We start from the raw sequence: 60948 nt of genomic DNA on the forward strand, positions 1-60948 counted from the left end.
GACGGTCCTTCGTCATAGATAGGAACTGGTACCTCCCTCGCCTGATCCTGTGGTGGTGCTACCAATCGAGGATGTGACATCATATAATACCACACCAAGTAATCATCATTCGTCTCATATAGTATGTTAGCAAAAACAGCTGGGGTACCATATGGGATCCGGATCACATACAACACACTCTCCACATATGCAACCCAATCAACATCCATATCAAGCATGTCTATACCAGGAGGTGCAATCAGTATGTATTGTCTGTATCCAAACTGACGCAGACATCTATCAGGTAAATATAGCACAACAATCCCATACCATTTCAAACCACTCCTAAACATACAGATATCATCAAATAATCGGTGTTGTCGGTGATCCTCAAAAGGCCGCCAAATGACATCACGAGGGGTCAATAGATCTAACACAACTCGAATTGCATGAACTTTTTGTGTCCCTTGTCTATATTCCCATCTCATCGCCCTCGGAAGTGGATTATCCGTACCACAAATCCCAGAAGTACCACTTTGCCAACAATTGGAAAATACTCATGAATCCAACACTATAAAAAATTATTGATATTATAAATTAAACTAAATCATAATAACATTGGTATTATAAATCAAACTAAATCATAATAACATTGATATTATAAATTAAACTAAATCATAACTAAGTATAACTAAAATTTAAATAAATTCATGGTACCTAAAGAAGAGTGGCATAACCGCCAAGCTGCCTGCAAGAATAGAATGAAGCATCCCCTAAGTATCTGTATAGGTTGACCAGTGCAACTGCCCCCAGAAATATCTATCACATCCATCCAAGACTCTCAATAGTGGTAAATACTTTGCCTCGACAAGAGTAAAACTCTTGTCGGCAAAAATAGTACAATCTAACAACAACATGATATAGGCTCTAGCAGCACCGAGAAAGTTATCACCAACTCTTTGTTGCTCAAATACTTACTTCAAACAATCCAACCTATAATAAGAACCCCTAACGAAAGAAGCCTCCGTAGATGCATCCCTCAATGAAACACCAAACAGCTAGAGTGATAGCATCATGATCAGTGACAACATAATCAGGGTCAACCAGCTCACCCCTAATTAGTAAATGTAGAAGACATGAAACATTATCTAGCGTAATGGTAATCTCGCCGAACGACATATGAAATGATGATGTTTCAGGATGCCATCTCTCAACAAAGGCAAATATTAGATATGTATATACTTTGGACAAACTAATATGCTGAAGAGGGGACAACCCAGAGTCAACTAACCATTGATTCATCACTAGTGGGAGACCGTGTCGAACCCATCCTATTAGTTTGCTGCCATGTGCAACAACCTTTAGGGACATCTTTGGTACTGTCTCCTGAAAACAATTTGTAATATGAGAAATGCTAACAACACTCTCTTTTCAACACTCTCTCAAACATTCACTCTCTTATTGGTTGAAGCATGTGTGATTCCTACCACTTTATGTGGGATCCATTTCCAAAGTGAGAGACCCACACATGTTTCAACCAATAAGAAAATGAGTGTTGAAGAGAGTGTTGAAAAGAGAGTGTTGCTAGCTTTCCTCTTTGTAATATATATGTCATAACATAAAAGTACATATAATGTAAAATTATTCAACATAAAACGAGATATTAGCTTACCTCGCTGAACCATAAATGACGAGTAATGTGATCCTAATACCTCGTCAGAAGAGAAGTATCAGTCGGTCCTCCGGCAAATTTCAAATTTTGCGAACCAGCCTCATGTGCAGGCTGCAGCTCCCTGATGTCGCTCGTCCGCTGCCTCTCAACGTTATCTTCCTCCTCGGGGCATTCCGTCGATCAAACCTCCTCTTATGCGAACCATTACAAAATATTAATATAAATAAAATATAAAATATTAAAAACATAAATAAAATAGAAAGATGGAAACTTTGGAAAATCGGAACACCCAACCTAGGCTATCCGGTTGGTACTATGGCAAAAACGGAACACTCAACCCCGGGCTATCCGGTTGGAGTTTCTAAAAAAATTGAAAACCGAAACACCGCACGGGTTGTTTGGTTGGTAAAATTAAAAAAGAAAGAGAATCGGAATACTCACTCTTGGGATGTCCGACTGGTAAATTCAAGAACCGAAAATGACACTCTAAAGTTGTTCGATTTGTGTTTCTATGGTTTACTCTCTTTGTAAATTTTTAGCAAACCAGTGAAATATATATATATATATATATATATATATATATATATATATATATATATATATATATATATATATATATATATATATATATATATATATATATATATATATATATATATATATATATATATATATATATATATATATATATATATATATGGGTATATATGGGTATATCTGTTCAAATGTATATTTTGTATGGGTATAAGGATAAATATAGGAGTACATGGTATAATTTTAGAATTGGGCCATGTTGTTGAATCATAGATGGACCGGCCCAATCACAATGAAGAATCACCTTAACCATAAAACCAATTAGGGTTTCTACCATTACCAGTATATAACCAACGCCACAAACCCTTTCTCGTTCATCATCTTCTTTACAAATCTTCTCTCTGTTTTTCTTTTACTGCTGATAATCAATTTTTGTATTCTATTTTATGGGCTGTGATGATTCATAGAGATAGTCATGCACCACTCTGATTTTCAGTGCTGATAATTTTCTCATACCCATTATTTTTCTGAGCCCTTTTCATGTTTATAGATCCTTTTGAACAATTTTCTGTTTTTCTATTATTAATTAATTTTCCTGTGTTATTTGTTTTTTTTGAAAATTGAGGAACCAAATGATGCGGGGTTTTATAACCCCAACCATGATGCGGACCGTACAGCTTTATAGCTTCTGGGGATGAAATTTTGGTTTCTGATGGTTCTCTTTTTAAAATTATATTCTAAATTATTCTTTTTATTTATTTGTATGATCCCATCTCTTCACAATTCCTTTCATTTATTCTGATTAGATATTAATTCTGAAATCTGCATCAGCGATTTTAGTATTACAATAGATGTGCTTTCTCCATTCAATATTTAGTGAATTTGTTTTATATGTTTTCTACGTTGCCATTAGTTTCATGTGTCTGCCATATTCATGTTGAACATCTCCCCAATTGCAATAATGTTCGGTGTTTTGCAAATTTAAAATGGATTGAAATATCTGTCATCATTATTTTTTGATCTCTCCGATTTATAATGTTTGCAAGAACACTCTCATATAAAGATTTACATCGATTAAATATTTTAGCTCTCCTGCTCTACATGTGTTCGGGAGTTGAGTAGTATGTTATCCTTAAAATCTATTAAACATTTTGTTCTTTTTGCAGTTAAACACCCATGGAGATAACTTAAACTTATTTGCTTTTGAATGTTTATTACATTTTATTGTCTGACATATTTTTAATTGAACACAGATTAGTTTTGTTGAAAAAATAATATGAACATAAACTTAAGTCAAACTGTAGATAAACTTGTGGAAAAAGAATTTTTCTTTAGACAAACTGTAGATAAACCACCTGACCAAACTACTACTCAAACGGAGAATGGTGGGAAACATTCATAAAGTTTAAAACGAAGGAATGAAGAAGAGAAGGAAGATGATAAATGACCTGGAAATTTATGAAAAACTTGATAGCTTTATGAGCAATGACAAGTGGTGTTTACGAAATCCAACTTTACAGTTAAGGTGTTGCATTTTTAGATCATCATCCAATTCTGATTAACTTAATGGAGGATCATGTGCAGCAAGTGAAATGGAACTCTTATCAAACTATGTTGACAGCTCCGGGAAGAAAGATTATAGCATGAGTTTGAACTTTGAGAATATCAGAAGAATATTCAGTTAGGCATTGAGGCTTGAAAATTTGATACTTTTAACACGGTTAAGCATATGAAAAAGGAGATTGTGGGAAGGCTGAATAGGGTGCAAAGGAATCTTAAAAGATGCTGAGTGATATTTTAAACCAGGAAGAGTTAATGTGGCATCAAATTTTGAGAACTATGTGGCTTGCTTATGGCAACTGTAATACTAAATATTATCCCATGAAGACCCTTGCTAGAAGAAAGAGGAACAAAATTATTATGCTGAAAGATGATAATGGAAATTGGATTGAGGATGTTGAATGTCTTCAAATGCATGTCACATTCTATAAGAAACTCTTTGCTAGACCAAATTCTTACGAGAGATCAATACATGAGAACATTATGATAGTTCAGGAGATAATTCATGAAATAGATAAGAAGAAAGGGAAAAAAGGTTTCTTTGAAGTTAAGATTGATTTATCCAAAGCCTATGATAAAATCAATTGGGAGTATATCTGGTATATTCTTCCGGAAATAGGGCTGCCTGATAATATGAAGAACCTCATTATGCATTGAGTCACTAGTGTTGAGATGAACATAAAATGGAATGGCAGTCGTAGTGAATATCTTCGTCCTAAGCGTGGTATTCAGCAAGGAGATCCGATCTCGCCGTATTTATTTGTTCTTTGTATGGACAAGCTTTCCCATTTAATTGAGAATGAAGTGCGTCATAATAATTGAAAGCCCTTTCGTATTGGTAGGAATGGTGTGCACATTTCTCATCTATTGTTTGCTGACGATCTTTTCCTTTTTGAAGAGGCAATTGAAAAACAAATATTGTGTTAGACAATGCATAATTTTTGTACAATGTCTGGGCAAGAAGTTAGTATTGAGAAATCTGGGATTTTGTTCTCCAAGAACGTTTCTAGAAGCTTAAGGTCTAAGCTTGTTAATATCTCTGGAATTCGAGAAATTAATGGCCTTGGTAAGTATTTGGGTGTTCCTATTATTGGTAAAGAGTTTAAAAGTTAGGATTTTGACTATATTCTTGAGCAAGTTTCGAAGAAGCTTTCTAGTTGGAAGGCTAGGCAGCTATCGTTTGCAGGAAGAATTACATTAGCAAAGAGTGTGACAGAGGCTATTCCTGTATATCCAATGATGACTAATATGCTCCCTAAAAAGTGTATTAATGATTTTCAAAAGCTCCAAAGGAAGTTTATCTGGGGTGATTCAAAAGCTGAGTTACGATAACTCTGGCAAAATCTGAAGGAGGTCTAGGGCTTAGAGATTTAGTGATTATGAATCAATCTTGTATTATGAAATTAGGGTGTAAGAACATTAATCAAGATCTTGATTTATGGTGCAAGGTGCTTAGAGGGAAATATGACACCAATAATTTGATTGGTGGTGTGAAGGCTAGGAGTACCGATTCTAATGTGTGGAAGGCCATTATGAAAACTAGTCCAAAGCTGATAGAGAGTGGCAGATGGAGGATTGGAGATGGAACGATGATTAAGGCGTAGAGTGATAGATGGCTTGTTGATGATAAGTGCATTAATGAGTATGATTTGAATATTCCACATGAGATTATGGATGCTACTGTTCGTGATCTGGTTGGTACAGATGAGTGCGAGCTTTGTATTAATGCAACTTTGCCTCCGATGGTGGATATCAAGGAAGTAGGATTATGATTGCAAGTGAAGAGGATATAATTTTTTTTGTTAGAACTATGTATTGTAAACTAGTGCAGGAAGGAACTGTAGATGGAAATCAATTTTGGAAGCATATTTTGTCCTATTGAAGGTTCTGGAAAGTGTGAGAAGCTTCCTTTGGATTCTCATGCATGATAGGTTGCTAACCAATTACATATTGAGTATGTGGGGTCTTGGCAGTGCAAGTTGTAATATCTATGGTAATGTTATGAATCTTCTACTCATGCCTTGCGCGATTGCAGTAAAGCTCAGAGGGTTTGGGATAATAGAGTTCCTGGCAGCATTATGCAAGCGTTTTATGGATCCAATTTGCAGGAGGATAGTTAGTGGTGTAACTATTGGGCTACGGGTTGCCATTTGCTTTGGACTTGGTGGAATAAGGAGAAGCATACGATGGATTTTCACTGAGTAGGGATAGATGAACCGTTGATAGTTGATTCCCATAATTTAAGATCAAAACATTGAATATATATTTTAAATCTAGATTCCCATAATTGAAACCTATAACCATTAAATGGGGGATATGTGTTTAGGAAAATTCTCGTGTTAAAGACAATGTTGGAGGTCATCTTCTTCACGAGACGATTAGTCTTTAAATATAAGTTAGACTCTAATGATATTTGTTGGGCATGTGATTCCAAAAGGAGGGGGGGTGAAATATGGAGGTTTGTAAAACCATTCATTTAAAGCAAAGTTATTTGATAAATCACAGTTTAAAAATATTTTATAAAAACTTTGGAATAATATGCAACATAAATTCAAAGTAAAGACAATAAGCGAAAACAAAAAGAGATAAGAAAAGAGAAATAACACCGCAAAATTATATAGGTTCAGTCAAGAAGACTTAATATTGTCCTCAACAATTAATTTTGAGAGTATCCACTATGCTTGAGAGTTTTTAGAAGATTATGCCCACGAACCCCCTTATACAAGGAAATGAAGTTTTAAGCTAACTTTTAACCAAACAGTGAACAATGCTTGAAACAGTTATTCTCCAATCCAAACAATGAACAAAACTTGAAGCCATTAGTCTTCAAATTAAACAAAGATTTTGCACTGGCTAATCTCGAACCAAAAATGTATTTTTGAATTAGCTATCCTCCGAGCATAACCAATTTTTTTTACGGGCTGACCATAAACCGAAATGAGATTTATACCGGGATGATCTCAAACCTATTGAATTCTTACACAAGAATGAACACATAAACCGAGAAAGATTTTATACCAAGCTAATCTCGAACCAATAGAGCTTTAACCGTGTTGAGCTCAAGAATCATTATGGAGTATTTTACTAAATTATTTCCACGAACCAAAAGAGAGCTTTTTCAATGTCGGAGTTCACGAAACAAACTGAGGCTTAAACAAATTCCCTAAATACAAACTCTAACTTTTTCAATGGTTTAACTCGCAACCAAAATAATAACTTCATAAGGAAAAATTATTTATTCAAGAGAAAAATCTACTCTCGGTAAATTTACGATTATGACCCCACCTAAAACAATATTTCTCACTAGACTTAAGAGCGCTCTCAAAGCACTATAGCTAAAATATGTGAGAAAAATAAGAACAATTTAGAGAGGTGATAAGAGAAATGAAAATTGAGGTTTTTCACATATTCTAGATGATGAAAAATGATAGAGAAAAATATCTATTTATAGGTTAACACATGATGTATATTTGGAAACAATTCATGGGCTAAATTAATAACATAATCGATTAGGTTGTTCAACTAATTGATTGTTGGTGCCCAAAATGGAAGGTTTCAATAGAGAACCGTTATCAATCATCAAGAGAGTGACATTATTCATTATAGAATCTATTATACATCATATAATCTATTAGGCTATAAATATAATCGATTAGACAATTTAGATAAAATTTGCTAATCAAGCCAACAATCCCCTAATCAACTGCCTAGGCTGCAAAAACAATTTTTGGTGATTTTAATTAAAACATGAGAGGCTTCTCAAAATTTTCAGCGTGTGTTTATGGTTTACTAATATTACTTCTAATAATGCCTTTGTGTCTTTACAATACATTGATCACTCAAACAGACACAATTAGACTAGGTTTTACATTTTCTCTCTTTCTTACTTTGAAGCTTCAAGTCTTGGAATCATTATCTTTGATTTTAGCATCACACAAGAACCTCGAGTCTTCTTGACGAGGCTTGAGATATCTCCATATTAAATACCATCATATGAGAGTTTAAAAGTTAAAACCATTGGTGATCATAAACCCCAAGTCTTCACTTCTGAGTCGTTGGGCTATATTGTTGACTTTAAACAAATGTCTAGTTTAATTTGAAATGATAGCTTGATAAAATATCTCTTGCATCTTTGACCGCTTAAGCTATCTTCAACAGTTGCATGACTTCAAGTGTTGTCATCGTCAAAACTAATCAGCTATTGGTTGACTTGCATCTTTGATATTCATAAGATTTACCATCTTGGATCACTTCCTTTCCTATACCTGCAAGCACATAGATAAACACAAGAGAACCTCTAAAAACATTAGAAAGAAAAAATAACTATAGTAACCCTTTGAGCACCATTATAAAAAGCTGCTAAAGGCATGAATAAGTAAGGCTCAATATTATAAATCCACTAGAGCTCACCACTCATCCAAAGCATCCTCTTGGCGACCAACGCTCCCTTGGAGAATGCTTTTGTCGCCTTATGCCCCTCATGCTCATTTCGGGCGACATTACCAGAGGAAAAGATCTTCCTGCGTCCACCAATTGGTCATCGCATAGCACCTTGAACAAATCCATTTGGATCAAGTCTAACCCAGGATAGAGGTGTGGATCTGTGTGCTTGTAGATATAAAGCTAATGTTCCTGATGTTACTGACTGTCTTGGTGTTTTGATGACGACATCACCGATGTTTGTTGAAGTCAACAATGATATCTTTCCAACTCTCTGATGATGTTGATTAAATTAAAGATATCTCAAGTCTCATCTAGTAAAATATTCAAGGTCTAGTGAAGTGTTGTTATGATCGGTGTATCTGGCAAAAGAACTTGAAGCTTCAGAATTGTGAAAGACAAAAAGTGTGAAAACTCGTCTGGTTGTGTTTGTCTGAGTGACCAGAGTCTTGTGAAAGTAGGAGAGTAACTCCTAAGATACTAAGACAATCCAAACACACACTTTAAAACCTTTTTAAGACCTCTCTTTATTTGCTAAAATTATCTAAAAACCTTTTTAAAGCCTAATTGACTGATTAATGGATTATCTGATCAATTGGAGGGCTTTTTATAACTAGATAATTGATTAACCCTAAAGCTCTAATAGATTATTTTTTACTTGTAAAGTCTAAAATCGATTGACATAGTCTTTTAATGATTACTAAAGACAAAACATGAAAATCTTCCATTGTGGTTTGAAAAATCGATTATTGAGGTATAATAATGGATTGGCCTAATTGATTATCACATTAATTCGGCCCATTAGTTGTTTTCTTTTTGAGTCACATTTTCTCTTATATAAATGAGATCTCTCATTCAAAAATACACCAGAACTCGAAGATTTCCTATTTTCATACTATTTTATTACTCCCCTCCTCCCTCTTTAATATTTCTCGTTCACCAAAGATACCTTAATGCCTTATGAGTCAAAACCACTTGTTAGGAAACCTGCTGATTTTCTTACGGAGTTTAATTTTAGGGGCAAATACCTTAATGCCTTATGAGTCAAAACCACTTGTTAGGAAACATGCAGATTTTCTTACGGATTTTAACTTTAGGGGCAAATACCAAAAGAATGTTAACACTCAAATAATACTGAGGCACAAACTAAAAACTTGCTAAATTACAAGAGTCACAAACTAAAAACTCGCTAAATTACAAGAGTCACAAACTAAAAACTCACTAAATTACAAAGACTAGTCAACTATTTAAACCTTTAAACAATTATGTGCGTTTTAAACAATTATGTGCGTTAGTAGTAAATATATTAGTGTCCACGTCACTAAAATAACACCCATTTAATTATGCGTTCCCATTCCGTTCCATTTTTTTTTTAAGATGGTTGCCCTGTGCCGTTATCCTAGTTTTATAACACTAGATAAGAGTAAGCATGTTTTCTTTATTGAATCAATGAGAATATAGATTTGTAAATTGTTTATGAAATCTATGATCTTAATAGTGATTTCCATCAAACATAATTTTTCAAAGAGCATTAACTCTGTAACTAAAATTAGAATGCAATATCAATAACTGTATTTATCTTCTACATGATCCCATATTTGTAACATAGCATAAAGAAATTCAAAATGAACTCATTAACCATATTTCATATTGAACTGTGTCATGTTTAGAACACCAAGATATCTAATAAATCCACCTTACAAAAAACCTCGTCAAACTTCTTCTATGAAAGATGCAACAAGTTTCATGATTCATCTACACAATTTATCATCATCTAACCAAAATTTAGTCTTAATATCATGTATCAATAAATATCATGTGTCTAATATCTCTAAGTTGTTAGTTTACACTTGTATAATTTACGGAACTACCGTTACTATGCCCACGGGAGTGCGCCGGGGTATGGAGCTGGTCCACAATATCTGAACAAAGCTTCCATTTCTGGACATCCATTAGGATATGGAATTGATCGATGAAAAGGGTCGCGCTTTAGTTTTTTGTGATAGAGTGAACCCCGACATCCGTATGGATCTCTTAAGAATTGTGTTCTCACCAATTCCTCACCTTTTAGAGCAGCTGCTACTGCATTTGTTGTAGCAGGTGTGCCAGCATAGAAGAATCTTGACTCTGGAAAGCCGATCGCGGATCGATGTAGATTTGCAAATCTGTTTTCCTTGAAATCATAACTTACAACCTGATTGACAGAGTTAGCAAATCAGATTAAACTCGTAATGCAAGTGAAAAAACAATGCAAATCGTCATTCAATTTATATTTGTATTGAAGCATGAAATTTGGATAGAAAATTATCCTCAAAACAGAAAACTTAACATGCTGTTGTAAACTACTATGTAATCATAGTGGTCATTATGTAAAGAAAGTCTAATTGTAAAAAGCAAGTGCAACCACTTTCATGAATGAGATCTTAGAATTTGAGTTGATCCTAACTTAACCTTGACAAAACACATTTCCAGACCATATATCATCACTGCAGAATTCTTAACACCTCATGCGCAAGACTGCACATTTGAAGCATGATCTGATGGCCTAATGGAACTTAGATAGGCTCTAGTATCATATGCTAATTTGGATTTGTTAGGCCTAACTCAAACTTTACAAAACCAGCTTGTAAAGCAGAGACTGGTCACTGGTATTGTTTCTTTTCGTATACAACATGCAATTTGCATGCATATTAATAACATTTTTCAGCCATCAATTTTGAGTATTTCTCAGCAGCTATTACACAAATCTGAGAATTTGATATTGTGATATAACAAAAGTATGGCCGCAAATTTTAATATTTTCTTATTCTTCCTATTAATATATTTCGGCAATTCCAAATATTAAAGAAGTGTCTTTAGACATAAATGAACACAATGCTTCAGAACTCATATGAGTAAGGATTACATACAGTAATATTTTGAGGATAGGTGCCAGTAAGCTCTCTGAATCGACAGACACTAAATAGAAGATTTTCGAAACTGTCTCGAGCATGTTCCTCTGTAAGTGATCTCCATTTCACACTTTCTTCCTTACCTACACAGACAACCTAAGAAATTGAGACTGTTTCTATAAAAACAGTTTAAGTGGGAAGCATATGCAAATAAATTAAAGGAGAAACAATTTCAAGTCATCAATACCAACAATAAAACCCCGAGAAAACAAAGATAGATGATGCAATAGAGACTCATGGAGATAATTTTTTATGAAAGAAATGGGTGAAATAGAATGGAGTTAAAATATAACATACTCCATTGTTTACATTACTCAAAAATAGGATATAGTGAAATGGAATCTAAATCCATTCCATAAAAAACCCATCTTTTTATTTCCCACTAATTTAAGAGTATCAGATAAAACCAATTTTTTACCGTAACATAAAAATATTCAATCAATAGATTGATAATAACTTAAATCTATTTCAATTCATTCACTCTCAATTTGATATCAAAAACCATTGTTTTAAATTGTGGTCCTCAAGTCAAGGTTTCAAGCGTTTCTACAATTAATAACAATTTAACAACCACAATTACAGTGGGAAACTATCCACATTCGTTTGCATTTTCCACAATGTATCAATGTCGAAACCAGGGTTTAAAATGAAGGTCTGCAACTGTTATATGAGCTACAACATAACAGTTTTTGATGATATAAAAACCATAACATGGTTGCGGTAGAGGCTACATCGGCCACAATTGACCTCAATTCACTGCAATATCAAGGATCATGTCATAACTGCAATTGTTATCGGGACTATTAAAAAGTAAAAACCCTATTCGCAATTTAACCACAATCGAATTCTAAAAATGGTCTATCTCATCGCAAATGTACCCACAACTTCATAGTTTTTTTTAAAGCCTTAAGCGCAACCGCAATTTAAAACCTTATAGAATCACGAAAACCACGGAAACTCACCAAACCATCCTTTGAAATCAGCCACAGCCCAATAACTCTGAGCCTCACTCCTTGGTCCAGCATCTTTCCTCGTCTCTCCACCACTAAACAAAAGCAAAGCAGCCTCATCCTTATCCACAATCTCAATCCCCTCCTCAATATGCTTCACAAAAGTCGCTGCTTGACCCGGATTCTTCTGATACGACTCCAAAAACCAAGAATCCTCCTTCTCAATCTTCCCACACCCACTACTCATATAAACCGAATGCCCAGCCACCATTACCAAATTCCTAAGCTTCGAAAACGGGTACTCATCCAAACCCGGTTCAATTCTCTCATAATCCTTCAACTGGGTCGTGTTGTAAGAGAGAAAAACCAAGAGTGAAACCCCAAAAGAGAAAGCTAGAAGTAAAAGAGCAACGAGAGGGTGGAGTTTGAAAAAATGGTGAAACTTTTGGATCATTTTGTAAAGGGGACGAATTGGTGAAGGTTTGGGTTTTCTGATTCGTTTGGTTGGGGTGGTGTTTCCGGATTCGATGTCGAAATCGGTGTCTGGGTATGCAGGGAAGGATTTGTAGGATTGGGATCCGAGAGTGTAATCGTTGTTCATTGTGGTGATTTGTGATTGGAATTGAAGCGATGCAATGGAATCATTGGATCGCGGTTGAGGAGAAGAGAAGCTACATGGAGTGAGAATGTGGAATTGGGAGGGATCGATGATGGGATCTAGATTTAGAGGATCTCATTTTTCTAAAAGGCAATGCTTTTGTTTGTGTTTTCTTCTTCTTTCTCTTTTGGAAAGTCAATGTTGAATTCCTAGTTGAAGTATTTTGTATGTTTGTTTGTTATATTATTTACATGATGGTTAAGATAAAAATATTGGTTCCATTACCCTTAATTTTTGTGAAAAATTAAAAATATTTTTTAGGATTCGGAGAAGCATTTTCGAACGTATTCTCATTTCGTATTTCATTTATTCCTAAGTGAGTCATATTTTTATTTTGACAAAACTAGTATGAAGATGCATTTTTGTAAAACTTACGGAAATATACATTTTTGCAAAACTTATGAAAATATACATTTGGATGGAGTTTGAATCAAGTACTGTTAAGTGCCAAATTGTAGTTATTTTGTGTATGTAAATAGTGGCACTTATCAATGCTTTTTGTTAATACCGTTTGAATAATTCCCCGTTTTTGTGTAATTACGTTTACTTTACGAATACTTGTATTTTCATATACTTTTATACCGTTTGATAGTTTTGTTGTATTTTTGTAGGTATTCTTGCGTTTTCGGAGCCTTGAGGAATAAAGTGTCGAAGACACGGCTGCGAGAGCAAAGAGAAAATAATTCTGCTGTTCTGGTGCAGGGCGCTTCGCGCGCTGTAGGGCGCGTCGCGCCCTCTTTGAGTTTGAAGAACATAGTCTGGCAGAAGTTAGGGCGCGTCGCGCCGGATTAGGGCGCGTCGCGCGCTAGGGCGGTTTAGTAAATTTATAAAGGGCGCATCGCGCCGAAATAGGGCGCGTCGCGCCCACTGCGAAACTCAGTTTTGTATAAATAGTTAATAACAGATTTTTTAGGTTTTTTATCACCTCTTCTTGACAAGTTGAGCTCTGATCCTTTTTTGGTAGTTTAGAGGCTTAGGAAACACCATTGGGTGCGACGTCATGTGGATTGATCATGGATCTGACTCGATTTCATTGTACCGGTGAGATCTTTCTGGTTCATCTTCTCTCTTCCCTTTGTTTCATTCCAATGGTGGGTGTTGTATGTTTGTTTCTACTCTTATTGTATGTATATTTGTGGATCTTGGGATCGTTTATATATTCGCTTTACAAATCATCATTGTTGTTGTTCTTGATCTTTTTGCTTAAATGCTCTGGATCTGTGTTGTTGCAGACATGGACACCATAGATCTTGATTAGGAATGATAACTGTTAGTTTCTGGGTTGCAGACATGGATTTAGGACTAACAATCGTAGTGGGTATCGAGTTTAATGCCTCCGTGTTGTTTGTGTCCGTGGAGAAATCGCTGATGTGAATAGTACGGTTGAGCTTTCGTCGGTGTTGCAGACATGGGCACCGATGTGGCATCTCGAGTGATGCCCGGTGATGTTGATGCGTATTGTGAGTGTCGAGCGATAGATCTTCAGATTTAAGTATTCGACGGGTAGAACGAAATGCAATTCCATAACTATTTCTCTTAGACTATTGAGATTGTTTATCTGCTTTTATTTACTTTTCCCGCATTTACTTTCCGCACCCAATTCATGAAACTTAGAACACGAGATAGTCGAACGGCAGTTCTTCTCACCGATCTCTGTGGACACGATAATTCCCGGATGAATACTTCCAAAACTTTTGTTGCTTGCCGCTTTACCGCTCCAACAAAATGGCGCCGTTGCCGGGGATTGGTTGAGATTAATCGCATTGCGATGGTTTTATGTTTTAAGTTTCGTATAGTTTTGATTAAGTGTTTGGGCAGGTCATTTTCTTTAGGTTGCGTTTGAGGCGAAAGCATTGGCGTACCGCGAGGAAGTTTCTTACCATTCGCGAAACAATAAAGGCGTCGAGCTAACGATGTTAAACGAGCGCTTGTTGGGAGGCACCCCAACGGTTTTATTTTTTTGTTTTTCTGTAATTGAGTTGTATAGGTGTTAAGTGGTGGCTCACTGGAAAATCTGTCTTTTTAGACTGGTCTGGTTTTTCTGGTGTAGCGCGCGTCGCGCGCTCATGGGTGCGTCGCGCGCTGGGTTGCTTTTGGCCAGTGACCTCTTTTTAACGGGTCACTCGGCTCGCCTTTTTCCCACTTACACCAAGGCGTTATAGTATAGTATTTTATCGATTTATTTTTAATTCTTTTGTTTGTGTTTAGACTCAAATTTTGGCCCGATTACTTGGAGTCGCATTTGGTAATTCTTCGATTTTGATTGATTCAACAAGCCGGTTGTGCGGTAATGATTGATCGAATTTGTACGTTGCAAGGTACTCGTTTATCGCTTTCTATAGCATAGCATGTTTAGGAGACTTTTCATTTGTACCATTTTCATACTATTCATTCTTTTTGCATAACTTGCTCATGACTTGAATCACAATTAGTTTCCCCTTTTTACCATAAATGTGAGGTGGCTTTCCATTGTGTATATATGTGAGTGACCGACATTTCTTGTTTTAACTGGATATTATTATGTTTAATCTTTCGTCTGTATCGATTTTGTGAATGCACGAAAGTGATCAAGGCACTTGTTTGATTTTGAGCACAACTACCATAAGCCAAATGTCATTTTACCTTGTGAGTGTGTGACCATTCGTACCCCCTTTGAGCCTTTTTGTCATTGTCCATTTTGTTTTTGAACTTGAGACATAGTTCACCCTTTTTGATGGATTTTGATTATCTTTGTTTTCTTGACCTTAACTATGATGTTTAGTTGGATTTTTACCTTGCCTTAGAAAGTAGGGAGTATTCACTTTATGTTATGGTTGAATTCAAGTTGGGGAGAAGGTGTTTGCCTCTTTATGTTGTGATTGATGTGAGGTTAAGAAAAGAAAAAGAAAAAGAAAAAAAAAGTGAGAAAGAAAGAAAAGAAAAAGAAAGAAAAAAAAAGAAAAGCTTGAAAAAGAAAAGAACAAAAAGAGTTTTGAATAAGAGTGTGCTAATAAGTTTTGTGTTTGGTGTGAAATTTGTGATGAAGAGAAAAGTTGGATTGAAATTGTATTATTTGAAACTTTGTGGAAGTAATTACTCTCTTAGGTTTAGGCAAGTTTTTGTTTCGATTAGCTTTAGGACTTATCACTTGTTTGTTAACCGAGCCACATTACAACCTTGAAAGCCCTTGTGATTCGTGTCGTTGCATTTTCAATACTATTTTTAGATGAACGCATAATTTTGTCTATTGTTTGCAAGATTGTTGGATGAGTGTTCAAAGTCCTCACCTTTCGGTGTTTTTCATCTACCGATGAGTTTTTGCTAGGCGTGATTCATTATTGAGCTTGTTTTGTTTTAGGATGTTTTGTATGAATTTTTGTACTTAGGAATCGTTTCATTTTCATGTTGTCGTTGTAGGATAGTGGTAAGTGTTTACTTTGTTAGTACGTTTTTATTTGAACCGTACAATTGTTTCGTTTTTCTAAATGTTGTTGATTCTTGATTCTTTGGATTTATACTTTTGCGATTGGAGTGTTTGGCCCTGTTTGAGGACAAACAGATTCTAGTTGGGGAGAGTTGTTAAGTGCCAAATTGTAGTTATTTTGTGTATGTAAATAGTGGCACTTATCAATGCTTTTTGTTAATACCGTTTGAATAATTCCCCGTTTTTGTGTAATTACGTTTACTTTACGAATACTTGTATTTTCATATACTTTTATACCGTTTGATAGTTTTGTTGTATTTTTGTAGGTATTCTTGCGTTTTCGGAGCCTTGAGGAATAAAGTGTCGAAGACACGGCTGCGAGAGCAAAGAGAAAATAATTCTGCTGTTCTGGTGCAGGGCGCTTCGCGCGCTGTAGGGCGCGTCGCGCCCTCTTTGAGTTTGAAGAACATAGTCTGGCAGAAGTTAGGGCGCGTCGCGCCGGATTAGGGCGCGTCGCGCGCTAGGGCGGTTTAGTAAATTTATAAAGGGCGCATCGCGCCGAAATAGGGCGCGTCGCGCCCACTGCGAAACTCAGTTTTGTATAAATAGTTAATAACAGATTTTTTAGGTTTTTTATCACCTCTTCTTGACAAGTTGAGCTCTGATCCTTTTTTGGTAGTTTAGAGGCTTAGGAAACACCATTGGGTGCGACGTCATGTGGATTGATCATGGATCTGACTCGATTTCATTGTACCGGTGAGATCTTTCTGGTTCATCTTCTCTCTTCCCTTTGTTTCATTCCAATGGTGGGTGTTGTATGTTTGTTTCTACTCTTATTGTATGTATATTTGTGGATCTTGGGATCGTTTATATATTCGCTTTACAAATCATCATTGTTGTTGTTCTTGATCTTTTTGCTTAAATGCTCTGGATCTGTGTTGTTGCAGACATGGACACCATAGATCTTGATTAGGAATGATAACTGTTAGTTTCTGGGTTGCAGACATGGATTTAGGACTAACAATCGTAGTGGGTATCGAGTTTAATGCCTCCGTGTTGTTTGTGTCCGTGGAGAAATCGCTGATGTGAATAGTACGGTTGAGCTTTCGTCGGTGTTGCAGACATGGGCACCGATGTGGCATCTCGAGTGATGCCCGGTGATGTTGATGCGTATTGTGAGTGTCGAGCGATAGATCTTCAGATTTAAGTATTCGACGGGTAGAACGAAATGCAATTCCATAACTATTTCTCTTAGACTATTGAGATTGTTTATCTGCTTTTATTTACTTTTCCCGCATTTACTTTCCGCACCCAATTCATGAAACTTAGAACACGAGATAGTCGAACGGCAGTTCTTCTCACCGATCTCTGTGGACACGATAATTCCCGGATGAATACTTCCAAAACTTTTGTTGCTTGCCGCTTTACCGCTCCAACAAGTACGCGTCAAACATTCCCCCTTATTTATTTTCAGCAAAATCACTTCTCAATGATTTCTCAAACTTCTCTAATACCCCAAAGTGTTTTTCCTACTACATTTTATTCAAGTGGTGTATCAATTACTTTTCAACATCCATTTAATCTAAGTGTTTCGACTTCAACTGCACATTCAGTAAGTATTTCATTTCAAGTGTTTTTTTTCACTTCATCCATTACGATATGGGTATATTATGTTGTTTAAGAAACATTACTATATAGGTAGTTACACTCATAGTTAGGTAGTTTATTAAGGCATGCATTTTGTGCCATTTTTGTGTTCCTTGCGTTTCTGCCATTTTTGTATTTTCTGTGTTTTAGGAAACTACGGAAGTGCACTTCTGTATTTTGTATGAAGTTGATTTTTCAAAAATATAAAAGTGCACTTCCGTATTATATTTGCATTATTTGATTTTGAATGTCTTTTATCTGAGTTTGATTTTGTCCGCTTTGTGCTATATTTATAAGTAAAATGACTAACAACCAAGAACGATTGAGGGACTATAGAGTGTCCCAACATGCATATGTTCGCAGGGAGAAAGTGCGACTTTCGCAACCACCGGTTGGTGCTAGATCATTTGATGTGGAAAAGTCCATTTCTAGAGTTCAGATGTCTCCAGCTTTGTCTTCTCGAAGGCAAGTGTCACCTGCTACTGCCCAAAAAGTCCGACCAATTGATGCACATGCTTCCCTAGAAGCCTCACTAGTTGACACACATATTAATGTTGTTGTTCTTGATGTCGTTCCTAAGGAATTTGGAGGAAGTCCCTATTACACTTCACTATTGCCTCTGTAAGAAAACTATGTTGCTAGGCATGTATGAGATAGAGAGGTAAAATTTATCTATATTTATTCTTTGAAACACGTGTTATAATATACAAACTTTTTGACAATGATGTATTTTTTGGTAGTACCGTTATGCTTTATAATACATCAACCATGGTAGGAAGATTGCAAGGCTACAACAACCTAAGGAGCAATGATTTTATTATGTCAGCTTTCGTTGAGAGATGGAACTAAGAGACTTCGTCTTTCTATCTCCTGCATGGTGAAATCTCCATCACACTGGATGATGTGATATTCCTTCTACATCTTCCGATTAGGGAAAGGTTATTTGACCATCACATAATGACTAAACCTGAGGCACTAGAGATGATCATGACCTATTTGAGAGCTGAACTAGAGGATATTAGTATGATATGCAGCCTAAGAAGGGGTGAATTAAGGTTGTCCGTTTTTTCTCGATTTTGCGCTATGTTCTTAATTTTTTTTGAATATGAAAATGATATCTTCTTAGAAACATAAAATACAGAAAATTAAAGTGTTGGAAAATAAATGAACACAAAGAATTATCCTACTTTCCCTTATCAACAAAGGGTTCATCTAGTCCATTCACACCTTGAAGTATTTTCACTATGTTAGATCTTTGTACAAGTTTCACACTAAGACATGTCTTACCAATTACAATCTTCTAACTTAAACACGAAACCTATGATGGACTTTGAATCTCCCAAAACCAAAAAATCTTTTTTAAAATACACTAAACACGATGATGGATTTTGAATTACACCAATTCAAAGAACCTTTTACAACAAACAACATATCACCACAACCTAGGTGATTAAGCTACAACACATTTTTTTTAATAATATTAAGTATTTGAATCTTGAATGAATTCCAAGATAAAGTTTGATCTTCTCTTTTAATGTACAATTCAAATATAATATATAAACCCTAAATGCTCAGAATATATTATGAAACTTTTTGAATGATTTGAAGGTTATGCACAAAGTTTTAGCATTTTGACAATGAATGAACACTTGAAAAATTGATTTGAATTGTATTAAAATTTGTATGAAAGAGGTAATTTGAAACATTGGTGTATTTTGCCTTAAATACATCCTTAGAAGCCTCTATGAATTGATGCATAAGTTTGAGACATTTTTATAAAGGTTTACAATAGTTTATAATGACAATGGTTCATGAAAATACACAATTCTGCATTATTTACCCGTTTTCTTAAATCAGTTAAATGGTCACCTGATTTAAAAAGTGCAGAACGATTTTCAAAATTCAAATAGAGTGAATTTCTTAAACCGGATAACGAGTTACCTGACTTAAAAAGTGCATATTCAATGTTTTAAAATTTCTGGCAGAATGGGTATGCACTGATCGCACCAAAGTGTAACTGATTACCGCCCTATAATTTTTGAAAAATATGCTTTGAAAATGTTTAAATTGTGTGATTTTGATGCATGAATGCTTAGGAACATTAGAGTTGAAATGATGATTGATTTTTGAGCATGTATATATATATATATATATATATATATATATATATATATATATATATATATATATATATATATATATATATAATGAATTGCAATTTAGAATCTTAGCATTAAGATCAATTTCCCTTTCTTCCGAAATATCCATTAACTTATGCATTTTTTATTATTGATTCCAAACTTTTTCTTCTTTGATAAGATTTTGTCTTCATCAAAACTAAACTAAGGGTATATTTGGATTGATGGAATAGGATGGAATGGAGCGGAATGGAATGACATAAGTTTATGTTCCATCGTTTGGATTGATTAAAAACGGATGGAATGAAGTGGTATAAGATGGAATGCATTCCATCCCATTCCATCACTTTCCACCATTTTTTGTACCCTCCGATTTGGGCGGGATGAAAAAATTACTCTATTCCATCGTGAAGTTCCCAAACAATGGAAAGACGTATTTATTCCATTCCGCTCCGTTCTGCTCCATTCTATCTCGCTCCGTTCCATTCCGCTCCGTTCTTTTTATTGTATCCAAACATAGCCTAAGATAGATGATGAACATCTTCTTCATAATCTCCTCCTTTTTTATGATGACAATATATATTGATGAAATTTTTTGTTTGAACTATTGATAAAAAATTATTATCTTTAGAGACATAAGAATTATTTTTAACATATGCTCTTTTAGGATGAATTTCAACTTGCACTTTACTTGATTCCACATTATTGAATTTATTGCCAGCCTCAACAAATATAGTTTGAGTTGTACTTCGTTGATTAAATTTAGAGTATCCAAATCCATATTTATCATTAGAATATTTTTGTTTGTTTAACACATATTCTAAATCAAGTTGTCATTTCTCATATTTCTTTAAGACTTGGTTTAATTCAACAATATTTTTTATTTAAGAGCTTCACATTTATTACATGTTGAATTTTTGACTTGGTCTAATTCCACTTTGATCATGTTATTGCTCTTACTTAGAAATAAAATTATTTTCTTTTGTTTTAAACTAGTTTTAGAAAGTGTCCAATATTTTGTATGCAATTCAAGGAAAGCATTATGAAATTCTTCATAAGATGGTTCAAGACTACTAACCTCATTTTCTTCATCATCAGAATGGTGTGAAACCATTAGTGATATTTTGGTTGTTCTTCATCCGAAGATGAACTTACTTCATTGTCTTACCATGCCTTGTATGCTCCTTTTGGTTTCATATCCTTCTTGTTGTTGACTTTGATCTTCTTTTAAAGAGCAGAGTACTCACTTTTGACATGACCTCTATTTCCACATTCAAAACAAGTAACTTTCTTTCTTGAAGATTATGATTATCTTTGACTAATTTTCTTATTTTTTTAAGGATTAAATATGTTTTTGGTCTCAATAAAATTATAAAATTTTATTTTTGATCCTTATAAAAAAAACATGTTTTGGTCACTACAAAATTATTATGCATGTAGTTTTAGTGTATGCAGTTAAACCAATGTGTATTTTTGAATGATTATTTTACATACATGTTTAGAACGTTATAAAAAGTTTATTGAAAAATAAGGAACTCAAAATTTGATTTCAACGTCGAGATTTTTATTACTTTTATTGTTATTTTTTGAAATTTAAAAAAATTCATATTTAACTCTTTTCATTTTAAAAAATTCTAACATTTAGTAAATAAATATTTTATAATATTCTAAATATGTATAAAAAAATTAGGCTAAATTATAATTTTGGTCCTCCTATTTTGATGTTTTCACGATTTTAGTCCCTTTATTTTGTTTTTAAACACTTTTGGTCCCTCATCCCAATTTTAAAATATGTAGTTCATCCTCAAGTGAGGATGGAGGACCGAAAGTGAGGATGGGGAGACCAAAAACTGTATTTTAAAATGTGACACATAAGCGTTCTTTGTAGTCAAAGTGAGGATGCGAGACCTAAAGTGTTTAAAAATAAAATAGGGGGACTAAAATCATAAAAACATAAAAATAGGGAGACCAAAACTGTAATTTAGCCAAAAAATTATTCAAAAATTTAAATTTTAAAGACTAATTAAATAATTTTTAAAATTTTCGAAAATAACATGAACCAAAACTACATGCATGAAAATTTTAGAGACTAAAATATATTATTTTTTTAATAAGAAATGAAAATAAAATTTAAGATATTTATAAAGACAAAAACATATTTAACTCTTCTTTTAAATAAATTAAAAATATCAACTTTTTGTTAAAAAAATTCTATTCAATATTTTTTGAAGCACAAAGGATATAAAAAATAAAATTAAAGAACCTTCAATGCTCCTTTTAAACCTTTCTTCATATATACACGATATTTACATTAATATTTACATAAAATCAACCGGAAGAAGCAATAACAGAATTTCATAAAATAAAAAATAAATAAACTTGAAGAAGGAATATATAAAATACACATTTATTATTAATTACTTTTATCTTGACTTCAGGTTGATTTCAGCTTGTCCAAGTTGTATAATCTCTACAAAACAAACATACATATTTATATAAGGTAAGGTTTCTAATATATAGAAATTTAATTTGATGACCAATTGATATAATATTAGGAAGATGAAAATGAAGCTTACTAAAATAAAGTGGATATCCTCAAGAAAAGGAACAAGTAGAGAAACTAATATCTGCATTTTCTGTATAAGCATGCCAATTTCTTCATCTTCAGTCTTAAGGAGATTAATGAATGTTTTACTCTCTGGAACTAATCTTAGAGCAACCTGCAATATTGCCATATGTAATAAATGTTGGAGAAAAAAATTATTCAGCATAAAAGATATGATGTAAACGTGGTTATTATTACCCTAGAAGCAGTTGATGCAATCCATCCATGCCAGGGTTTTAATGTTACATCGTAAGATTCTTCAACTGCTTTGTTCATTTTCTTTTCAGGATCTTTTGATAGTATTTCTAGTAATGATGAGGTGAAATCCAAGGCCCTGCACAATATAATTCCTAAAACTAAATAACCCTTATATTTTTGGTACGCAGACGAATGAAAATAACCACTATAAACTGACACACTACCGTGAGTATCAGGGTTCTAACCTTAGTTATGACGTTCAATTTAATAATATTGATTTCTCCTGATTAAACTAAGATTAGGGTTTGAACCCTAGTGATGACACACAACCGTAAGTATCAGAGTTTTAAACTCTAGTGATGACGTTTAATCTAACCATATCGATTTTTGTCAGATAAACTAAAATTAGAATTCAAACTCTAATAATGTTCAATCTAACAATATTGACTTCTGCCATTTTGAGCTAAGATTTGCAGAGTTATATGACAAATTTAACTGTATATATATTTTATTTATATGAAGAATTAAATATTATTGAAGGGTTATATTTTGGGTATTTTTTCACCTTGTGAGCCAAACAAAGGCCTTACTGCAGCTAGACCCCTTCCTTGCATTGCCTTCTGTTGCTTCTAATTTTAATATCTCAACCAAATTTGATATTGTTGTCGGATTTGATTCATGCATCAATTCCAATCTCTGAAAATGAAACGCAATTTAATGCACAATCATTGGTAGTTGACCTATCAACAATATTTTTAGTATAACCAAACTCATATAATACATGTTTCTCAACTCATATACACCAAAACTATAATACTATACACTAGTCGGTTTACTTACTTGACTCACATGAACTATATATGTTAGTTTAAATAAGAAAGGTTCCCTTAATTCGGTCATTACTGGTTATTATTTCAACCATCATATATTATAATTTAAGATTTTGTCAAATGAACTACTAACAAGACATATATTACAGTTTGAGATTTTGTCAAATGAACAATCTAGCATCTCATATGCATCATAAGAATAAAAGTAGAATTATTAATGATAAAAAATATAATTAAAAAAGTAGTTAACAATCTCCTAGTTACAATTCAAATGATATAAACCTCAAAAGATATTTGATATGCAAGAGTTCGGATTCAAATTATCAATTTCTATTTTTTTTAAACTCTTTGAAATAAATAAAAATTTAATAGCTCAACTTATATGTGATATTTGAATTAAATAGGTGTAAATTATTAATTTAGGATTTAATCTATGTTGGCCGCATTTATTTATATTTATTATAAATGTAAATAATTAAAAAAAATTAACACTCAATTAAATTCATAGAAACAACTTATAAAATAAAGCATTATTTTTTTTGCTAAAATGATGTATAATATGAAATGGATTAATATAATTGAGTAATAAGATTAATGATAGATTTAGCTATGATTCTATATTTTTTGTACCTTGATATTTTGGTATACATCTTCTCTCAAAACAGCCATTGTTGGTCCAATTTTATCTGTTAATACACACATAATTTCCAATGTATCAATATAAATATTAAAAATCACATCAAACTTTGAACAAAACACTAAAGATTTGAAGTAAGAAAAACCTACCAAGAACTTGTAGAACAGAATAACATATAGAGAGGAAAGGCTTGGTAGGAATATGAGCAGCTTCATGATTTTCTTCAGAAGGTTTAACAATTACCACCATAGAAAGCTCTTCAATGACACAACTTATCACTGATTTCTTCTCCATTTCTCTCTTACAACTCTTCATATTTCACTTCTTAGTTTCTTCTTTCTCCAAACTAGTGTTCTATATATATACAGCAAGAATGGATAATTTCCAACAAGTTGCTTCTTTAAGAAAAAAGAAAAAAAAACTTGCAAGCTCTTAACTATTAAATTATTATTCTGCGATTCTCTTAACAAAACCTTCTTAATCTTGAACTCTTTATTTTATTTCATTATTATTTTTTGGTATAAGATAACTCTTGTGCTATGTCAATTTCCCTCTAAAATATAAACGTACGATGACATATATATTTGACCTTATAGTTATTATTTATGATTATAATGATTTTTAAAACATTATCTTAGTAAGTAAAACTCATGTAGGTCCCATATTGAAATTGAAAGGTCTAAAAGAATATAGAAGGAATCATTTTGCCATGTTGATGTAATTTAGAGTTCACATGGCACATACGGTCATAAGGATAATAACTGGCATTAGGAAGATAGATATATGTGTTAAGTTTTATCCTCTTTATTATGCAAATGGGGTAGGACATGCCACTCTTTTGCTCATAGAATCCGTTTGTATTTAATTAAAGAAAATGTGTGGTGTACACGTCGATGTATACATCTTAAGAGAGAAAGATATAAATGGAATGGAATAACATCGTATAGTGGACTAGTGTATATGGTCTACGGTTAAACCGTGATTAAATAGAATGTTTTAACAAATTTGTCACGATTTAACCGTTATTAAATATGGTTCCTATTTGTTTTGTCATTAATATAACCTTCAAATCATCTATGAAGGTTTGAATTGGAAAATCAATAGATTATTATAATTTGAAGGTCTTTAGAACTTTACCATTGCGAATCAAGATAGCCTAATTTAGTGGTAAGATTATAAAATATGTCTTTAATGGTTACTCAATAGATGATATGGGTTACAAGAGGTGTGAAATGGAATATTGAGGATCAAATTGGATTGGATCAAATCAGATTGTTTTAATCAATTATCCAAAATTGAATTGAATTACAATTAAATTTATTTTTGAATCGGATGAATTTTTACCTCAAAACTGATTCGAAATAAACCACAAACAAACCTAATAAAGAGAGTCAAATAAAATAAATAAATTAAAAAGAGGATCCAAAGTAATAGTACATAATTAAAGAAATTTCAATGTTAAATCTTTGTTAAATAAGGCCTCTTAATAAATATACCACAATGTAATTTTGATAAAATAAAACCTCTAATTTTATGTCACGGTTAAATATGACTAATTTATGCAATATCTCTAAAAATTTGAGAATTATGTAATAGATTTTTGATGCAACATATAAAAAAGGGATAGAAGAATAAAATGTGAACTTAAATGTAGAAGAATATAAAGTGTCCACATATATTTTTATAAATTGTGTAAGATACGTACTAGATGTGCTTTTTTAGTTTTTGTTTTAATATATAAAATCTATAATATAAGAAAATTAATGACTCTGGAAAACACATTTTTAACCTTTCTTCTTTGCCCTCCACCTCATTGATTTGGGGGTAAAATGTGTTCAAAATTTACTTTTTGCAACCAAATTGTACTTTTTGTTACAACTTAAATGTTTCTACTATTAATTGTTATAAATTGCAAAGATATTTGATTTTAATAGTTAAAGTAGGACAATATGGAGACACGTGCAAGTACAATGTAGTCTCTTTTTGAAATACTAGTGTGATACCCATGCGTTCGCACGGGTACCCGTCGTTTTCGCGCATTTGGATTGAGGACAATAAAAAGTATTAGTAAATGATTTAATTTGAGTTAAAATGAGAAAAGTTATAAAAATACTAATATTAAAAAAATTGAATATTAAAAATAAGAAATAATTAAAGAATGTAGAATAATACAGCTAATGACGCATTTAAGAAAGGTAGAAGTTTCATTAAGAAATAATTGGTTTTAAATAAAAGAATAATTAAGTGTTATTTTATTAGTATAGAATAAAATTTGGAAAAATCAATTATTTGGCTTAAATTTTTACTGTTTTATCAACAGTAGAACAAAATGTGACCTACATAAAAAATAGACAACACAATGTGATAGTCCAATGTAATAAACTTAGCTATATTTACTTTCAATATATTAACATCGCTTCATGTTAATATTGATTATTTTAATTAATTAACAATTGGCTTAGCTTCCATCCTCACCTATTGCCTCTTGTTCATTTTTCTAACAGCCTATGTCATGACACCTTTGAATTAATATAATACTTTAATAAACTATATAAAAACAAACCATAGGGTTTTATATAGAGATCTTTAGAGGAGTAAAATAATTTTTTTTCTCAACTGATGCATCTAGTTTCAAAACCACTTTTATCCTTTATGCACTTAAGATTCTATCATTAAAGTTAACTATTATGGTAACCTAATCATCATACAAAATTAAATATTTTAGAAATAAGATAAAATTATGACAAGAGAGGGTTTGAATTCTCCTTAAAATATTGACTATAAGATTAGTGTAGTAAAATAGTGTATTTAGAATTCGAGTTCACTTAATTTAATTAATTTAACTGATTGTGCCCGGCTAACAACTTATAATAATTTTAAATTAAAAAATAGAATTTTACATCACTCGTGCATTAAAATGAGTTGAAGACATGGATTTTAATTAAAATTAAAAAACAAAAGGACTTCATTTTATAAGTTGTATTAGTAAATGTTTTATTATTTAACTAACTATTTTTGGAATTCTCAAATTATTTATTTTATTTTTAAAAATTACTGAGTGGATATTTTTTTTAAGAAAAGGGAAATCATTCAAAAAAAAATTGACTCATCTGGACATCTTGCACATCAACTATTTTGCATGATCATATATTTTATGAAAGACTAAAAATTGAAAAACTTAAATGAGAGGGTAGAAGAATCTAAAAGAAATATCAAGTCTAAAATGAGATTCGTATCCCATATTACATATCCCAAAATCACCATTAAGCTGAATGCAATCATCATCCATGTACATATTTTGTTATAATTTGAAGTAAACTTCTGTAGCCCAACACTGATGACTCATTACATTTCAATGAAGCATGTATGCAAATAGAGTATAAAAACCTATCATTACAACACAAGCAGCTGGAATCAAGGGACATGAATATACTTGGGAATGAAGATAAGTAAGAAACTTGGGAATGAATATATTTTGATCATTGCCAACTTGGCATTATTATTCAGCAAATTAACAATCCAATCCAATCTATTCTAGTCAACCAAAGCTATGGGAGAGAAAATATCATTCCAAATCAACCCCTAAAATCTATACAGTATATACATTGTGTGTGTGTGTTTAGTTTACTTTAGAGTAAACATCAAAAATCTAAATCTAACATCACCAATAACTACACACACTAATACCAAATTCATAAACCAAAATGCAACCATATTGTGACATAGCAAAACAAAAATTTACTGAGCATTGTATTTTCCCCTTTCTTTTATTATCTTTAGCTCAAAATACCTGCCAAAATAGAACAATCACAAAACATGCTTATTATTAATCAAACATCAATTCAAATACCTGTAGAAAAACACCATTCAATTTTGATTACTTACTGGGCATATCCAGACAGAAGAGGAAGGGGAAAATACATGTTATATGTCACTTTAATGTTGCACAGCCCCTATCAATCCTACCAAATCAACTAATTCTCCCCTTATCAAACATAAAGCCATGATAAAAGAGTGAACAAAAAGAGAAGTGTTTTATTAATCTCAGTCAAAACTCAGCTCAGTGGTTCAAGCCCATAGTTGTTTTGTAACTATCAAGAAATACTACATGTTTGACATTATTTCACTTTAAAACCTACTACAATTTTGAAAAGTAATGTTTTATATGGAAGAAGCAGCATTTCCAGGAACAAATTTGACAAAAACACTATTGACGCAATGGCATTCATCTGTTGAAACCTTGAACCCTTCTCCCTTGAATACATGACCCAAATGCCCACCACATGCTGCACAAGTTATCCTCCTACCATCTGGGTCAGGCTGAAAATTGGAAATTAGGTTCCAGTGTTATCACATTATCACAATACAATCCAAAGCTTCAACTATACACATTTTTATGACAGCAATTTTGGTTCCAAAGAATAAAAATACTAAAAAATGCAAACAATAAACAGACAATGTTTGATAAGCTAGCAATCATATTAAACCTAATATCCGTCCAATTCCACTGAGAAGCAGAAGCTGCGGAGACCTAATTGCACCTGCTGAAAGAATCATTTCACCTCAATCTGTTGAAGGCACGCTAAACAGTTGGCATTAGACTTGTTATAACTATCAATAATCTGTTGAAGGCATGCCTCACATGAACCATGAATACCCTACAGGCAAGCGCGGCAGCGCCATATTGAATAAGTAAAGCCTCAATCAGCAAGAGGTGCCGGTCCCCTCTGGCGTTCAGTGTATGTTAAATAGCAGTTATGGCATATTGGAATTTGAACAAATCGATTTTGTTCCGTCATGCTATTTAGTATGAAATGTTGTCACATAGTGACCACAGTGCCACTATACCCCTATTGTATAGTGGAATTAGAACAAAGTGTTGAGTTCCACAATCTGAGATTGACAACAGTGTTGGCATCTGACCTCAGCTCCTTAGGTATGCCTATGACTATATAAAGGGACAAAAAAATTGGAGAGTAACCTTTTCAACATGCAGTTGCCGCACTGTAAGCAATGCAGAGCTCCTATCTCGAAACCCATAATTCTGAGCAACAGTATGAGCAGAGGCAGTTGCGGAAACATCAAGAAGAAAATGAATAAACCCATCAAGAAGATCTGGGTGGTCTTGGAAGAGTGCAACAACCTGAGGAAGTGCAATTATGATTAAAATGAGTGTCAAAGAGATATGTCGAGTACTGAAATAAATAGAGAAAAGAAAAATACAACATTACAATAAAAGCTATAGCCTCAGGTGTTGCCAATTGTGTTTCCATTATTAGGTCCCCTTCATTTTCTCTATCGGCGTAATCTACAACCACTACCATCTAAAATAATAATGTCAGTTAATTACAAAAACCAAAGCAGCAGCAACATAAAACTAAAACTTTTAACAATACACTAATATATTTAGAACAAAAACAATATACACTTTGTCAGCACTAAACTTCAACTTGTATCGGGATAAGCTATGAGACAAACCCAAGTTCATTGGAGCCATGGCTTGAACAGCTAGACATTCTATTGAATCTAAGTCATCTCTTTCTTATTTCCTTCTTTGCTTCACCGTGTAGTATCATACTTGACATTCTTTCTCATGTATAGATTAACTACCTGACATCAATATGCAACGTCCATACAATAATCAGGTTTCAGGAACATCTATAAAATAAGTCTGCTGCAACGTCTAAATTTATAAAAACATACTAACAGAAAATTGATGAGGAGACCAACCACAAAAGAAACACATGCATAATCATGCAACTGGATGTAAAAGCTCAAACACGTATGAGATATAGACATCCGTAAAAAGGACGGACGTAATCATTTCCTCTATATGAGTTTAACATGCTACCGTCCATGGGTACACTACCACCGCCTCCCCTACTTTATCTTGCTGGTGCATGCTATGATTTGAAGTCTGAGACTGCAGATTTGAAAGAGTATGTTGTTGAAGTTGCTGCTGTTGTGCACTGATGCTCCACTGTTGATGCTGCTGCTGTAGCTGAGCCAGTTTCAACTACATATACAAAAACAAAAACAAAACTTTCAGAAGATGCAAATCATGAATTGTTGCTTGAACAACAGGACTACACTTATTCAAGCATTGAAAAGCTTTTCTACGATTAGGATCCAGCAAGCAGTTAAGTACTTGACGGCCGCAGTTCTTTAACATACAATTCAAAGTTGAAAAACCCTTTGCTCTTAAGTTCTTCAATACTGGAACTGGCCTGATATAAGCATTGATTAACAATAGTAAACAGAATCGTATATCATCAGAACTACGTTGTTCCCATGTTTCAAATACAATATGTACTACTTCGTATGAGTCTTTCGTTTTATCTAACTCGGAACTACCCAATATTTTTCCAAATATACTTCCTTTCACTTCATTATGAATATCATAGCCTCCTAATCTGTTCTTCAAATCTGACGAAGAGTCGAAGAATATTACATTTTCAATAGTTTTTGTGGTGATTTTAATCTAGTTAACCGACTCTTTGATTTTATATCTGCCTTTAGTAATCCAGTGTTACAAAATGTTAATGAATGAGTGCATACCATTTGAATCAGAGCCATCAATAGTCATCATATACTCACACACATAGACTTATGATCTGGTTATTTGCCAAATTACATGTTCGATCAAACACCTTCATTGGCTCACCATCACTTGTAAATAAGAATGGTAAAAATAATAACAAATAACAGTTCAAAAAGTTCCAGTAACAACACAAACTTATAGGCATATTCAGAACCAGGTAAATTACAAACACAAAAAAGCAATAAAATAATATGTTTTCACCTTCAATCGACCAATGATACACCGATGTCTGAGTGACTATGCCTAACATCGCTGCGGTTATCCACTTCCAAAACACAACCTAAAGAATCAATGGCACAACACACAAATTCGAATCCAAATCATTAACAATTCCGCACCTTTTGAGTGATTTGATATGATTTCATCTTCGTTTTCGTTTCAATATTAAATACTTGCAAATGATCCTGAGTAGTTCCAGGAACTTGAGCTACATTGACAATACCACATTCAAATTAAATAAAAAAAATCCACATGGATTCATCAAATATAACTCCTTATAGCTAACCAAATAATTTCCTATCACAATTTTAGGATCTACAAATCTAATTAACAATCACATTACGTAATCCGTAAAGAAAGCTGGCATATATGATTATTGCAATAGTGATAGAGTTTAGAGCAAGTTGAAGCCAGATTCATCATAGACTAATTAGTGTGAAGAAGAAAGAAGAAAAATTGAAAAGTCATTATGTGTTTTACCCTATAAGTTTGATCAAATGGAAATTCATCAGTAGCCATGCCTGCCGGCGTATCGCGTCCTCCCAAAAGCAGCAAAAAAGATTGAACCTGCAATGTAAAATTTTATCAGCAAACATTCCTCAATAGAAAATCCTTCAATCACTGTCTATCAATCAGCTATTAGTGATCAGACTTTTAAATAAATTTACAATGACAAACCGGTGTTATATAAACCAAAACTCGATTTGAAATCGAAACAAACCTGTACATAATTGGAGGAACGACATATCCAAGTTCTTAAAGAACAACATCTATTAAAAGATGAAAACCTCCAACAGAGTCAATTCTGGTAATCGAACATATAAAACTCCCCGCAACAGCCATGGCACCATAAATCCCTGAAACAAAACAACTCATTACAAATTTTGCAGAACAAATATCGTTTACTTATACAAAACATTATTAAATCAACCTAAAATTAGGGTTTAAGGGAGGGTAAGTTAATAACAAAACCTAAACTAAAAATTCAGACAGAATTCATTCCGAATCTTACCACCACCGCAGTCACTGACGGAAACACGTTATTGCCACCGCAGATCGACCACCGTGAAACCGAACACCGCATATCTAACACACATCACGGTAACCATACAATCAGACACATTTAATAAAAGCATAGTAACAAAAACTTACCAATGGTATGGATAGTAGTGACGATATGAAAAGGGGATCTGAAAAGGTTCGGTTCAACGAATCGCTCTGGATTGCTGCGATAGAACGGTTACAGATCTGAAAAGGGTAAAATTGAAGGATATGAAGATTTTGAAATGAATGTAAAACAATAAAGTAAAAAATCAAACCTCTAAAATCTGAGGAGAATCGGCGTCTTCTTCGTCGTATGCGATTCAACTCCGACCACAAATTCCATAGGTTGAGCAAACAAACCATCATCATCAGCAACGTGTTCATCGTCACCATCAACATCATATTCATCTGCACAGAAATCAGAAGAGAAAATATCAGAGAAAGAGAGACAAAAGAAAGAGGAAGAGGAAGAGAGAGGTAGAGGAAGAGAGAACGCGATTTTTTCAAAATAGAAGCAACCCTAGGGTTGGTAATAGAAACAAAAGAAAAGAAAGATTATTAAGGCATCCACGTGGCACAATTTGGTAACAAAAGGGCAGTATAGTATTTTCCAGATCAGTAAACTTTCTTATATTGTAGATTTGAAAAAAAAGACATTTATGCTAACTAAGATAAACCGCCCTTCCTTTTGTTGGGAAGTCTGCAAAAGCAACCTTTTGTCCACCAGATTATCAATATTGCAACCCTTTTGTCCGTCAAATATCAAAAAGTGATAACATAGCAGACTGTCCACCTCCTCTAACATCTGATTCTATCACTTCCTCTTGGTCTTCCCCTTCCATTTCTCTGTCTTCACCGTTTATACATCAACTTTCTCTCTTCAAACACCTTCCCCTCTCCAAAACGCTTCATCTCTTCTTCACATCTACAAGTTTCTTCCTTTTGCTACTTTCAACTAGGAATATGGTGGTGATGAAGATCGATGAAGGCGATGATGAATGTTGTGCGATTTGGTGGTGATGATGTTGCTCGATTTACTGATGTGTTGAAGGATATGAAGATGATGTTATGGTTCCTAAACTTTGGTGAGATTTTTCTGATTTTTGTTCTTTGTGTTTTTGGATCTACGGATCTGTTGTCTTTTGTTCTTCTTCTACAAAAATTTCTGAAGGGTTTTATGTATTTGGAAAATGACGATAAGATTTAGGGTTTGATTATGATCTCTGTGGCTATGGCTGTGTGTTTGTGTGAACAGTTCTTCTTTTTGCAACAATTTCCGAAGGGTTTCTGGAAAATGATGAATGAAAATCTTAGGGTTTCATTGTTTATTTTTTTATGTCCGATTTCGGGTGAACATTGGTCTCTTCTTCTTTTTCTAACAATTTCCTGAAAGGTTTTGGAAGATGAACAACAAAAGTTTTTTATGGTTTTTTTGTTCTTTGTCTGCGGCTGTGGTTTCTGAACAGTGATCTCTGCCTTGGGAACTGTGTATTAATTGTTATATACTGACAGAGTTTAGGGTTTATTCTTAGCAGGCCTGATAGAAATCTGTTTTGGACTTTTCAACTGATCTGGTGTGAACTGTGGTATTTGACTATGATGTTATTTTACTAAGTCAGCAGTAATTTTATTTTATCTCTATTGTGAACCAAACTTGCTTTTGTGATTTATAGTAGAGATATTTGGGCCTATGATTATTGTTGACCTTGCAAACATGATCGAATTAAATCCCTATTTTCTGATTCCTTACACAAACCCTAATGATGAATTGTAAATTTGCTTGAGAATTCTTATTCATGATACAAATTTTGTGGGTTGTAGTTTATTAACATGCCTAAGTGGCTCATTGTTGATCATGGTTGCTATGCTTATTCATATATATCACTGTTTTTATATGACACTCTTGGTATGTTGCCTGTAATTTATCAGGGAACTTGATTTTGTTCGTATTTATGTGCAAGAAATTGTTTCCTCTATAGGTCTTGATGCTGTCAAATTTATTGTTAATCATGCTCTTGTACAAGTAATATTTTGCTTGTCTCAAACATTAAACTCAGCAAGTTAAACTGTGTAGCATGTAACATCTGTTACTTTCAAATTGAGTACTATAGAAGTTGAGAAGGTATTGTTGCGTAAATGTTAGAATCTCTATTCTTTGATTTTCTATTCTTTCAAATATAACACAGGGATCAAATTCTTATTTTGTGTATGCAGTAATTTTGGAAGGGTACTTAAAGGTGGCTGATTTGCAGGTTTTTCAAATTGGATTGCAGTTGGAGTTTAATTCGCGAAGTTTACAAGGGCTGGTACGAGGAGCAATAATTTATTTGCAAATGGAGTATTTATTTTTATTGAAGACCTTGCAATAACATAAAAGTTGTTATAGAGAGACTTTTAACTTTCCTATCTAAACTTTGACTTTCATTATTTGCTGGTTGTGTAGTATCATATTTGATTAATTATCTATGAATGGAAACAAGTATGTCTACTGTAAATTATTTAACTTCATAATGCTATATGCATTTTCAAATTTAACCTTGAATTTACTAAATTTAAATGAGTTTGATAATTGTTTTTTTATGGTGCAGATATTCATGTAGTTTGCTTCAATATGGTATGAAGCAAATTTGTATCTCTACTACAAATTCAAATTCACTAATCAATGTTGGGGAAAGAGGTATTCATTTCACTAAGATTAAGTAGACATGTTTACTATTTAGACATGGATTTCATCTAATGTTAGGCATACCTCTCACGTAATCAAAGGCAACATGTTGACTCAAATCACTAATGCCTCACAATTGATGAAGCTGGAGAAGACCCACATGTTGCACATGCTCTGATTATTGACAGAAAAACTCTAAAATATGCTTTAGAAGATGATATCAAACACCAATTTTTTACATTAGTTGTTGATTGTGTGTCTGTTATGGTGTCATGTATCTCCAATCAAAAGGCCTAGGTAGCACCATTTTTCTTTGTATCAATTTGGTTTCTATTTAATATATTTTACACATTTCATAAGTTGATCACTATAAACGATGCTTCTTATCTAAGTTGTCAAGCTTGAGAGTCTTGGTAAACTCGCGTAGTTCTGTAGATTCGATTTGTACAACTTTACTCAATATTGAAAAAACATTTATATGCTTGCGGTAAAGTTATTGTTTGTCTACGGTAAAGCTAGAGAGAAGAAAAATGCTTCTCCTCAGTAAATAATAATGGGATCTATTTGATTAAAAGTTCTTAGAATTATTAAAAAGTTCATATCAGTGAACGTTGGAAAATTATAACATTCTCCACGTTATTTATTTATATAACATGTTAAAAGCAACTGATTGTCCACTGATAGCACACTAAGGTAACTTATATCACTTTCATTACTATTCTCCTTTAACTTTGAAACTATCGGTTTAGTATTATTGCATCGTTTAGTGTTACAATTTAACATTTATTTTCATAAGGATTGACAGAATAGCTTCATCCTCATGTCATTCATTATTATTCTTTTGCTATGCATGATATATGGTTCTGTCAACAATAATAGACTTTTTCCACCCTCATTTCAATCAATTAATATACTTTAGTATTTTATCTATATAACCTATAAATTATGAGTTAATAAAGCATGTATTGTACTTTCATGACCATTTTCTCTTGATTCTTGAAGGGAGCAATGACGAGAGGGGAAAAACTATAAATTAAGAGTAATTAATTGAAGTGTCCATTAAACTTGAATTTATTAAATTTTTTTAATTTTAAAACTCAGTAAGTAAAAATAATATGAAGTGGAATTTTGATAGAATTTTTTTAATTGTAATTAAAATTAATTGAAAAAGATTTAAGATAAATTATATAATTACTTAAAATTTGTGTGAATGAACAAAAATATGTAAAGTAAATTAAAAATACTTATAATAATGTAGAGTTACAAAAGTTATTAAACACATTTACTGCATATTTATAATTATTTTTTATATATAATAAATAAAAAATCGTTAAATAATTAATAAATATTTTTTCATTATTATTTTAAGAGTATTAAGTATGTGATAATTATTTAGATGTCAGTGGAGTGTCATTATGTTTTAATTAAGGGTCTAATCCCAAACATATCAATAAAATTGATATCAAATTTGACTTTGGCGAAAATTTTAATTTGATTTCCAATAATCAAGGGTCATGTCATTATATTTTAATTTGATTTAAATATTTTTACATACGAAAATTTATCATTGATTTAGATATTTTTGTAAACGATACATACACAAAATGATATTTGTATAAGGGAAAAAATATATTATTGATCTAAATATTTTTATCTATGAAAATTGGTATTTATGATCCAAATGTTTTATTTAAAATTGCTATATGGAAAAAAATATATTATTGATCTAAATATTTTTAAATACAAAAATTTACTATTGATTCATTGTAAATAATACCTAAACAAAAATAAATATTTTTATCTATGAAAATTGGTATTTATGATCCAAATATTTTATTTAAAATTGCTATATGGAAAAAAAATATATTATTGATCTAAATATTTTTATATACAAAAATTTACTATTGATTCAAATTATTTTTGTAAATGATACCTAAACAAAAATAATATTTGTATACGGGAAAAAAATCTATTATTGATCAAAATATTTTTATATACGAAAAATGATATTTGCGATTCTAATATTTGTGACTCAAAAATGGTAAACGGGAAAAAATTTATTATTGATCTAAATATTTTTATATACGAAAATTTACCATTGGTCCATATATTTTTATAAACGATACATAAGAAAAAAAATATTTATACACAGGGAAAATTGGTATAAATATTTTTATATACGAAAAATGATATTTATGATTTAAATATTTGTGATCCAAAAATGGTATCCAGAAAAAAAATTATTATTGATCTAAATATTTTTATATAAAAAAAATATATTATTGATCTAAATATTTTTTCTTTTTTAACTTTCTATTTAAAATAAAAATATTATGTAAAAAAATTCGCGTAACAAACCAGAACCCGTGCGTATGCACGGGTTTGTTACTAGTTGTTTATAAAATTTTATGTAACAAAAATTATTATTGTTGTAAATGTAAGATAACTGAAAGTAAGTTTTTCTCATTTAAGTGGAAGGAATATAAATACATCAATTTATAACGTTCAATAAACTATTTAAATATTTTATTTTAACACATCACCCAGTCGAAGCGGAAGGTTCATAAATGTTTAGACTGATCTAAAAATTATCAAAGAGAATGTGAGGAAGCCCTTTAGTGAAGATGTCTGTAATCTGGTGTAGAGAGGGAACATGAAGAACGCGCGCCTGTCCACAAGCTACATTTTTTTCGAATAAAATGAATATCCATCTCAATATGCTTGGTACATTGATTATGCACAAGGTTACTAGATAGATAGATAGATGACACTAACATTGTCACAATACAACAAAGTGACATGAGGAAGAGGAAAGTGAACCTCCATGAGAAGATTGTGACTCCAACACGATTCAGAGACAACATTGGCAACACCCCTATATTTAGCCTCAGCCTTGGAACATGAGAGAGTATATTGTCTTTTGGAAGACCAAGAGATGAGGTTGTCACCAAGAAAAACATAGTAGTCAGATGTAGAACCGTCTCGTGTCAGGGCATCCACCCCAATTAGCGTCAGTGTATGAGATAAGCTTTGAAATGGGGGATGGTGATAAGTGTAACCCAAAAATGCCGTGCCCTGAACATATCGCAAAATGCGCTTGAAAGCAACCATGTGCTTTGTGCGAGGTGCATGCATGTGAAGACAAAATTGTTGAACAACATATAATATGTCAGATCGAGTAAAAGTGAGATACTATAAAGCCCCTACAAGAAGTGCTGGAAGAAGTGCTGAATTTATGCTTGGTGTCAACAGAAGCGGCTGACGGTTTGCAGTACGCCATGCCAGAACGTTAATTATCTCGGAGGCATAAGTGCCTTGACTAGGAAAGATGCCGTAAGGATGACAAGATACTGCAATACCAAAAAAGTAATTCAAGAGCCCCATATCCTTCATCACAAACTCCGAGGCCAAGAGTGACATGATTGTTTTACGAAGGTCCTGACTAGAAGTAATAAGCATGACACTATGTCAAATAAGACCTTAGGTAGCGTTTTTTTGACCTTAGGAAGCACTTTTAAGCGTTGTCTATTCTAGCGCTGCTATAGGTATAGCCAATGGTCACCAAGTATGTGAAGTTTGAAGATACAATGCCTATTATAGTTTCCCCAAAAAAAAGGTGAAAGAGTGTCCAGAAACATGCCAGTAAATTTCTTCTCAGTTAAGGATGGCCCACTTGAGAAGCTAGCTCTCTCCAACGATGAGCGTACTCGATGGATTCTTTCTCTTTTTGAGACATGCTCTGCAGTTGTCGGAGGTCAGGTGCCATGTCCAGATTATACTTATATTGCTTCATGAAAGCATGAGTCAGATCTTGAAAGCAATGAATACGGTTCCTCTCAAGTCCCATATACCATTTCAATGAAACTCCACTCAGGCTATATTGGAAGCAGTGAATAAGTAGTTTGTCATTCTTGGTGTAAGTAGCCATCTTGCGGTAGTACATGATCAAGTGACTTCTTGGACAAATGCCTCCTTTGTACTTTTCGAACTCGTGATTCTTGAATTTCGCAGGCATGACAAAGTCAGAAACCAAACACATGTTTTCAGCAGCAACCCAAAGTAATCATTTCCTTCCATTGCTATCAATCTCTTTTCTAAAGTCTGATACTGCTCTTTGACATCTTCAATATCTCCATCATCTCCTTGAATTCCGTTCTGGAAACGTGCAACACGATATTCAAAAACAGGATTCTCATAAGTAGGCTAAGCAATAGGGTGCACAATAGGCTCAAAAATACTGGGTGTGAAGATTGATCGATCACAAGCTGTGAAGATTGACCAATCCCAGAAGTCTTCTCATAGGGAGGAGTGTAATTCGGTGGCAACAAAAATACTTCAGGAGTCTTCTCATAGGGAGGAGTGTAACTCAGGCCATGTAGAAGCTGGATTCTGAACATGTTAAGGGTCAACAACAACACTTGTGACTTCAGAGATGACAGTTCTCTGAGGTGGTTCTCCTCTAGCAATATGTACTTGCAACATTTCAATGAGTTTGGTCATGCCTGGAATCAACTCATAAATTTCCATTCTGACCTTTGCGTTATGTTGTTCTTGATTTTCCATTCTTCTTCTTCTTCTTCTTCTTCTTCTTCTTCTTCTTCTGACGTTGGCTCTAATTTCATATTTGTATTGAGGAAATATCTTGACAGTAGACAAACCACTCTGAAGATGAAGACATACGAGAATAAGTTTTCTGGACAACCTGGATATATGCATAAAGTATGCAAATGATGCAATGAAATGCATCACTACAAGAACCACGAGCATGGAGTTAAGGATAAGAACCAACCACCAAGGTATGTACTAAGGGTTAAAACAAATGTAGAACAAGGTTCTAAAAGTTCCTTAAGTCTATGATCCTCTTTCGGATATTACTGGTTTAGTGATTGCTCATAGACCAATGACATTCTCAAGAGAAATTCGTCTAAGTGTAGCATCGCATAACAACGGGTTCAAGTCTACACTTGAATTGTTTCTACACTACATCCTAAAGGCCAAGATGGGTAAAAGGATTCTAAAGGTCTTCAACTTCTCAGGACACTCAAAATTAAAAGTGATAACGTCGTTACGACTGCTCGTAACAACAAGTACTACCTTCCATGAGGACAACAAACCATCGACTTCCCCGGCCAAACCTCTGTTTGTGCCAGCAGCAAGACATCCGCGCTGCCCCCTAGTCGAGGACAATATGGCCTCTTGCTCGTTGGGCACCTCTGCCGTCCAGAAGTACATCTCTGCCCGACCAACAGCTAGTTACGGGCAGCCATCCAGAATTCCTACTTTTACACCTAGATTTCCGACAATCACATGTTTTGGGCCTGCCTGGCATTTAGGCGTAAATCTTTGGTGAAAACCCAAGAATGTCTTTAGTGTTTGGAGATGCATCTCTGAACGCACCCATTTCTCAAAAAAATTGAACAGAAATGAGTGAGTTACCATATTATAATAAATTTTGGAGATGCATGTCCAGATAAACACTTTTTTAATGAAAAATGGTGTTTTCGGATATGTATATCCGTAAAGCGCCATGTTGTGTTTTTTTTAATTTAATATTGAGTGTATGCAACAAATATGCATATACCAACAATGTCCCTATTAAGAAAAACAATTGAAAAATAGAAAAACGATTAAAATAAAATTATAAAAATTTGAATATACAACTAAAAATCAAATAAAATCAAATTAAGAGTCTACAATTTTTTTACATATTATTTTTTGGAAAATATGAAAACAGAAAACAAATCAAATAAAATAGAAAAACAAGGAATTTATGGTTTTTAGGGTGGTGTCCCATAGTTCTTCTGATGAAATGGCACGGTAAAATTTCAATTTAGAGTCGATTTTCTAAAAAATTGAGTTTTTTGCGCTAGTTCGCATAAAGGCAAAAAATGTTGGAAGGCAAGGCCAGAACACGATGATACAATTCCTATGACTCTAATATTGGTTAAAATCAACAGAGTCTCCTACGACAACACTAATTTTAGTGAAAAACGTGTAGTAAATAGGATCAGTGTGTTTTCGGAGATGCATAAATAAATTTATTTAAAAATTTTCGAAGATGCATAAATAAATTTATTTAAAAAATTTCGGAGTTACATCTCCAAATCAATTTTTGACAAAATAAGATATGTCCAAAAATTTATCTTCAATTTTTTTTGAAGACAACACTATAAGAGTGAGAAAAGAAATTGCCTAATATTTTGGGTAAGATGTTCTCCGAATGGTCCTTGGCTCAACTAAACTTGCAAGATGATATAGAAAATCCACACACTCTCCCAAAGTATTAACTCACAATAGACACATCCTCATATCTCTCAAATTCCCACAAGTTTGTATAATTGGATTTATTTGGTTATTTTTATCACTTCACTAGTTTGTATAATTGGTTTTATTTGATTATTTTTAGAGAATTTCTTCACCCACCTCCTAACCTTCTTGCTCACCCCTGATGAATTTACAACACTACCCCTTGTTTCGGAAATTCATTTCCGAAAAGGTACTTTTTTTTGAAAAAAAGGTGTTTTCGGAAATGAACTTCCGAAAACGTGTTTTTTTTAATATAAAATATTGATTTCGGAGACGCATCTCCGAAATAAAGTTACATTTTCAGAAAATGTGGTGTTTCGGAAGTTCATCTCCGAACTCACCCCCCTTGGAGGAATTCGGAAATTCACTTTCGAAAAAAGGTCTGGACAGAAGAAAAATAACAAACAAGAACGATTCGCTTTATTTAATCAGATGAAGACGATGGAGGAGACGCTGCAACAGGTTAGAAAGTCCTGATCCTCTAGAAATCCATACCACATTGTAACTTACCAATAAAATAAACAACAACAAAAAACTTATGAGCAAACTATACTTACATCATAGTGGTGTAGATCCTTATCAGCCACTCGCAACTGAAAATGATTAGCACGAACTTGAATTTTCCTTCCCAATTTTCCTTCCCAATTTTCCTTCTGAGACGACGGAGCCGACTCTAGAGTAGCCTTCTGTTTAACTTCGGCAGTCAGACTCTCGATGGAGATCAGAGCCGAACTCAAGGAAGCAACCGGCGCTGCGACAGATGGAACAAACGATGCTGAAACAGATGGACGAACAACCGGAGCTGCAACAACAGACGGAGGAGAGGTAACCGGGGCCGGAGCATATGACGGAGGAGGTGGATGTCCGGAGGAAGAAGGATTGGAGGTACGTCCACCGCGAGAGCCACGACCACCACCACCACGACCTGATCCTGCAGCATTGATGGATGATTGTTGAGAATGTGCAGGAGATGGTTGACTCTGGCGATTTTCGGGATGATTTCCTCCACCGCGGCGAGACATTGTGATGAAAGCAGTAACAAGAGATAGAAAACGTTAAAGCAAAGAAGAAGACTTAGGATCGAAAATGATTTAGGATATTTTGAAAGAAAAATGGGTGAGAAGCTTTTAAATAGGAAAGTGTTTTAGAAGTTAACCGTCTGAGAGTGGTGGGGAGAAGGAAAAGGGAACTTCGAAATTTCAAAAGGTTTTTTATTCTTTTAAATAGGGCTTGCATGTGGAGCTTCCCAATTTTTGTTACGTAGGCTTTTAAGTAGGAAAGTGTTACCACATTTCTTAGAAGGTAACCGTCTTAGAAGGCTTACGTAGGCACATGTGTCCACATTTCTTACCTGATCAGGGGACGTCATTACAAAAAAATCAAACAAAGGGGTGCGCTGGGAAAGTCAAAGTTCTATGTTTATAATCCAGAAGATGGATAGTGTTCGCGGCGATGAAATCCAAGAATCTACATATTGAAATCAGAACAATCCAAAAACTAAGATGATAAATCCAATACAAAAACACTGTGCGATACAATCCGAAATCAGAACAAAACAAAACAAAACACGTCAAACAAAACAAAAACACGTTATTCTGCCCGACGAGCGTTACAAAATACACATCAAACAAAATAAAAACACGTTATTCTTCCCGACGAGCGAACTCCTCCGAATGAAGATAATTATACCAATCCTCATCCCACTCAGTATCAGAACCATCAGCGTTGATCACGCCTGAAGACTGAGTCTGCACGTCCGAACCATGGACCCCCAGGGGACGAGAAGCAGAACCAGTCAAAACCTTCTTCTTCTCCTTCACCTCCTTCACCTCCTTCACCTCCTTCACCTCCTTCACCTCCTTCTTTGAAGAACCCTTTCTTCCCTTAGCGCCACCCATTCCTGCGTAAAAATGAAGAAAGAAAGGTCCATGAGACCTCCTTTTATAAAAGAAGAAAGGGACACAAACTTCAAAGAAACAGGCACAATAAACAAAGGCGTTGAAAATAAAGTACTTGCAAATTAAAACGGACACTCCCTACCCTCTCTAGAAGACGCAGTCCTGCGTGCTGGTTGATTGTCTGACATGTTCCTGTAAACAATTGAAATCGATTAATATGCGAGACAAAATAAAAAACAAAAAAATTTGAACTTCTGATACATTTCGGAAGTTCATTTCCGAAAACTGGGATGGAGGTGTTTTCGGAAATGAACTTCCGAAACACCCCTGCGATGGAGTTTTCTGCAACTTCCATGGCAGACCCCTAAACCAAACTTCAAACCAAATCAAAATGCTTCTAAACAACCTAAATACTACTAACAACCTAACCATATATCATTTATGCAATTAAAACCCTAAATAACATGCATTTGAATAATAGATCTAAAAATTTCAAAACTTACAAAGTGTTAGGATTGAGGGCTTTTGAATGTTGTTTAGCAGTGTAATTGGAGCCTTGATGCAGCTTTGGAATTCTGTTTGCACAAATTTTCGCCTTTGCCACTTTTTGTTTTGATTTAGGGTAAATGATTGGGGGAGGGGGAGTGTTTTGATAAATCTGCAGAAATCGCAGTATTTCGGAAGTGAACTTCCGAAATAATGTTTTCGGAAATGAACTTCCGAAATAAGTCAATTTTTTCAAAAAAAGACGCTTTCGAAAATGAACTTCCGAAGCAGGGGTATTTTGGAATTTTCGCTGGGGGTGACCCCCATAGGGAGGTGGCTAAAGAAATTTTCTTATTTTTATCACTTCATTTTTTTTTGAAATTTTCATCATTTTTATCTCAACTAACTTTGAAGAAAAAAAATACTCGACTAAGTATCACGCATACACAAAAAGACATAATCAAATAACCCACATGCGACATAGTCTTAGTCTTTACTTTGTCCAATCATAATGTCAAGTAATTAATATCAGAAATCCACGTGAGCCTCCAATCATACACTACTTCATCATATATGACATAGTCCTACTTCAAAACTATTACGATATATATAAATACAAACGCATAAGTTATTCTCTTCATCATATTTTTCCACCTCTCCCTTAATTTGCTTACAAGTTCATTATTTCTTCACTAGCAAAATGAACTTTCCTAACAATATTTCCAATGGAATATCATCTAAAAGAGAACTCCAACTACAAGGACATCGTCCTACAACTCTGAGGATAAACAAAAACTCTCATAAGATCAAGAAACCACCATTGTGTCCACAAGTCCAAATTCACAAACCGGTTATCATCTATACAGTCTCTCCAAAGATTATCCACACCACACCAAGTGAGTTCATGAGCCTAGTTCAACGTCTCACATGTTCCTTTGCTTCCTCACCATCATCCAAAACGGTATCAATGTCAAGTAATTCTTTAAACGACAACAATAGTTGTGAAACAACAATGTTGACTGCGTTATCTTGTACCACAAACAAGGAGGGTAGAGTTTAAACAATTGAGGATAAAGCAGCATCAGAGTGGGAATGGTAGCAATGAAACATAAATAGAAAATGTTACAATTTTTGAGCTGTATTTATTGTTTAAAAGAGTTTTCTTAATCCTCATTTAATGTTTGTCTTTTTAATATAAGTAGTATATTTAATGCTTGGCAATTTCTCGTGAGGACTTATTTGTAAAAATATTCAAAGTTATCAAAATAAATTACTATATGGTAAATTCTTTGGTACCCATGAGTTTAAGTTGCGTACCGGTACCTTTAGTATAAATTGAATTTTAATTTTAATTTATTTTAAAATAAAATAAAATACAAAAATAATGTGACATTGAATTCAACTATTTGATTGGTTGAGGGTATCAGTACCCAACTAAACTTAAAGGTACCGGAGTGTTCACCAACTGGGAAAAGCCATATATAGGTTAATGGTTTGGTAAGTAGATCAGCCAATTGTTGCAACTATCAATGAGAAACAATCTAAACAAGGCAACCAGTAAATTTTCAAGGACAATTTGGCGAGAATAGATCCTAGTGTTGATATTATATATGATGACAATATTTTATAGATAATATGTATAAGATATTTTGACAAAGTTGTGAGAAGTCTTGTCTCAAAATGATCAAGACACTTTAGTAGAAAGCATCGTGTTAAGAAAAATGTCATACATTGTATGAGACATCTTGCCTCGCTCAAGATGTTTTGCGCGCAATTTGATTGTAGTAATTTTCTCACTTTTGGAGATTTGTTTCCATTTATGTCCAATAAAAGATTTGAGAGTTTATGCAGGTGTTTGGTTTATGAAAGATTAAATCAAGAGTTTTGTATATATTCAAGATTGGGTCAATAAAGATATATAATCAACAAAGATTGACCTCACACACTTTTGGAGGTTCAATTGCATTCAAATAAAAAAACTCTACCGGACTTTCTATCAGGACTTTTGTTGTTATTTAAGGAGTCATTCTCCTTTGTGAGACTCATACCTTGTACTACTAAGTTTGGTGTATTTTATTGTTCTTGAGTCTTTGATTGTTTTTGTAATGATTTATTCCTTGGTCATAATTCGAGTTGTATTATTGTTTCATTAGTTTTATACTATTATAACTGTTCAAGGGGAGTCTGAATCAAAGTTCATGAGTAAGATGTATTAGGAAAAGAGACATTAAATTAGAAAAGTTAGAAGCAGACCAATTTGTACTTTTGACTATTAAGAGTGATTTTTTTGTACTTCTAACTATTAAAAGTGAATTTCTTTTCATTGGATTAATGTGCTCCAAATGTAAGTCATTTTGCATTGAACTTTGTTATCAATTCCTATGTTATTTAATTTTTTTTTATTCTTTCTCTTACGCATCCTTATTAACATATACATTATTTCAACATTATGTCCGACATTCTATCATCATTAGAACAAAATTTAAATGGGTTTCGGATTAGACATCCTATTTTGGTTGGGGAACTCTAGAATTTCTCTACACTCATCAAAATGGATAATATTAGAGAATTTCTTTGTCCACCTCCCAACCTTCTAGGTCACCTCTGGTGAAAAACCATATATACCCTGACTTCGGAAATGCATTTCCGAAATGCAAGAAAAAGGTGTTTTCGGAGATGCATCTCCGAAAGCGCCTTTTTTTTTCAAAATTTGTCTTATTTCAGAAATGCATTTCCGAAAACAGCATTTCGGAAGTTCATTTCCGAAATACTGCGCGTTTTACAGATTTAGCAAAACAGCCCCCCCTCCCCCATTCATTTTACCCTAATCTTCTTCCAAACTCAGCCTCTCTTCAAAATTTCTGCAAAAGCAAGTGTGAAGTATCAGAGATTGCCAAAATCTTCTTCCAATCTCAACCTAAATCATCTCAAACTCTATTAGTGGTAAGTTTATCAATTTTTTTCAATTTTTAGATCCATTATTCATATCTCTATTAGGGTGTTTAGAAATTGAAAAAATCACATTAAGGTAGGTTGGTACTGCTATTTAGGTTGTTTAGAATGAATAAAAGTAGTTTTGATTTAGGATTTTGGGGTCTGCCATGGAAGTTGCAGAAAACTTCTTCGCAGGGGTGTTTCGGAAGTTCATTTTCGAAAACACCTTCATTCCCAGTTTCGGAAATGAACTTCCGAAGTTGTCCAGAAATGCAATTTTTTTTAGTTTTTTCTGTTGTCTCGCATATTAATCGATTTCAATTGTTTTCAAGAACATGTCAGGCAACCGCAGGGTAGAGAGACCCAGATTGCAAAGGCTAGACGCGAGCGGGCGGCGCAGCTGGCGTCGATGCGGGGACGGGGGCAGGGCCGGGGACGTGTGCGAGTTCCCGTGCAGATGGACGAGGGTACCTCTACATCTGGATCGAGGAATCGTCTGGCTCGGGTATCTTCTTCCTGCCAGCGAGAGGAGGAGGAGGAGGAGGCAGTGACATACCACGAGGCGGAGGAGGTACCGGATGTTGACCCTCCACACGGGGAGGAGGAGAAGCAGGAGGAGGGCTACCCGGGAGGGCCTAGTGACACTTCCGTGCTGATTACCTACCACGAGCACGTCGCTCGGCGTATCTGGGAGGGAGAGGTATTTTTTATAATTTGCCCGACTATATTATTTAACCGTTTATAATTTAGCCGTTTATTCAATATTTTCTTAACGGTCTATTTAACATACTTTTTTATTTGTTTTTTTTGTAACAGGAGAGAGAGCCTTTGAAAATGGTGAACCACTCCCGGAAGGTTTTCAGTCTGTTTAAACCAACTGCTGAGTGGTTTAACGACGCGGTGACAGCTTCAGGGCTTAGTGGGCTCTGCATGACGGGGTATACCACCATCAGCCACGACATGCAGAGGGCCTTTGTGGAGCGGTGGCACAGGGAGACGTCTTCTTTCCACTTACCGGTTGGGGAGATGACGATCACCTTGCATGATGTGCAGTGTCTTCTCCACCTGCCGATCAGGGGGCGCTGTTGCACCACTCCCGGATCCAGAGGATCGAAGCAAGTCAGTGGATGGCGCTCTATTTGGGTATGGAGCCCGAAGTTGCTGACTATGAGTGCATCACGACATCTGGGCCTCATATTCGGTTCACCACACTGAGCGCTTATTTCGAGCACCACCTGGTGGCGGCGGCCGAAGTCGAGGATGCGGGTGACGACCTATTTACACAGTATCACCGTGGCTGCGCTCTCTGGTGCTGGTACATGTTTGTGGTAGGCGCTGCAATCTTTGTGGACAAGAGTGCAAGGTACGTCGACGTGACCTACCTCCGCTACTCATGGACTTGACTACCGTTCACCAGTGGAACTAGGGGCAGCTACTTTGGCATACCTAAACCAGAAGCTGAATGAGGCCTCCAACTGGAGGACGAGGCAGTTGACCGGATCCTGCACACTACTTACGGTACGTTTCATTTTAATTGTTCGTATTTATTTCTGTTTCGTATTTATTTTTAATACATTATCGTGTTTGTTTTTCAGAGCTGGATCATCTCTTACTTCTCCCGCATCCACGGCTTCCACATTGATCCTAAGTACGATGACGCCATGCCCAGGGCCGCCAGATACGTTCTCCAGATGGGGAACAATGCAGTGGGACCATACCGTGGGTACCTCGACCGCACGATGCACGATGACGTCACTTGGAGGCCATTCAGCGGCTACACTCATGTTGTCCCCTTTTACGACATATCTTTATATTCTGGCTGGTTGGCATGCGGGACCAGCACCATGGTCCGGTATCTCCCTGAGTGGTGCATGCGACAGTTTGGGTATGTGCAGATGATACCCAGGTCACCTTTTGAGGCTGCTCCCGACACAGTGACCCGAGTGCAGCTCACTGGCATATTTGAGGATTGGGAGCGTCATGTGGTACCGGAGGAGTATCGTCGCATTCGGGTCACCCAGGACTGGCACAATGTGGAGGGGTACGTCACATGGTTCTATCGAGTGTCACATCCTCTACTGAGACCCGACGCTCCCGGCGCTCCTAGGCCAGCACACGAGGAGATCCTGGAGAACCAGCAGGCCGAGGATGACCACGCCATTGATCTCCTGCCGATCTGCCAGCGGATAGAGATGCTTGGGTGGGACGCGTTGGATCGAGGTGTCGTTCATCAGGGCGGTCCAGAGGCAGTCGCCGTGATGGAGATGATCATCACTGATGCGGGCCGTGCGGTGGCATACAGGCGGCAGAGGAGGTCCCAGGGAGAGAGGGTTAGGCATACCCAGTAGGGGTCCGAGTTTATTTTTTCTTGTTTTCGGATTGTATCTTTCGCACACTATTAATATTTGGATCGGCTTGTATATATTATTTGGATTTGATTTATCATATTAGTATTTTCTGTTTATATGTCGCTTATTTTATTTGGCGTTTTCCTTTAATTAAAAATACGAGACTGTTTCGAAAAACATAAAAAAAACACAGTTTCTGCATAATTCGGAAGTGCATTTCTGAAATCCTCCAAAATCTGAAAAAAGGTGTTTTCGGAAGTGCATCTCCGAAAACACCCCCCATTTGGTGTTTTCGGAGATGCACTTCCGAAGTCTGAGAAAATTAAAAAAAAAAAAAAACTTCGGAAATGCATTTCCGAAGCAGGGGTAAAGTGAGGTTTTCGCTGGGGTGACCCCATAGGAAAGTGGGTAAATAAATTTTCTAATATTAAAGAAAGAGAATATGTGATCGACCACCTATTCTTTCTTTATGGTACAAACTATAATTATTTGAAGGATCACATAGCTGTCAAATATATGGATAGTAAGACTTGGAAAGCAGTTATAAATTGATGAACACCCAAGTAACTTTGGCCAACACGCAAATCTTTATCCTTTTGAAAACAACACAACTTCATAGATGACAATTGGTGTCATGCCACCCAAGTAGGTGATGTATTACCTCTCATCATCGACCTTCTTAAAGTCTATCAGTGATACACCTGCTTAAAAGTGAACAAAAACAAGACAATCCGTAGAAACTTGAGCTGCCTCCCAGTAACACTTACACGGTGTTTGTTCCTGCTAAAAGTGAAAAGATGGAAAGCAGGAAGGATGGAAAAGTTTGTTGAAATCCGTTGACACCATTTTTTTAGACGCTAGCATTTGTACACATTTATTTTAGTCTGGCACAAATATCAAAAGTTGATGAAAAACTATTATAAAAATAATAAGTATAAATTCATGGTAGAAAGTACGGTATAAATGTAAATATCAATGTCATAACATCTTTTCTGTAGATAAAATTGAAAAGAAAACATGCAATAAGATGGTAAAATAACATAAGAAGGTTCACAACCCCATAAGAATGTACCCTCAAAAGCTTAAATTTGATTTACATTTAAGCTTTGATTTAATTTTTTTAGAAAATAATTTAAGTCTTAAATTTCAATAATGTATATTTATGTTACTATATGTCAAAATTATTTTTTTAACTTATAAATAATAAGTTAAAACAAACTTTTAATATTTTCAATAAAAATTATTTAAAAAAATACAAAAGAGAAATCACTTTTTTTAATCACTTTTTTTTTTTTGTTTTGGAAATTTTCAATCGTACATAATTTGGAGCAATTCTTGCATGGACACGACCCTAAATCCTCATATTTTTTTTTTTGCTATTTGCACCGGTGTCGACCCACCACAGGTGGGCCACTAATCCGGCTCGTGCGGAAATCCTCATATTTAGGAACAACCAATAAGAAGTGAGAGAATTTAAATTTGTTTAAAATTTAATGTCGTTTTTAATTGCCAACATGGAGGGTGGTTGTGATAATGGAGGAGAGAGATAATTTTAATTTTATTATTTAATTAATATAAAAATGTGATTGGTTGTGTGTAAATCCAGGTGGTATGGCTGTGTCCATCTAAGTATTTTCCCATAATTTGTATCTACTCCTTTTGATTAAGAGAACTCAACTAACTTTGAGAAAAATAACACAACAAAGTTGCATGCATACACAAAAGACATAATCAAATAGCCCCCGTGTGACTTAGTCTTAAATCTTTACTTTGTCCAATCATCAGAAATCCACATGAGCTGGGGATCCTCCGTCAATCATACACTAGTTCATCATATATATCTTATGACATGGTCCTAATTCCAAAATATTACGATATATAAATACATTACAAACGCACAAGCTATTCTCAACACCGTATTTTCCCCCCTCCCTTAATTTAATACATATATCTTCATTAGCAACATGAACTTCCCTAAGGATGTTTCCAATGAAAGATCACCTAATAGAGAACTCCAACTACAAGGACCTCGACCTACAACTTTGAGGATAAACAAAAACTCTCATAAGATCAAGAAACCACCATTGTGTCCACAAGCTCGAATCCACAAACCGGTTATCATCTATGCAGTCTCTCCAAAGATTATTCACGCCACGCCAAGTGAATTCATGAGCCTCGTTCAACGTCTCACCGGCTCTTACTCTTCCTCCAAAGATTAATCAATTTGTGGTTTTTTAATGTTAAAGCTTACTTAGAACTTTGTATATAGATGTTAGAAATATAGAAAAGCAAGAGGAAGTCAATTTGATAATAGAATCTGAATGATAATTGAAATTGAACTTAACTCTTGGATATTACTATCTTTGATTTTTATTAATAAAAAACTATTTGGAAATTTTCTTAATTCTAAGTATAAGAAAATGCAAAACTTTAAAGATTTATTATTTAAAATACTCTTTAATCTCTATTGAGTGTTTTCTTTTTAATATAAATAGATATATTTTATGCTTCACAATTTTCTATAGGGTGTATTTGTAAAAACACAAAAAAGTTACCACAGATAACCATTATATTAATTTTGATTTTGATTTTGTATTAAGGACCGGAGGAAGTATTTGATCAAATATAACAAAGGAAACTATAACAAATTCTATAACAGTGACAGTAACAATAATAACAGAAAGATATACTAACTTGAATAGAAAAAAAAAAAAAAAAGGCAATTATACTTGTAGGTGAATGCAATGAATACCAAACTTGGAAACTAATTGGAAAAAGGTAGAGGTTCTAATAGCTGGGTAAGTAATTCAATCAGTACGTAGTTGTGTAGAACTATGTATATGTATGAGAAGCAATTTAAACAAACCAAATAGTAACTTTTTATGAACAATGTGATAATTCAATCAGTATTTTGTTGTTTTATGAACAATGTGGCTATTAAAGTACAAAAGATCAGAATTAATATGAATAATCTTGAGGTTTGTGAGTAGAAAAATTTACCATTTGAGCTCTTCTTTGATCTCCATAAAACAAGAGTGTCACCTAAAAAAAATATAAGACATATTTAATCTCGAAAGTCCCTTAACTTAATTTAATTTTTTTTCTTTAGTCTCTTAACTAAAAAAAATGTTACAAGTTAGTCCTTTAACTTCACCTTGGTTATTTTATTTGGTTCCTTCCGTCAATTTCTAACAAAAAAAAAGTTAAATTCCGGTCACGTAGATGTACAACAAAACTCAAAGTCTAAATGTGACTAAATATTTGTAGTATAAATAAGGGTTTCCAATTAAGTAGGTGTCATAAAGATAGTCACAATAAAACTACATTAAATGGAAATTCTACTCTATAATACAAATATTGAGTCACATTTAGACGTTGAGCCTTATTGTACATTCACGGTACCAAAACTTAAAGTTTTTTAATTATAGAACTAAAGTGAAATATTAAATTAAGTAAAGGGACTATCATGTATTAAGCCAAAATATAAAATCTAGTGATTGGTTTCGTTGTTATGTTACAAATGAATTATTATCCTTAAAGGTCATCAATTGTAAGGAAGGGGAATAGCCGAATAGGGTTAAACAATATCTGAGCTAGGGGTGTTTGATATATCTCAGAACATGACGTGTAACTTGTTGAAGAAGCAAGGTAGACACAATCATATATTGTTCAATTGTTGCACTATGTAGGGTGGTTCACTCTTAAATGGGTTCCACAATTTATTTAAAAAAAATAAATGGTAACTAGTTAAAAAGGATTTGTTAACCCTAAAGCAAATAATAAATAAACAGTTAAACAAGGGTTTCAGCTTTGTTGTTTATCGTAAGATTGGTATTCCCAAATATTACTTTTGTATGCCCATTAATTATTTATATAGTAGAAGGTTTTATCCAATTAGATCCTGTAGTTTTTACAGGGCCGGCCCAAGGGCCAAGCTGCTAAAGCTAGGGCTTTAGGCCTCATAAATTTGGGCTTAAAAAAGGCCTCAAATATTTTTTATTTAGATATAAAAATATATAATGACATTTAAATTACATATATTATTGTAGTTGAATTGTTAATATATAGGCCTCTTTTTCTATTGGTATTTAGTTCAACTCTTAACAACCACAAAATTAATATTTTAAAATACATTTAAAAAACCTCACTTTAAAATTTGCTTTAGGCCTCTAAACGGGTTGGGCCGGCCCTGAGTTTTTATTATCTCTTATGAGAAAAGTTTTTCACGTTAAAAATTTGGTTTTTATCGATTTTATTTTTCCTGTTATTATTAGTGTTCTGGAGTTGTTTTTGTTGGTTGTCCTCTAAATTGTACAAGTTTAAGAAAAGTATTGCACTTGAAAAATATTCTGATTATTTGATTATTTCTCAACAAAGTGGTTTCGAGAGTTCTAGTTGGCTTATTTTGTGCATTTTTAATGGAGAAAAATCAAGAGACCAATATAATTAAGCTCAACTCTGCTAATTATACACTCTAGAAGACTCTCACGAAATATATATTATACAACACAAATTTGTATGATCATATTTATGGAGAAAAAGGTAAATCAAGTGATAAGTCTGATGTCGAATGAAAGAAGATGAATCAGAAGACAATTTCTATAATCAAACAATGTTTGGACTTGAGTGTATATCCACATATTGAAGCTGAAATTAATACACAGAAAATGTAGAAAAAATTAAAAGAGTTGTATGAACACAAGAACTTGCAAAATAAAACACGTTTGATCATGAAGCTAGTTAATATGAAATACAAGGATGGCGACTCAATGACAAGCATATGAATGTATTTTAGAATATTGTGAAACAGTTGGAAGCTGGTTAGTATGAAATACAAGGATAGTGACTCAATGACAAAGCATATGAGTGTGTTTCAGAATATTGTGAATCAGTTGGAAGCTGGTTACACTAGTGCAAAAAGAATAATATAATTTTAAAATTTACACCCGATATACTAAAAACGGGTGTAAATAAGAAACACGGTGGCAATTTTGTAAATAATAGATCATTTTAAGTATTAGTATGTGTCAATTTACACCTTATTTTTTAAAAATGGGTGTAAATTAAAAATATTATTATAATTAAATCTCAATTACTTCCATTAAATTTAAAACGGGTGTAAATTTCAACAGACTAAAAATTTTTTTTAATTTTATAACTTAAAATATTAATCATTAATATAAACACATTTAAAAACCACAATATATTTTATTAAGGTGTTATGAAATCTATTTTATTAAACTTACAACTTAATAATATTCAAGAGTAAAAACATTAACAAATTCAAAACAGTGTCTTCGAAACCCATTTCTCAATTGCATGAACTTTTCTCTTCGAAACCCGTCTCATCGCCTGAAAGAGTGCAAACACGTCGAAACACGTCGAAGAATTGGGAGAGACTGGGAAGCGAGAAATCCAAGCATTTCCTAAACTCCTTTCTCGCATTTTCTTTGCGTATATCGGTTTTTTCGATTCACCTAATGACTCCATAATCAGAAACTTTCGTTCGTAAAAACATGATTCCCTTCATTTCTCTACGGTTCTTCACCCAAAACCCTATCGATTATTCATCAGATCATCAACTGCTGCCCCGCTCCTTCTACCGCTGCGACGTCTTCATTGACTGGAACTAGTAGATCGGTTGGGCATTGACTGGAACCAGTAAGATCGAGATGTACCTTGGATTTGACACAATTCATGTTGCTTCGTTGAACCTATTTCATTTTTTGGATAATTCATTTTTCTAATTGTTGAATAGACTAGGAGTTTTCGATATAGAGAAGGGGATTTGAAGCTTTGATCTTAAGAATGTTCATTCACTGTTTGATGAATTGATTCAGAGAGCTTCTGATTGTGTTTTTTCTCTGAATGGGACTTCTACTGCCACTTTAATTCAAGGAAAGTTCCTAATAGTTCCGCTTTGACGGTTTCGACGAATTATTCGAAGAATTTAACTTCTGGTTCTGGTTCTTGAGGTGGTTTGAGAAGCAGGTTCCTTTAATTGATGCTTCTTCTACCTTTGTTCATGTGGAGAGAAACGTTTATGCAAAGGCTTCTGAGTTGTTCAAAAGAGATCATAGTTATGTGAGCAAGTCTAAGTCTAAATTCTATCCGACGGGTATGGAATTGAACTGAATTTTGCACCCAAACCCCAAATAATGGATTCATCCTTAAAATCCACAACTGTTGTAGGTATAATATTTCAATATGTTGATTTAGTTAGTCATCTTATTGTTTGTTTAAGTAGCCATATTCAAGGTTTTTAATTGAGATAGTAATGATAGCTTTTGGTTGTCCTGCAATTTTAAATATTGTGTTGAATTGTGGTGCTGAGTTATGGTGTTAAATATTGGGCTGGGACATCCCCGAAGCCTCTAAGGTAACCTTATTTTTCATCATATAATCTCAGATCTAGTGCTTTTTGAGGTTGTTCATTTGATTAGAAAGACACTTTGATAGCTGATTATAGATGATTTTTTCCAGAGAGAAGAAAAAATTAAAAGTGGTGGAGTTCAATACTCGCTGCTTAACAATTATGGAGACTTTTTCTTAGAGAGAGAAAAGAACACAATCTTTTATTTATCATGTTTTCATTACTTGTTACCTTTTTGGGCTGTTCGATTCAATTTTCAATGGTAATTGGTGTGTTTGCAACAGAAGTAGCTGGTGCAACGATTCCACTCGCCATATTTGGGAACACACTCGGCGGCGACATCGAGAAGTGACTTATTCCAGAAGTTGCAAGGGAGTTGAAGTTTTCTGCAAAGCTACTTTCATATGTATCTCAACTTGTATGTCACCAAATTAATGTTATTGGCTGTGTGTTGTCTCCAAACAGGTTTTTTTAATTATCTTTTGCATATTGATATAAAATAGGTTGTTAGAATGTAAATTCAAACCCTTTCAATTCCACACAACCACCACCATTAGGTCTTCTAATGTATTTCATCATTCTGCTTATTTCCCACTTGAGAGAGGAATGTTATTAGCCTTATTCAAAGACTATTATAATACTACTTTAATGCATACAATCAATACCTTGAGATGAAATCTTTATGAATATGTGAATCCAATTCCATTTTGGCATTACGTTGTATTGTTCCCTATAAATATACTACTAATGCTACTATTTTTTCACATCAATAAAACATATTGAAACAAAACAAGACTACTCTCAATTCTCACAGGATTCAAATCAAAATATTTATAAAAAAATGGAAGCTGCCCAATTGATTTCTCAAGAGTGGGATTCCCTTAGTGGACACTACACAGCTGAGGAAGTTGATTTCATGACTCACTTCCTTGGTGGCAATACTAACTATTCTTATTTTCCTTCAAATGTTGCAAATGCTAATTCTATGTGTTTCTCCCAAGGGAGTAGCACAAACACTGCTAATAGTGCTGATATATTTTCCACCAACACAAATCCTGGCATCTACTTCTCGGATCCGACAACAAACAATATTGGATCAAGCTACATTGAATAAACTGGTATGAGAAGCATTCTGAGAATCTAATATTTATTAACATGTTCATTGTGATTGAATGCATAGTCGGTTGACATGATATCGACACATGTGGTTACATTCAATCATGTCAAATCTCTTATGATCTTTATGTGTGGTAATTTTTTATTGCAGAAAATACTCGTGCGGCCAATCCTATTGAGTACATTCCAAATGCAAAGCTACCATGTGTTGGACATCATCCAAAGAATGTCATTCTTTTGGCATGTGATGCATTTGGTGTGCTACCTAGATATCATGTCGGATTTCTTTTTCTTATAATTGTATTGCTTTGATTCTGATTTTTCTACACTATGCAGATGAGTGTATATTCGAGCTAGGTTTCGGTTTTAATGCCTGGAGATGTGATTCCTACATTTATTGCTCACCCTGCTCCATGTTGTCCGGAACGGATTGTGGCCTTCTCATCAACATAACACGTTACCTTGTTCGACTTCGAACACGAGGCCTAGTAATATCAATGAAGTCTGAGGAGTCTAAATCAATGTGACAAAGTTTCCCATATTGCTTCATCAAAGGGGTTGATATGCATTTTTAACTAGATGATGATTTCTTCTTACATGTAATATAGGATTTAGTTTAGGTTTTGCAATTGGAGTACAAGATCGATTTCTGTCTAAACTTGTTTTCTTTTGATGAATGTTGGAAGGTACAAGATTTCTCTTTACTTTTCTAAGTTTGATTTGCATTAATTCACAAATGATATGTGTGTTTCTATCATCTCCTTCCAAAGGCTAATATTCACTACTGAGATTTGCATTAAACTATTGAAGCTTCTAGAGATTCTGGTGTTGTTATTATGAATAGTTTAACTCTGGTTGAAATGTTTATGGATTCGGTAAGAGCTTCTTATATTAATTGCTTGAGTTCTTTTTAGATTTGAATTCTTAACTTCAATTTAATCAACTTAATTATGCGAGTTTCGTGATTGATTTTGTAGAACAAGTGGATGGAGCTATTTCCTACTATTGTGACAATGGCGAAGACAATCGAAAACATTGTTCCTGGAATGATGGGTGAATATAGTGGTTCGTTGCAACTGATATGTTTAATAGTCTGAATCTGAAAACATATTTTGACATTAGAAAATTCGTCGACCAGCGTATTCGTATATGTTTGAATGATTTTTCTTTTGAAATTTTTAGATGTATGAAGAGCTGCAAGTGCTTTCACCATTTGTTCCTATTAGAGAATTCTACTTTCTGCATCTGTCAACAAATTGAGCCCTACATAGAAGACCAATTACTTGGTGGTGGATTCCCACTCGATGAACTTACTAACCGAAATGAAAAGGAGAACTCGGAAGATACAGATACATCCGCTCAACGTGGAGCGCTTCTTAAAGGAGGAGATCAAGTTATCTCCGTTCTTCAAGAAATGATTACCCTCGTAAGTTTTTTCTTAGGGTTAAAAGTAATTTCTGTTATTTTAATTTTCATTTCTATTGAGTTTGTTTGTTTTTTTAAGTCCATAATCTGTTTTCAGCTTATTTTTATAAGCTCCTAGCTTATGAAAATGACTTAAAATTTTGATATTACTTCAGTTGGAAGATATGGATATGGATGAAGATTCTGAAAAAGTGGCAGTGGAGTTAGCTGCACAAGGAGTTATTGGTAAGAGAGTTGATCAGATGGAATCTGATTTCATGATGGCCCTTGATTACATGATCTAGCTCATCGAGCAGGACCAGGATGATAAGGTCTTATTTTCGAACTCAAGTTTAAAACTTGGTGAATTATACATTGAAACATACACGGTTCAATTCTGATTCGAAAGATCTTCGACTGTATTCTATTAAAAATCTGCATTTGGATTCATTTGTAAGAAGAGTCCTTTAAATGATGCCATGCCATAATTTATATTTTGTTGAGCAAACAGACTGTCATAAAGTTGTGTCTGTTAATTAAATGTGAATATGTTTTCATGCAGCGCAAGTCATTGTTGGAAGTTATCAAAGAGACAGTGTTATCACATCTTACTAAAAAGTGCCCACCCCACGTAAGGAACTTCTTTGAGTCATTTCTTAAACACTTTTCTGATCGGTTTCGAGTTGTATACTAATGTGTGTTTCAACCTTCATCTTTTAGATTCAATTGAGTTTTGGTAATTTGAATTCTGGGTTGCAGGTCAGAAGAAATTATCAAAGGTGATAGTACCAGACAAATGGAAAGAAGGAGCTAGTAATACTACTGAGAATGGTGGCCGCAAAATCAACGAGAATAAACTCCTCTCCAAGAAGAACAGGTTCCCTTTAACTTAAACCTCAATTTTCTTGTTTATTTGATCTAAGATTTGTTTCTTTGCTTTTAAATTGGTGATAAAGTTGCAATTTTTTTGTCATCTGCTTGATATAACTTCAAATTCTGTTAGTTTCAGTAGTTTCAAAACCTAAACTATGTGCCAATTAGCTGCATGATAGTCAGTCATACCCATGATGTGCCTTTGAAAAACCAACATAATTGTTAGTTTCAATAGTTGTCCAAAAGTCACGAGCCCGACGATATTCCATATTTTTCTGGTTTAGTTTATTGGATTTAGTTGATTAGGATCAAAACAGAAGAACATGTAAACAATCACATCTCCTTACAAGCTATATTAACGAGGCTTGTCATCGATAACAACAAAAAGGCCTGCACAAACTAGTTGTTGGACAAATTAATTCCCATGGTCTGATTTTACACGTCAACCATTTTTGAACATTCATAGCAAGGGACTCCTGCAAACTGCATTTTGAATTTAAAGTAAACGATAGCACCATCATGTGCCCTGATAGAATTGGTTATAGTATTACCGATAAAACTATACTGAGCTGTGCATGATTGAATCAGCTGACATGTGTCCATGTTTTCTAACCAAGTTGTTGACTCTACTTTGATTTGATGACTTGGCATTTTCTCTACTGGTATCATAACACCTTTGACTTCATTTTTGTAACAATATATTTTTTATTTGTAGGTTTGATTTGGTTGATTGTATTGCACAAGTTATGAAAGAAAGCTATTGTTTTTAGGTGGTACTAATGTGTGTTTCAACCTTGATCTTTTAGGTTCAAGTAATTGGTATTCTATGTAGAACTCCTAAAAAGGATAATGTATTTCATGTATTTATTGAAAAACATGTAAATTAAAACATTGTTAATTTATTATATTAAAACATTGTTAATTTATTATATGTTGAGCTTGTAGATATTTACAAACACGTCACCATATGAAAAAGAGACAATTGACCATATTCGGCAACTTTGGGCTCAAGTATTTTTGCAAATGGTTGAAAATCAAAAGGTTGAGGAGCAAAATCTACCGGATCAAATGCAAATGATTGAAGAGGATAAGGAGATAGAAATGTTGCCAAAACAAAAGCCAAAGAAGAAGAAGAAAAAAACTTATATATGAAGAAAGTGTTATGACTTAGTTAAAATATAATTTTTATGTGTATGATTTTATAGTACTTGAAATATTATGACTGCACATGATTTTGTATACTTTTTGGTTAATATTAAAAATATTTTGACTTAGTTAAAATATGATTTTTATGTGTATGATTTTATAGTATTTGCAATATTATGACTGAAAATAAAATATAACTAAATGGTGTGTATGAAATAGGGTGTAAATAGATATAATTGTTCATTCATAAATGGCGTATTTACACCCGATTTTTACTAAAATAGGGGGTAATTACGCCCAATTACACCCGATTTTTATTAAAACAGGGTGTAATTAAAACGTAATTAAGCCCAATTACACCCGATTTTTATTAAAATAGGGTGTAATTAAAACGTAATTAAGCTCAATTACACCCGATTTGTATTAAAACAGGGTGTAATTAAAACGTAATTACGCCCAATTACACCCGATTTTTATTAAAACATGGTGTAATTAAAACGTAATTACGCCCAATTACACCCGATTTTTATTAAAACATGGTGTAATTAAAAACGTAATTACGCCCAATTACACCCGATTTTTGTTAAAAATAACGGGTGTAAATTTGTAGACATTTCTCACCCTGTGGATATACACCCGATTTTTATTAAAAATAATTGGTGTAAATTTAATAAAAACGGGTGTAAATTAACATTTTTGTACTAGTGTTAATATGAAATACAAGGATGGTGACTCAATAACAAAGCATATGAGTGTGTTTTTAGAGTATTATGAATCTGTTGGCAGCTACTGATATTAAGTTGGATGATGAGTTGGAAGCCTTATTACTACTTGGTTCCTTGCCTGGTAACTAGAAAGTTATTATTGTGACACTTACTAATTCAGCTACAAATGGGAAATTGGTAATGTTAATGATTAAAGATAGCATGCTTAATAAATAAGTTAGAAGAAATGAGTGTGGTATGATTGTTACTCCTAATCAGTCTGAAGTTCTAGTTGTCGAGTCATGGGGAAGAAGCAAAACCATAACTTTTCATAAGCGTGTCAAATCTGAGATTCGCGGAAAATCAATAAGCAAGTCAAGAACTAGAAAAGAAATTATATTCTACAGTTGTAACAAGGTGGAACACATAAAAATGAACTTCATGTTTCTCAGAAGAGAATATTCAAGGGAAAAAGATGAAGGTAATGATAAGAAAAAGGATAAAGACACGACAACATTTGCATGTGATTGTGATGTCTATAGTATTTATGATGATAATTATGTAAGCCTTGCATGTCAAGATTCAACTTGGATTAATAATTCAGGTGCATCGTACCATATTAGTCCTAG

The 60948-nt window shown here is 33.8% G+C and overlaps 2 protein-coding genes, 3 long non-coding RNA genes and 1 other non-coding gene across 16 annotated transcripts; 2 read left to right on the forward strand and 4 right to left on the reverse strand.

The window, feature by feature from the left end:
- Nucleotides 1-2633: 2633 nt before the first annotated feature.
- LOC131600903 (small nucleolar RNA Z221/R21b) lies at nucleotides 2634-2720 on the forward strand. The gene has a single exon (XR_009283505.1). It is a non-coding gene; the product is annotated as a small nucleolar RNA Z221/R21b (small nucleolar RNA).
- Nucleotides 2721-9770: 7050 nt separating this feature from the next.
- LOC131596046 (uncharacterized protein C57A10.07-like) lies at nucleotides 9771-12900 on the reverse strand. The gene is made up of 3 exons (XM_058868602.1): nucleotides 12099-12900; nucleotides 11095-11219; nucleotides 9771-10379 (listed from the first exon to the last, which is right to left on the reverse strand). Exons 1-3 carry the CDS (start codon nucleotides 12685-12687, stop codon nucleotides 10062-10064), a joined length of 1032 nt encoding a protein of 343 aa, XP_058724585.1. The 5' UTR covers nucleotides 12688-12900; the 3' UTR covers nucleotides 9771-10061.
- Nucleotides 12901-22174: 9274 nt separating this feature from the next.
- LOC131600364 (glycolipid transfer protein 3-like) lies at nucleotides 22175-24681 on the reverse strand. Its single transcript, XM_058872535.1, has 6 exons — nucleotides 24352-24681; nucleotides 24196-24251; nucleotides 23301-23431; nucleotides 22736-22871; nucleotides 22509-22652; nucleotides 22175-22402 (listed from the first exon to the last, which is right to left on the reverse strand). The coding sequence occupies exons 1-6, from the start codon at nucleotides 24515-24517 to the stop codon at nucleotides 22367-22369; spliced, it is 669 nt and encodes a 222-aa protein (XP_058728518.1). The 5' UTR covers nucleotides 24518-24681; the 3' UTR covers nucleotides 22175-22366.
- A 4767-nt stretch (nucleotides 24682-29448) lies between these two features.
- On the reverse strand, nucleotides 29449-30090 carry LOC131600365 (uncharacterized). Its single transcript, XR_009283121.1, has 3 exons — nucleotides 29933-30090; nucleotides 29681-29812; nucleotides 29449-29526 (listed from the first exon to the last, which is right to left on the reverse strand). It is a non-coding gene; the product is annotated as an uncharacterized LOC131600365 (long non-coding RNA).
- Nucleotides 30091-42865: 12775 nt separating this feature from the next.
- LOC131600366 (uncharacterized) lies at nucleotides 42866-43767 on the reverse strand. Its single transcript, XR_009283122.1, has 3 exons — nucleotides 43439-43767; nucleotides 43078-43127; nucleotides 42866-42937 (listed from the first exon to the last, which is right to left on the reverse strand). It is a non-coding gene; the product is annotated as an uncharacterized LOC131600366 (long non-coding RNA).
- A 10133-nt stretch (nucleotides 43768-53900) lies between these two features.
- Nucleotides 53901-59889, forward strand: LOC131596047 (uncharacterized). Of its 11 annotated transcripts, none has more exons than XR_009282145.1 (11): nucleotides 53903-54895; nucleotides 55361-56194; nucleotides 56344-56448; nucleotides 56529-56878; nucleotides 56963-57067; nucleotides 57170-57257; nucleotides 57375-57618; nucleotides 57773-57928; nucleotides 58159-58227; nucleotides 58356-58473; nucleotides 59415-59877. It is a non-coding gene; the product is annotated as an uncharacterized LOC131596047 (long non-coding RNA). The 11 variants fall into 11 exon arrangements; XR_009282147.1 differs by having other exon boundaries at nucleotides 57003-57067; XR_009282146.1 differs by having other exon boundaries at nucleotides 53901-54364; nucleotides 54462-54895; nucleotides 56529-57257; nucleotides 59415-59874.
- The last annotated feature ends 1059 nt before the right edge of the window (nucleotides 59890-60948 follow it).

The sequence above is a fragment of the Vicia villosa genome, linkage group LG4 (assembly GCF_029867415.1).
Source record: "Vicia villosa cultivar HV-30 ecotype Madison, WI linkage group LG4, Vvil1.0, whole genome shotgun sequence".
NCBI lineage: Eukaryota > Viridiplantae > Streptophyta > Magnoliopsida > Fabales > Fabaceae > Vicia > Vicia villosa.

What these genes read in the sequence shown, in the direction of transcription:
- LOC131596046 (XM_058868602.1), bottom strand. Translation starts at nt 12,687, where the DNA reads ATGAACAACGATTACACTCTCGGATCCCAATCCTACAAATCCTTCCCT. An exon ending in TGATTTCAAAGGATGGTTTG is followed by an intron (nt 11,220 to 12,098) that starts GTGAGTTTCCGT and finishes TTGTCTGTGTAG; the next exon opens with GTAAGGAAGAAAGTGTGAAA. An exon ending in CCTATCCTCAAAATATTACT is followed by an intron (nt 10,380 to 11,094) that starts GTATGTAATCCT and finishes TCTGTCAATCAG; the next exon opens with GTTGTAAGTTATGATTTCAA.
- LOC131600364 (XM_058872535.1), bottom strand. Translation starts at nt 24,517, where the DNA reads ATGAAGAGTTGTAAGAGAGAAATGGAGAAGAAATCAGTGATAAGTTGT. An exon ending in ATGTATACCAAAATATCAAG is followed by an intron (nt 23,432 to 24,195) that starts GTACAAAAAATA and finishes TTTCATTTTCAG; the next exon opens with AGATTGGAATTGATGCATGA. An exon ending in GCCTTTGTTTGGCTCACAAG is followed by an intron (nt 22,872 to 23,300) that starts GTGAAAAAATAC and finishes TATATTGTGCAG; the next exon opens with GGCCTTGGATTTCACCTCAT.